The 72089-nt window shown below is 32.6% G+C and overlaps 3 protein-coding genes across 17 annotated transcripts in view; 1 reads left to right on the plus strand and 2 right to left on the minus strand.

Moving 5' to 3' along the window:
• LOC143249318 (uncharacterized) overlaps positions 1-16390 on the minus strand; it is a 42645-nt gene extending 26255 nt beyond the window's left edge. For 2 of the 3 annotated variants that reach the window (XM_076498938.1, XM_076498935.1), the window contains exons 1-2: positions 16053-16390; positions 7552-7768 (exon numbers count right to left, since the gene is read on the minus strand). In XM_076498938.1, the coding sequence (XP_076355053.1) occupies positions 7552-7753 (202 nt within the window). In that variant the 5' untranslated portion in view covers positions 7754-7768; positions 16053-16390. Of the gene's footprint in view, positions 1-7551; positions 7769-15774 lie in introns of all 3 variants that reach the window. The other variant, XM_076498936.1, reaches the window with a different exon arrangement.
• Positions 16391-20091: 3701 nt separating this feature from the next.
• Positions 20092-44646, minus strand: LOC143249320 (metalloendopeptidase OMA1, mitochondrial-like). Of its 4 annotated transcripts, none has more exons than XM_076498949.1 (10): positions 44193-44646; positions 41168-42112; positions 40596-40684; positions 38773-38912; positions 34418-34591; positions 32917-33024; positions 28599-28727; positions 26796-26870; positions 26226-26375; positions 20092-21297 (listed from the first exon to the last, which is right to left on the minus strand). In XM_076498949.1, exons 2-10 carry the CDS (start codon positions 41617-41619, stop codon positions 21142-21144), a joined length of 1473 nt encoding a protein of 490 aa, XP_076355064.1. In that variant the 5' UTR covers positions 41620-42112; positions 44193-44646; the 3' UTR covers positions 20092-21141. The 4 variants fall into 4 exon arrangements, with proteins under 4 accessions (XP_076355064.1, XP_076355063.1, XP_076355060.1 ...); XM_076498948.1 differs by having other exon boundaries at positions 43609-44195; XM_076498945.1 differs by lacking the exon at positions 44193-44646 and adding an exon at positions 43696-43950.
• Positions 44647-52280: 7634 nt separating this feature from the next.
• Positions 52281-72089, plus strand: part of Dph2 (Diphthamide biosynthesis 2) — a 22788-nt gene continuing 2979 nt past the window's right edge. The window contains exons 1-5 of one of the 10 annotated variants that reach the window (XM_076498956.1): positions 52324-52382; positions 56111-56189; positions 56422-56585; positions 64763-64875; positions 71003-71223. In XM_076498956.1, the coding sequence (XP_076355071.1) occupies positions 56430-56585; positions 64763-64875; positions 71003-71223 (490 nt within the window). In that variant the 5' untranslated portion in view covers positions 52324-52382; positions 56111-56189; positions 56422-56429. Of the gene's footprint in view, positions 52663-56110; positions 56190-56421; positions 56586-64762; positions 64876-71002; positions 71224-72089 lie in introns of all 10 variants that reach the window. The other 9 variants (XM_076498955.1, XM_076498958.1, XM_076498961.1 and 6 more) reach the window with 9 other exon arrangements.

The following is a 72089-nucleotide window of genomic DNA, read 5'->3' on the forward strand; positions in this document are numbered from 1 at the left end:
GTGAAAAATATAAAGCTCTCGCTCCATAATTTTCTTTCAATGTATAAAAACACAATAAATGTCAAACTTTATCTATTTTGGACCATATTTATAGGCTGCTCAATGAGGTTGAAGTTAAAACTGCAGTAGCCTGGCACCTTATGTACTTTCTGATATACAAAATACATGTTATGTATTACAACTGGTTTATTTGAAATATATTATCCTTTTATTGCAGACACAATAGTATAATAGCATAATTATATAATTCTGGTGTGGTTAGTTACTTTTGTGTTATTACTGTTTCCTTTTTGCTGTGAGGAAAGCTTCTTCTATGAATCTATTTAACTTGAAGGGAGAGAATTGTTCCTGTTCTTTCTTTCTTATGACAGCATTATACTCCTAAATAAAAGCCACACCCCCTTTAACCATTGCCACTTACACCCTGCAGATGTGAAACTGGATTCTGTCTCCTTTTCTTAAATAATCAACTGTCAAAAAATTACAAAACCTATATTTTACAACATAATCTGAAAAAAGCCCTCACACAAACACACACTTTGATTATTGTATTTTGCACAAGTTTCATAATTATTCATGAAGTGCTGAACTGTCTGTAGTACCTCTCCGAGCTCCCATAACTCAAAGCCATAACACAGAAATCCATACAGAATTTCCAAGCACCAGAAGAAGTTTGTTGCATTCTTTGTGATTAAATCTTCAACTGACATATCTTTTGACTTCATGACATTCTACTGGATGCATGTTAGAAGTTAATACATGCTTTCTTTTTCATTTAGTACATTCACCATTACTTTTTTAGTCTGTGTATACCACTGGATCAAACAATGCCAAACCAATGAGTTCCTCAATGAAATATCCAGCAAGTTTCTGACAGGCAGACTTTGAATTGAAAGAGTAGAATTAACCTTTTTACACTTAACAAGAAATTGTAGGAAGTTAAGATAATTATGAGTAGCAGAAATAAGTTCAGAAGCAATAAATCCCGTCCTACAACAGACTCAACCAACAAAGATATAGATATTGTAAAGTCCTATTTCTTCACAGTTGGTAAATTTAAAATATCCCATAAATATCCAGATTCTAAGGACATTTAATGTAAATAGCATACAATGACCTTGACCATCCATCATTCATGATGCAGCACTCCAGGTACTGGTAATCCAAACAATTAGATTTTTTTTTTTCACTGGATGTTAGGGTGCGTCAGCAGATAAAGGATAAAAATTAAAATGTCCCCATTTTTTTTGCTCAGTTGTGCCACTGCATGAGAAAAGAACATAGACAAAGTTTCTTTTCAATCGCAAAGTATTTAGGGGTCGCGCATCCCTCGCAAAGTTCACAATTTTCCTTAAATTTACCCTACATTACATTGTTAATGGTAATTAAATTATTTAAAGAAATTATTTAATATTTATTGATTATTCAATTAGCAAAAACATAAAAACTTGAAAGAAAAATTTATTTCATTGAAGTTTTATCTTGCCTGCCCCCTTCGCATTATGTTTGCCGATGTTCTTCTGCCACCTGAATCATATACTGAAATTGATCTTCGTTCTTGGTGCGGCCCTTTGCCGTAAACTGTTGAATTAAAGCTACTCTTCTTTCAGCTGCGTCATTTGTCACAAAAAGTTTCTTTACTCTGTCCCTTCCTTGTTTGTACTCTTCGGAGGCGCTCCACTCTTTCGGTGGTAATGATAAAAATGCGCTACTAATATCCAGATTGTAAAAAATTTTCTTCGTTGCCGAGGTAAAAAAATCTGGAAGTTTTCTGGAAACAGCATTGCTTGCAGCATCAACTGTTAAACGTGGAGTTGGTCTAGGAGATCCTTCCACATTATTCATATTTGAGACCATCTTGAGTTTGTCGCTATTCGTTACACCGTCATCAAAGAGCGCAAGCCCAACTGCAACCTCAGATAAATACCATAAATGCCAATTCATTGCCTTTGTACCAACTTCCTTAATCATATGATTTTCATGCAATGCAAGTTCCTTGAGTAGTGTAAGGTCCCTTCAAGCTGCCACGGAAGCATCCTTAGCTGTAAACCACGTGAGCAAGTAATGTTTAGTTATAAAGACACACAAATCGCCAAGTTCGCTGCAGAAATGTGGCGTCAAATGAAACACGAGATGAAGCAGGCCGTGGTTGCAGTCTACCAAACTCCTCTTGGAACATCCAAATTTTTAGAGGATATATTGCTCGAGCCATCCATCGTGCACGATGTACAGCACCAGAAGTACTGAAAGAAACTGAGGAACGTCCGTGTGGAAGAGATCCAAGAAAAATTACAGCTAATTCCAAGAGCTCTTTATAATCGTCCCGTGGTTGATGAGATTGAAGGAGATTCTGACAAAATTGAATAATATCATCCTTCCAAGGCTGTATTTGGAGTGTCATTGCTTCTACTGCTGTTATGTACTTAGTTTTATTAATTTTAGACCAACAATCTCTAAAGTTTAAAAACAAAGTAATATCTGGACTTTTTGATGTCTCTATCATGAGAGTAGAGAATACAGCGCTCAGAAGAATCTCCAAAATGTGATGTCTACAGGCAAGGTGCAAGAGCTCACGTTCAAGTAACATTTCAATCCTCAGACAGACGCCAGGTTTGGATCCTGTATTGGTCGCCGTGGTGTCAAAGCAAAGCGATTTAATTCTGTCTTTTACATTCCATTCTATTAAAACTGATCCAATCTCAGAAGCTACTGAATTTGCATCCCCACTATCAATGTTGGGCACTGAAAGAATCTTCTCCACACCTTCACCTGAAACTAAAATTGCCAAACGTTCGATCATCTCTCTGCCAAACAAGTCAGGCATCAGCTTAGCATCCCAATGCAATGTCAAAGGAACATTTGGAGAAATACTTTCCTTCAATTCAGCTGCTAGAAGAGTACGATTAGTAATTCGTTTCCTCCTTATGGAACTTGGGCTAATGGCAAGATCCTCGATATTATGTCCAATATGTGCTGCAAAAGGAAGGAAAATTTGTGCGACTTTTCGGTCACTGATCTGGGTTCTGTCTAAAGCTGAAGCTAGCCTTTCACTAATGCCAACTTTTCGTTTGGTTCCGGAAGCACGTTGTTATTTTGTGCGCATTGTGCAACCCCTAAATATTAATGTATTGGAATTGATTTTTACGCTAGCATATTTTTTTCATTGAATAGAATCAAATTATAAGCGAGCAACTGAGTGTCACAACTTTTGTTTTTTGATGTGTTCTACAGGACCCTTACTTCACATACAAAAATTTAAAGGTAGTCCATTAAGAAATCACGCAAAAATATTATTGATGGTTTACAAAGTTCCAAATTATCATCTTTAGGTTGGCTGATACGAATTTGTCTTTTAGCAAACTTTATGCCACTGTCTTTAACTTCATGCATGGCCTCTGCTACTTCAATATGGTCAGTTGAAGTGTCATAATTGAACAGGTCAACGTATTCCTAAGATTGCCGGAATCAAATGAAAATCGCAATATCTGAACCAGAGAAAAGCCCTTACACCACACACATACACTTTGAAAATACATGCAAGGACAGGTTCTAAGATATGATACAGAATATTCAGAAAGTCAAATATAACAGCTTGGATTATTTATATGTGATATGCTCTTGAATATTCTAAATAATGCTGCATACTCTGAAATATTCCAGAATGCGCTAGAACATTCCAGAATAATCTGGAAACTTCAAAACCTATTTCACATATTCAGAACACACAGATAAAAGCTATAACAAAATTATTTATTTTGAACAGCAGCTAAATGTTATGCAACATGGATAAAATTTGGCATGAATTACTTTATAGTGGAATTAAATGAGTTTATCAAGTAACTCCTTTACAACAGATGTATATAAAATACATCTTCATACTTATGAAAAATTCAAAATCCAAGAATATATGATGACTGTACAAAGGAATCTGTGTAACTGTACTGTATAATTGTATAAATTAGGTTAACTTCACAATACTGTTTAGTTTTAATACAGTAAAATATAAATAATTTTACAAGTATGCTTAGTTCATGCAGATAGTCTGAAACTGTACCAAGTACTATTACAATGTTGATTAGTACAATGTACAAATACATAGAAAATATACGCTTGAATAACAAATATTCTATAGCATTTATATTTCAAATTTTGACATCGTGTGATATATATATATATATATAATTAATTTTAGCAAGTTATTTGACTCCTCAAAGAATGTACAGGAGAAATTGGAATAAAACTTTAAATTCTCACTTACAAAAAACAGCAGAAACAGAATATATCTATTTTAATAGGATTTTTTAAATCAATTACAAAAGCACCAAATTCTCATGCACTAAAAACACCAAAAAACAGATATAAATAAAAAAATACATAAATGTGTAGGTATAATTCTCCTAATCACATTTACTCCTATAAACCAAAACACTTCTATAGTAGGTACCTCTTAAAAACAAGTTTTATTATCAAGACACATGGTATAATATATGGCCAAATCAACCTCCACAACACACTATGTTATTAACAAGAGTGACAGTTCAGTAATTTTCCACTTTCCGTAGCTTAAACTTTGGTAATTCAAACAATTAGATATTTTTTTTCACTGGATGTGTTCTACAGGACCCTTACTTCACATACAAAAAGTTCAAGGTAGTCCATTAAGAAATACACAAGATATCTCCAATTTTGAGTGAATTTCTTTTTTTCTTCACAACAAAAGCATTGAAACTATTTGAGATACATATTTGACTTTCATAGTTTTTTTTTTTTAATTTGGTACAAATATAAACCATGTGTGCAAGATTAATGAAGAAATTTTATGTTATCTATGCAAAAACTCATGTGCTATGGATCCAAAATTTTTACTACAGTTTCATGTATCAGTACAAGTGGGCCATTATTAATTTTTTGTCATTGAAGTTAAAAAAGGCTAATTTAGAGCAGCAAAACTATAGAGGGAAAGTATGTGCAGTCAAACAAGTATTGGCCAGAACAAGAAAACTAGATTAGCAGCTTCTAGCTCAAGTTTTCAAAGAATCATCTGAATGGATAGTTATTATTGATTGCCAACTTTTAAGCACAAAGTTGCTAAATTGTATGAAATTCTTCTACTTAAAGAGCATTCAGCATCATATAATATTAGCTTAAGCAATTTGCATTAATAACAATGCTTGATGTAGCTGTACTAAGTGCATGGAGGCAATGACAAAAACTGTTAATCTAGATTCCATGACATTACTATACAGGAAGTTAACACTGCTTTAGGCATAAAACTACCACCATATATTTTAGAGTCTGTTGTTTCTGTTAAGTACAAATTTATTCTAATTAGCATAGCTGTGATCTAAAAGCTAATGTTGGTTATTATTAAATATCATTTCCTTACTTGCTGTGGATTGTAGGTATGTATCAACAAAAAATCATGAAACCTGATCAGAAACACCTTAGTTGTGAAGAAAAAGTGTGTCTAAAAAAGTATTGGGCATGAGACTTAAAGAAACAAAATTAGAATTGGTGGCCAAACTGGAAGCTACTTATGGCATTGATAAGAATTTTCAACAAATATTCATTCTTTAGTCAGTCAAGTATTTTGTTCAACTTGGAGCATGATGGTGTGTTATTTCTAACCTCAACATTTATTTCTTAAGTATTCCAAGGAACAGTGTTAATTAATATTATTTGTGTGCATATAAGTAGTAATAATTACACGATATCCAATGGTTTAACTTCATATTCTCTCACAACTACAGTGGTATCATGAAGCTGTATTTGCTCTTACATTCATCTATGCTAGATTACTGTCAAGGATATTATTTTATTTTTATCCAAGATAAATGGCCACTGTATTAAATTAGTGCATACTTCATGCTTGAAATCCTAAAAAAAATAATTTAATTCCATGACTCAACTCTGTGTGCTACAGTTCTCTTAATGTTCAACAGGGTAACTGATGCAAAACAAAGAACACAACTAAATTCAAAACTTAGCCCAGAAGAAAGGAAAAATGATGAAATAATAAAATGAATAATGCATGTATATACTTAGTACCAACAAGGAACAATAAATGCAAACATTTCTATATATGATACTATGTGAAACAAACAAACTCATCTAGTGTTTCTCATTATTTTTAGTTTTCTTTACATGTTCAGATACAGAATCAAGCCAGTATATGCATTACATCTTCACATAAAAATTAAAATGTTTTATTCTTGACAGGCTAACATAATACACAGTTCATGATATCCTGCACATTACAAAAAGTACACATTGACAAACATTATTAAAATCTTATTCTGTTTTTAGACACAGTATAATGATTAGTCCCCAAAACATTTATCCTGCAATGCTTTAACTGATAAACGTAAAGTTGTTTCCCTCTCTATTCTACTAGCCACATTTTAAGATAAATTATTAAATAAAAAATAACTAAAGTATTGGATCCATCTTCAAGGTCAGCTAACCTTGACCCCTGAGAGTGTAACATTTTCAGACTCTGAAACAAGTGGTTGTTCACTTGTTACATAGCAACAGTCAAGTAAAGTTGTGTATAGCAACAAACTCTTATCCTTACAGTATTTACCAGACACTTGAGTGACTGTGACATCTACTACTGAATTAGAAAATTAGCAAAACATGTTCTTGTGCATATTTTGCCAAATTTTCTGAATTACTTTAAACTGTATATTTGTTAACTTTGGAAAATATAGATATAATATGCTCTAATTTTTCATTCTTCAAATCCTAATACTTCTCTTTTATGTTATAAAAATGTTTATTTTTGTTATATATATACACACAAGTATGCAACAAAAAATGATAGTGAAAAGGAACAAAATACTTTACATTTTACAATACAAACTTTTCTTAAATTAAAAAAATCTAACTGTAAACTGATAACTTAATTAATTCTTAAAGTATATAAAAGTCCTCTCCCCTCTTAAACATAGTATTAATCAAGTAAAAGTAAGTGTCTATGCTTTATTATAGCATTAATATATTTTGAATCATGGAAGCATTTTCATGAACAAAAAGACATCTTAAGAATGTAATTCAAACATAAAATTCCCATTGACATTGTATAATTATCTAAAGTATCCCTTATTACCTTGAAAATAACCAAAATATTTAATGTTCAGGTATTTGAACTTCATATTTAGTTAGCAGGCAAGTTAAAAAAAAAAATCATGAACACTTACTAATAGTGTTTTATGCAGTAACTGGCATTACAATGGCCAATTTTCTTATGATATCAATTAATATTTATGAACTTTAAACAACTAACACTGATAGACATGTAATAATGAATTCCCATGAACCAATTTGCAAGTAAAACATCCAAAACATACACACAACACAACTTAAGGTCATATTAAACATTTGGGTTTTTATCTTAACACTAAATTTGAAATATTTTAAGCATTTCCTTATATGTATTTGTATTCTGACTTAAATGGTATTGGTCAAAAAGAGAAATAGCATCTTAACATACATGCAAAATATTTTTCATATATAAAAAGAAAGAAGAGATATTCATCTCATTTAGACAACCTTTTTTAACTTGCTTCATTTTTTGTCCTGCTTTAGCTTCTTTCTGGATTTTACTTTCTTTTTTGATCTTCTTCTTTTCTGCTAAGTCTTTAATTTTCTTATCACTTGCCTGGTCTTTGGAATCACTGCTTGTGGTACTGACACCATCATCCTTAATACTGCTATCATCTAAGTCTTTTTCCATGATATCACTTTCTTTCATTTTTTGATGTTAATGCTGCAATTATAACAAACCATGTACAAACAAACAAACAAAGGACTGAGAACGTTAAAGTAGTACAGAATTATTTTTCAGGAAAATAATGATAATTTCCTGAAGATTCCACTATCAACCCTTTAGTTTTATTTTTTCTAGTTCTTTCATTTTTAGAAACAGTAGATAAAAAAAAAGATGATCACAGTGTTGTAAGGAAATATATAAATAGTTTCACAGACTATCAGCATCTGTGTCATTCACAATCAGGTTTATTAACATTTCTGGATACTGCATGTAGCTTAAAAAATAACTACCTAAATATTTAAAATGACATCTCTGCTAATATTGAAATTAGCATTTATGTTGAGGTGATCAAACCCAATACTGACCATAGAAAAAAGAAAAATTATATTTAAACAACGGTGGATAACTGGACAGTTAAGAATAAAAGACTTATGAAAAATCAAAATGAGAACCAATTCATGTAGTTATCTTCTCTATTTTTTTCTATCCAGTTATTTATTTTTTAATGAATTTTTGAGCTGAGTTCTGAATATTTCTTTGCAGATGCTTTTGGATATTTAAACATAATCTACTACATATACACACACACAAACTAACTTAGACTGCCACTGTTCTATCATTCACGTTACAGCTAAAAATTGAGTTTTGTTCCTTTACAAATACAATTTATTACACAAGGTTTGTGTAATAAGTAATTTCAATTGGTGCTCAATATAGACTTATCTATCTATATAATAAAGCAAATGTGGTGTAATCTTCTATAAAATGTATTACTGTTTTAATAATGTTATATGAGGTTATAGCTTCTCAATTACACTTCAGCATCACTTAAAGATATGAAGTGGTAATATGTACACATTAAAACTCTTTAAAAATATTTGAAATTATTTACAATGTGCATCATTCAAAATAATGTCTCCTACAAGTTACTAGTTAAAGTAATACCTTCTGAGAAAGAATGTCCAACAATAATAAAAAAAACATCATGGTTATTTTTCATACATGTTAATTATTTGTCAAGCATATTTTTGTCATGCACAAAATTATCTACCTTTCCCACATGCCATAAACAGTGCTAAAAGTGATACGTACACATTTCATAGTCAATTTTACTATGGCATTGCACAAAAAGCTCTTGAAATAAGAACCTTAAGAATTGTGATAATTTAGTTATCTGTTTAAGAAAGGGCTATAGTTATGTTTTGATCTTACAAAGCCTCTGACAAATGTTAAATCTCAACTATGAAAACATTTACATGTTATGCTATAAAATTAATTTATATTTTGTTTGTGATGAGAGTTAAGAATGAATTTAAGCAATCTGCAGATGTAAAAAAATGTGAATAAATGCAGGTAGTATATTTTGTGGCACACAACAGTGAATAGAGAAAAGTGAAGTAACATACAAAGTACATAACATAAAACAAAGTGCATTTACTAAAATAACACTAACAAGCAATTACTACAAGATTTTAAAAATTTATCAAGTTTACAACAAATAGATAATGTAATGACATATGAACATGTTACATTTAATATGGTGGTAATAACAATCAGTTAGACCAATAACTTCAGCACTTATCTACATAAAATTATTTTATGCAGTAAGTAAACAGTAAAATGAACATCATTTTTTCTTCTGAAAATTAATTTTACACTTAGCTACTGAAACCATGATAATGCCAAAATACTATCTGGGCAGTACTTCAGTTATCTCCATATATGATGTAAACCACCAAGCATTGAAAATGTTCAGATTTCAATCATAGAAATTAATTAAGATGGATGAAAAATTATTGTTCAAGTGCAAGGAATAGAGTGAATGTAATAATTACATCATGTACAAATTGTTTATTCACAATAAAATAAATCTGAATACAGTGATATTACATATTAAAGCTTAAAAACTTCTTTATAAACTTGTGTTTGATAGTGAAACATTAATCACTCAAACCATTGAGCCAAATCGCTCAAATAAATAACTCACAAATAAATTGTCTCATAGAAGCAGTCTCAAAATAATTTCTGAAAAAGTACTAATCATTTTAATGTGTATTTACCTGGCTTAAACAAAAATAAAAGTTTATACAAAATATCAAACACCTTAAAGATCTTTGTGTGTGTGTGTGTGTATATATATATAAAAGTTTGAGAACAAAGTTTCAATGCTTCACAGTATCCCATTTAAAAATTTAAAAAAAAATTATATATATTTCACATATTTAGTTACGTTACCTAACTAGACAAAACAATACCTAATACCTTTTAAGATCAGAAGCAACTAAATTAAATCAATACTGACAGAAATAAGCACAACTTTCAATTATATATATGTGTGTGTGTGTGTGTGTGTGTGTGTGTGTGTGTGTGTGTAGTGCTTTATCATTCATTTTAAGTTCAATAGCACATTGTTTACATATATAAACAATGTATTATTGAACTTAAAATGAACAATAAAGCACTGCACAAAAACAAACCTAGGACGTATTTTCCAGTTGATACACTAAAGGTCATCGTTCTCGAACTACATCTATAAAGTATTTCATGAGTCAGATTCTGCATATATACTTATTATGGACAAACAAACACTACTATGCTCACTACTGTAGCATAGTCAGTATCTTATGTGTTATTGAAAGACACATTTAATACCTTCCAAACAAGTTACTTCAAGAATCCTACACTAAACAATTTTCCTACTACAGTTGTGTATGAAATGAGAATGTTAAGTTCCCTAAAGCCACTATACATACAAGTCTAACTTAACCAAACTTGTAACAGCCCAATGCACATGAAACAAGAGTAGATGCAAGTCTGAAGTCTACTGTAAGTTAGCTAAGGAAATTCAACACCTACATGTGCACGTAGGTTGGTAGATATATCACTAAAAAACAGTTAACTGGTTTATACTTGATAATTGTATGGAAGTGAGATTCAAAGTTCAATTAACTTTAACACAATGGTTTCTTAAAAAGATACCATGAACCAGATAACTACAATTACTCTAATCATTCAAGACTCACTAATATCCAAGTGACAGTAAATATGTTATAAACCCAGAAGCAACAGGTGAAAGCTAAAAAAATAAATAAATAAAAGGTTTTCTACATGTAACATACTTTTCAATTCAATTTTCAAAAGTCAGCAATCTTGTTTCATCTAAAGTGAACTTTTTACTATTTTGGCGTAAGCTCCTGTGATCAAAATTGTGTAAACTATTTTTTTCCCCTCACATTCCTCTTTGCAAATTGCATTTCATGGGTATGTAAAAATAGCTTTAGGTATACCCTTAGCCTCCCACAAATCATTACCAAAAGACCTTTTATTCAACACAAGAACTCATCAATTTGGATGGTTGATGACAGATGAATGTTCTCTGAAATTCTATTTATATATACATATATATATATATATACACACACACACACAGAGCACAAGCCTAAGTTGTTTTAACTGCTGAAAATGGGGAAAGCATTGAAAACTAATATATTCAGCTTTTGTTTAATATTTAGACTACCACCAGTAAAACCACCAACGTTTTTTGTTAGATATATATAAAAATATAGTTAGATCCTGTGTTGCTGCACACCAATTTATGCCAATTCATAACAAAGCTGTCTCCTTGAGACAGTTTTTTTCACAAGAGAGAAAAAATTATGAAAATCATTAACTATCTAAACACTACATTTTCATAATAATGATAGTGGTGCAATAAGCAAACAGTGTTCCATAACTATTGATCTTTCTAACATTTCTAGTGATGCAATATGAATCATTAAAATGCCACCCATCCACACAATATTTCCAGAAAGAAATTTACAAACCTCTATACAAAAAAACAACAAAATACAATATGTTGTTTGACAGATAAAAACCTTGCCTGTCTGTTATTTACTACCAATATAGTCATAAACGTGACAAAAAAACTACACAAATTGACAAATCCTGAGAGAATGTGAGAGAAAGTGTCAGATTTTCCATCTGATAGTTCTGTAACCAAATAAGATTGAAGGCTACTAAAAATTAGTTTTTTTTCCAGTAATGATGATATTATGCTGAGTAATTTACATTAAATTTAACAGTATCAAAATAAAACACTTGTACATCATTCATTCATAGGTAAAAATTAATGCCTTCAGTTACAATCTCCATATATGCAAGATTAAAATGACCCTATCTTGAACCAATTCATTTATAGCTCTGTTCTAAAGAACCTTTTCTGAGCACTAAATAAAGTATTACTGCAGTACCTTAATCCACAGAAAGTTATTGGAAACACAATATTTAGAACTAACACCTATTTCAAGAAAATTTACTCAGATTATTGTCACATATATACACACACACACACACACATGAAAGAACAACTGGTGTTGCAGAAAACAAGGAGGATTTAAATAGGAAAAGTTGACAAAACTCTAAAGCTCTATGCTGTTGTGAAGAAAAAAACAGATACAGTAGTTATCTTTATTAGAATTGTGAATTAAACAAAGAGAAACTTACTGTTATCTGTAACCTTTAATAACACTCCAATCAGACCTCATTTGGAGTTCTGATAACAATTTTGGTTTCCTTGCTACCAAAAAAAAATACAATATTTTAAAAATAATGCAGAGACAGGCTACTTATACAGAATGATACTTGTGACGAGGAAAAACCCACTTGAAGTAAAAATGTATCTCAAAACAGCTGGAATGAATATTAACACATTTTCTGCTTTATTAGTAAAAGTGTTAATACCCACACTAGCCATTGTGAGATACAGAATGATACTTGGTTCAAAGAATTTACGCTATGTGGAAAAGCATAAAGGTTCGGACTTGTTTTCTCTGCAAGATGAAACTGGAGATGGTATGATTCATTCAAAATAGCTGGAGATTAGGATATATCTTCTTCTCATGACATAACTAAGTGACAGAATGATTACATTACAAATACAAACTTCAATATTACAGGTAATATTTTGAAGCTTTCAAAATCTAACTGGTTCTTCCAAAAAACTAGCTTTTTTGTATGTTAGAAACTTTTGGAATGGTTTTGCATTACAATATAGTACAATGTGTTTGAATCCTTTTGAAAATTTGGATAGATATATCCAGGGGTGTAGATCCTGGAGGGGATGGAGGGTATACATCCCTCTTCATTTTAGGTGGATGGTATGGTGCATACAATCATCCATCCCTACAGTTTGGTCTGTTGAATTGTTTTATTTTATTGCATCACAGACCTACAAATTGTGTGTTTGTTCTTGCGATTCTCATGTTCTTACCAATCAAATTGCATAATTAGGCTTAGATTTAGGCTTTTTCAGTGGCCAAAATGTACATCTTTAATATAGGATTGCTTCTAAGCTTTTCTATCTAAATTATAGTTCATAACTTCATAAGTATCAGTCAGTAGGCTTAAGTATATATCCAAGTATCGTTGCAACAAGATTACTCTGTGACTGCATGTTTACAGCTTTCAGGTTCACATAATCAGAGATTACCAATTTACAAATTGAACAGTCAACATACGTGGTTGCAAAAATCGTCCCCCCCATGGGTTTAAAAAATCAACACCCTGGATATATCAATATTATAGCTTTCATTTAATTTTGATATGACTATGGTTGTAAGGATAATCTGAATATAAAATGAATTTCTCTCACTTTCATTGTTCTTTAAAAAAATAAATTTGGCTAAGTACAAATATAAATTTACCCTTTTCAAATTCTGTATACTTTTATAACTTCAATCCTTGAAGGGTAGATTAGGTTTTACTGTATGTAAACCAATAACAAAGATTAATAAATAAAACACAAGATGGAAAAAAATTATAGTATTTTACTCCAAACAAAATTATTACATAAAGTTTCTTATACACAAGTTACAATAGTATGTCTTTTCCTAATACAAAAATGTGCAAATGAAAACTAATTCAAATTGTTAACTGTAGACTGTATTAAATAATATATATATAGACGTGTTTTCTTCATATGCAAGTTAAAATAACACAATTACACATTTTAATGAAAAACAAATGTTTAGCACTACAAATTTCTCATTTTCAACCAATTTCAAACCAAACAAGAAAGCTCTGTTTATAATGACCTTGTTTTTTAAGCCACTCCTATATGCACCATTCCTTGTAACATACTCAATGTCTGTTAAATGTCTTGATACAGCTTGGAATTTCAAGTGACAGCAAAGCTACTTCTCTTTACTTTAATCACGTGACACACACTAACTTTTTACATACCTTTATTAAAACAGGTCCTGTTCAAGTAGATGCAATTATGTAAAGGAGAAACCATGATGTTCCTTTAAGTAAATTAGATTTCCCACACAAATATAAAAGCAACCTTACTCTTTCACACTTAAAACCAAGAGAGGTAAGTATGTGCAGCAGTACTAAAAGCATTTTAAATACTAACAAAATCATTGGCACAATCTTAAGTTATGAACTTGATCAATTAAATAAAAATTAAGTACATTAAGATTTTATATACATTAAGGTTTTCTAATTATCAGAAATCTGCAATTTACAGATGTGTAGTCTTGAGATAGGTATTATATTTTTTATCAGTATGCGACTTATTTGTTTAAACAGCATACTTTTATGCTCTTCTGTTTTTGTGATACATTCTACACACATCAGGGTACTTATAGAACACAAAAATATTAAATATTGTCATATATAATTTTACACCAAAATCTAAAACAGGAAAGTAAAAAAAAAACTATGCAATTTAATATGCCTATTGATTTGATTGGCAAATTTATATACACATGCCAAAAGGCAATGTATTCCTTTTATATTAAGCTTTACTTTGATCATATATTATGAAAGAAACTGATTGAAATTACAACAGAACTCTACAATTATTAAGTTACTGTAATATTTTCCTCCTAATATAAAACAGTACTCGTATCAAGCTACATGGTTCAAAGGTCCCTTAATGATTCATAAAATACCCAGTTTACCAATTAAGTATCTCCATTATTCCCAATTACTTTTGTAGCTATTCCAAATAAAGTCCAAACCACAAAATTTCTTCTTAGAACACTTATCCATGACAAATGAGCATAAGTGCCATCTTTAGTCCTGCTACTTTATGAGTGGGGAATAAATCAGTTTCGAACATGATACCCCTAGCATCTTAAGCACATGTAATTTGTTTCAGTACTGTTGTTAAAAATAGGTTCACAGAGTACAAGTTAAAATATGACTATGCAATTAATGAAATTTAGTTGATCAGCATATCAATACTTTTATTTTTATCACAAAATTCAAAATTGCTTTTCTTGTCATATACAACTTGTACAGGTGATGATTAGTCTTTTTTTCACATTTTATATGTATGGTGACCTTAAAACATTCATTGATCTTGAACTGAATTCATTTTATTTATATACAGGAGACCACTTATTCCACAAAAGTCACTGATAAACATGCAAAAAAAAGTAAAGCCCACACATCCTTTTTGTATAGAACATTATGTAAATTAATTATTCATAAGAAACAATTTTGTCTTAAAGATAAAAGCAAGAATACCCATCACAGACTTCTGATCTAGATGTATAAATTATTATATACTCATATAACTACACCAACACAGTGTGTATATATATTGTGCACATATGACAAACTTGCTCTGTGAGCAAGTGCCATTCATACCTGTATACCACTGAAAAGAATAAAAATCAAGCATAAATAGAACTTGCAATGACTAAATTTACAGCATTTTTTAGTTGGATATCCTATGATAGGTTTTAAGTTTTATTAATAAAATATTGCAAGTAAAATAAAATAATCAAATTAATACATTCAGAACTTTTTGTGCACTAAGGAATATTTTGTTAACATATGTATTTCACTAAAATTAAAATACAGCATTTTTTTTTCATACACAAAGCCTTATGTAATCATTTACATTGTCATAATAATACTTCTTTTAGGAGAAATACTATGCTAGAATCGCACCTACTTATTACTAAAACCACAAGGAATGTTATATTTACCCAATCGTGATATAAAAGTTAAGACATGTCACTGAATTCCCAGTGAAGTTAACACTGAGTAATACTTCAAGTAATATGAGTAAGTTATCACTATATCATATACCATTAAGCATAAATTCTGAAACAAAACTTTCCATGAAAACATATCCTAAACGAAGCAATAACTTGTTGCTATTATCTACATTGAAAAGTTTGTGTGAAATCTCCTCACAATATTAACCTATTCTTAAAACTCGGGTATTTTGTCAATTTATGTTTGACATGATACGCCTACTGACCTCACGTGACCTCTGTCGGTTCCAACCCGGATGTGAAAAGTCTTCCTTAAACTGCTAAAATTCCATCGAGTTACATCCAAAGATTCAGAACAGCTGAATCATGACTTGCTAATTAACACTTAAAATTTTTACCATGGGATTAAATTTTATTGTCGAATAGTTTACACCACCACTTAAAATTTAAATAAAAATCCAGGCAGTAATACAGGTTTAAGTTTTAATAACATTAGACCTATATAATTCCTTTTCAGTAACTTCTACTCATCGTACTAATTCGTCTCTAATGACGGAACACAAGTTCTCGCTGTCCTAACTCGCTGTCACAAGACACAATTCTGTGATTATACGTCACCCCAAACGCCGCCTATTGAAGTGTAATTGAAAATTGGTAAAGAAATATTTTAGACGATTAATTGTTTATTTATCATATTTATTTAGGTAAATAAAAATAGTGATAAAATTCTATGAATTTTTGCACATAAAGAAATATCTAAATGTAGAACTTAAGATGAAAATAAATTAAGACAAGTTGTGTTTTGAATTTCACGAGTACTACCATTTTTACAAAGGCTTTTCGTGAATAAATGCAGTGAACATCATTTTTTATCAGGTCAAACAGGCTCAGATTAAACATCTTAGCACATTCAGCATTATAAAAAATACAATTATTCCCAATTTAGAACTAAAACCCTAAATTGCTGGTAAATATAGCATATACAATATATAAACTGTTTCTATTTCGCTGAATTTAACTTGAAGGAGAATCATGGCTATATACACCCAGTGATACAAGTTACGGTTATTTTTTATTCATTTCTTTAATATTAAAGAAAATGATGTTTAGTTATACAAAATATGTCTTTAATATATCAACAGATTTCATACCTTTCTTTTTATAAAATGAAACTAAAGTTTGTGATACGATTTTGCTTTTAGATAAGCATAAAATTACACGATGGACGAAGTGCACGAGCACACCAAGAGTATTAAAACTTGGTTCATTCATGATGTTAGAAAAACTGGTACATTCAAGAAGTCTCGACAGAAATCAATAAAACCATATAACTCTAGCGTTTGAAAGGTGAACCTTTCTTCTTTTATTCATTTCTATCAAAACTTGGTTCTTCATGTTATAAATCTTCAGATTTGCCGCTTTGCCACTAGGGTACGTTTTTGATAAGCAAAAGGTAATTAATAATGGCACAATTTGTCGTTCATTTTCAAGCTTAGTTTAATTATTAATATCAAACCAGATCTTTTTAACTCATCTATTCTTACAAAATTCCCACGTAAAATATTTCACTTCATGTAAATGAAGTAATTGTTTTTTGTTTAGTTTTAACTGCTGCATAATAAAACATTTTCTCTATTATATAAGAAAAAAACACTGACTATTTTATTCTATCATAAACTCCTTTAAGCAAACGAATCTTTAATAAATATAAATGCTCTACTGAAAAGAGTCTGCTACATAACTTTGATAAATTGTCTTAAAATAATATTAACCAAAATAAAATCACTACACGGTGCATATCATTCAGTAGCTCTTTTGGAAAGAGGTTACAGCACGACACGAAAATTAGTATTTATTACAGATACATCTGTATGTGAAAGCCAACTGATAGGTTTGTGATTTGCGAGCATACCATACGTTTTCTACCCTTTTATCCAGAACTTATAATTTTTAATATATACAGTGAAAACCTGATAGTGTTCAAGAAATGTTTTAAGTTGCTTTTATTCTCTTAAGATAATACTTTGTATATTCATGTCATGTATGTTTGTAAAGCTGCACCTTGTGTATGAATGTAGACAGCAACCCCAACGGTAGACAGGCAATACCCTGAGATCATGACCTCCCTTAAATTTGAAATTACAATGACTAGCCACATGTGTAACCCTTGATAAGTGATATTATTAAGTTATATATGTTAAATTAATTTGGTCAATCTGGTAAAAACTTTATTCTTTAAGAAAGAAGTTTCAGTCCATTAAAAACAACTGTCCAGCACTCAAAGAAAGTACATACACAGTGTTTTTAAATAAGCTATTCATTACATCCAATCTTTTTATTTGATTTTCACAAACTCAACAAGTGCCGAAAAAATTCATAATACTCTATAATAAATATCTTGTTCAAATCCCTCGTTATTTTGTAGACTTATTGTTTAAGTAAAATCAATTTTATATGATATTAACATAGAGCTGATAGGAAGGGAAAAATTCTAATGGTAGTGAAGAACTGTTTGCTGTTAATTAGTGTTTAATAATATTTTTAAAGACTATGAGAGGCTGTCATACTAGGTTTAAATAATAATAATAAAGGAATTTCTTGCTTTTTGCATTTTCAGTAGATAAAAATTATAGCAAACAAGATCTTAGCAAGTGAGAAAACAAGCTTTGTTTTTATTAAACAACACTTGAATTAACTTCAACAAAATGTAAAAATGAAAGATTTTGATTGAATCTAGTTTGACAGATACTGGTATTACTGAGCATTAGGTAAATGAAAAATGTAACAATGAGACTTTATCGTAATTTAAAACTTTCTACAGGAACCATGGAAAAAAATAAATGTTTTGTTCCTTTGAAATAAGTTTTTTTAATAACCAAGTATGCAATATCAGAGATGAAGGAAATTCTGTGGAGTGTTTTAGTTTACATGCCTGATAAAGGATACGTGACATTGTTTAAGCATCTCCATACTAACAGAAATACACTTATGTTGTGGTTTGAAAAAAAAATTAACAGAAAAAATCTCATAAATATGAGATCCTGATATGGTGATACTAATACAAAATTAGGTAATCAGAACAATTCTCGGTTTAGAACAAAGTATAAAAGAACTTACAAAAGATTGATTCAGGTATTTAAAAAGAATTGTTAAGACTTACAATTTTAAGAGATTTTATTTAATGTCAAAAATAGGGTAACATTTTGAATGGTGAACTAACTGTTAGTGGTAAAAAAAAAAAGAAACCTAAACCTAGACTTTATATTACATAAAATTCCTACTTGATTATAAACACTAGGAACAGTTCATCAGATTTATATATGCAAAAACGCCTTGTTTGGGTTGAGAAAATATTTTACATAGAAGAGCGAACAACGTATCTTGTGAACCTGACGATGACCAAAGAAGATCGAAACGTTGTTCGCTCTTCTATGTAAAATATTTTATCAACCCAAACGAGCCATTTTTGCATATATATTTCTCTACAAGTGGGTTTTCTCGACAACACTGAGTTCATCAGAATACAAGATTTTTTCAAATATCTGTTGGATAAAGGTACAGGTCTGAAAAGAAACATTTAATTTGAAATTGCAGTTGTTTAGAAAATTAAAGGGTGACCTTGATTGGCCTTCTTATTATCTTGCTTGTTTTTAAGAATGACATTATGATCTATGTTTCAAGTGGAACTTATATTATGTTGGGAATGAACTTGTGTACACCAAAGAAAATCTCTTGCACAATAGCAAAAGGTAGTAAGAACAAACATTTCCTCAAGTTATCAGGTTATCATTTCTTTCAGTCTTGTCTTCAGCCACTAGTAATACTTAATTCAAATGAAGGAATAAAATGTAGTTTCTTCAAAATAATATACTTGTATTAGTAATTATCTACAATTTTAGCCTAAAAGTCATTTATTCAAACATACTAACATATAAGTATTTGAAAAGTATTTTTATCAGATTCAAAGGTTATTTTGTTACATAACACCAACTGGAGATAAATAACTGGTAGAAATATTTGATGATGACAAAACCTAAACAAAAGTTTGAGGAGTTCTGTTATGAACTGAGGAGTTCTGTTATGAACTGTGGAGTTCTGTTATGAACTGAGGAGTTCTGTTATGAACTGAGGAGTTCTGTTATGAACTGTGGAGTTCTGTTATGAACTGAGGAGTTCTGTTATGAACTGAGGAGTTCTGTTATGAACTGAGGAGTTCTGTTATGAACTGAGGAGTTCTGTTATGAACTGTGGAGTTCTGTTATGAACTGAGGAGTTCTGTTATGAACTGTGCACAGAGACAAAACAAGAAACCTGGTGGCATTTATTTTCAATACCTTTATCCTGAAATACAGTATTTATTATTTCAAAATATTCTCATTTCTGTTCTAGACATCTTATCTTATTCACTAGTAAATTTTCACATTAAAAAACACACTGGACATTGGAAGTAGGTCAGGTGATCTTATGTCTGCCATGTGGAAGATTCCTAACTTATAATACTTTTACTAAAATATAAAGTACTCCCACATGATAGGTGTACAAGTCACCGACAACATACCTACGCTTTCATAGAAACAACAAGGAAGAACCAAGGTTACATTTTATGAGGACCAGAACTACATATTTACAGAAAGAGTAATTTTCAATAATTTATTTTAAAACAACTAAATAACAATACTTAATGCCACAATTAATAAATATGTTAATTTCATTGGAAAGACATTAAATTTCTATATTGTTGCCAAAAACAAGATTTACAAAACATAAAAGAACCTTTTCTTTTATATAAAATACTGAATAGCTATATATTTTCAAAAAAAATTTACATTCCCATATTGCTGCCAAAATATGATTTAGAAAGTATAACAATTTTTTTATGGAAAAATGTTTGATATCATATTCAATACCAATTAAATACATTATTTTTTGTTACAAAATTCAAGCACTCTACCAACTTTGTCAGTCACTTTCATTTTTAAAATATTTAAAAATATATTACACTTTAGTTTTTTACAAAATTCTCAATCTTAAATAACCACATTTTTAAGTTACCATTTAAAGGCTTAATTAGACAAGTAGCTTCAATCATTTAGTTGAGATGTGATAAGTACTTTTTTTGAGACTGTGTTTTCTGTAGTAAAAAATTTACTTTGTAATAGTTAAAAAGAAAATGTTATTAACTAACTTCCAAACAATTTTTAAGCTTTTAAATTTTCTAATAGTAGTAATAACAAGAAGTCAAAAGGAATTTACTTGTAAAAAAAACAAGTTAGTAAAAATATATCCATTTTTTTTCTCAAAGACAATGGACACATCTTCTAGTTAGAATACAAATTATCATAAAAGTGTTGCTCCTTATGATGTCTTAGGTACAAAAACAACCACTTTTTGCTTATGTGCTAATGCTTTTGCTGCATCTTCCTCAAGTTTCTGTTTAAAATGTGCAATCTGTGCTCGTGGATCCATTCTAATCAGCGATGGACATCCACAGTCGTAACGCTGCTTTAAGGCCTAAAAACAGATAAAATTTTCAAGTGGGATAATCTTACAAATAAGATGTAATTTCATGCATCAAGCAGTTGAATAAAAACTTTAATAAGTAATATACTTGTATGTCAATTAAACCTCTCTTTATAGGCTTGGCCAAACTGACTAACTCCATATCTGTGAAGCTATACACAACAATCTTTGTTATAATTTTTAAAATTAGCATTCTTCCTCATGATATTGCATATTCTACAAAAGAGTCTTGCAAGCTACCAGCCTTGTAAAAACTCTCACCTCATCTCATGTGAAACCAATGACTCCCTCTAGATTCACATTCTTAAATCCTCATTGTTTGATAAGACAAAGAAACATGTACCAGAAAGTGGGGAGAATAGATGAGAATGTGTGCATAGGTCAGTAATAATCAGAAATATATTTTCAGGTATGAATAATGTTAACTTTTGTAGTGAATACTCAACTCCACACACAGAACAGCTGAAGACTCACATGAAATGGTGAAAGGAATAGTTTAAAGACTACCTAAATGATCTCACTTTAGAAAATTGCTAAAAGAAAACCATGGAATGTGACACCTGATGGCAGGGACTCCAAAGGGGCACATCAAAGGTATACCTTTTTCTTGTATATGAGTATGGAAATGGCAAAAAAAGCCATAACTGTGTTGCAAGGATGAACAGAATAAGAACCTGGTTGTCCAAGTATACACACAAGTTGTTGAATAGCTAGCATGCATAGTGAGGTTGGAGCTCATTTAGACCATTCCTCCTTAAACATCAGACTTGATGGATCAAAGCCAAATATGGGTGGGAAAAGGGCACTTTACAGATTAATGTGTTGTAAAAAATCAGTGGTATAGCAAGTATGTTCAACCCAAGTTCTACTATCAGTCTCTCTGGGCCACCAGCCAGCTACAGGAGGAGGGCACTTGTTATGTTGAAACATTATGGATACATAAATACACCCTCACTCAACCATTAGTTTCTATGGGCATTGTGCTGGCTTCTGGAATGGAGTATGTCCTTTTTTTTTTCTTCTGTACAATGTAGAATACATTGATAATAGTATGTTCACTTCAACTCCATTTAACAGACTCTGGCTGCAGAAGGCAGACTTGTAGCATAACTATATAGAAATGATAAATATAATGAATTGTAGCACTGGTCCATTTGAAGATTGTGATTTATCATAGTTATATATCTTGACAGGGTTGTATGAGACTGGTTTCTTTACAGTAGGTGTCTGTAACTTGTTACACTATGGAATATGACAGTTGTATCTCAAATTCTAAATAATTCTCTTTTCTTTTCTAAAGTCCACAGAGGTTTGTTCAGTTACCTTAGAACCCTACTGATTATTTTCCCAATCTCTGTTGCTACAATGTAAAAATATAGCTGTGAAACACACAACAAAAATTACTCGTTAAGCAAGAAAAGTGTGTGTGTGTGTATGCACGTGTACATGGAAGAGACCTAGAAACTGTAGGGGAAGGAAATGAGAGTGTGCCTGATAAACAGTGGAATGTTCGAGAGTGTTGATATTTACAAAACAGGGTTCAAGAGCATGAAGTCAGGCTGCCATTCAGTAATGTTCCCCAACCTGAGAGAGAAGTGTCCATGAAAATGTGAAGGGCAGGTTTGCAAAGAGATAAGGAAATGCTGAAGATGGTGTTGGAGTGATCTGGCTACTAAGCAAGATCCTCCAGAAGAAATGGGGGAGGTTGATCCGAGAGAATGGTTCCCTGAAAAGGTTCTATCAGTTGTACAATGCTTGCTATAGAAAATACATGTATGACAAAGTGTAATGAGAGGTTGCAGAGAAACCATGGCCACCAAAATACAAAACTTCTTGTACATAATGTGAATATAAAGGTACAAATCTTTACAACCAGATGCTCAAGGTCAAGTAGACAAACGAAAAAAGCTGAGCACAGCTATGGTGAAAGTTGAAAAGAATACCTGGTGGAAGTGAAAAAAACAGTTGGTAATTTTGGCAAGACACCCTTAAAAAGCAGCTTTGTTTTGAAGAAAGAAAGTGTATTCAGAGGATTTTGTCTTGAAAATGGCAAAGAGGAGCCAGTTTTCCATACAGACATGGAATATCAAGTAGAAACTTAAAAATGTTGAGAAGAAACCCACATAATATCTTGCAAAATGTAGAGGCAAAACTATAATGAATAGGAGAGCATGAAACTGGAAACTGAAACCCCTGTGAACAAATTGGTGAAATATTTTAAGGGCAGGGTAAATGAGATGTTGAGAAAAACATCAGACACACTGACAATGGTTATCCACAAGTTGGGTTGGAATGACCAATAAAAAGTGAAAAAATTCTCTATTCAAAAATGTGGGATGAACAAAAAATGACTAAGGAAGAAAAGGTTGATGATTATATGCCAATCTCCAGTCTTTCTGGGGGACAAAAAAAAAGAGCAGAAGTAATAAGCTGTAGAGAAGTCAAATGGCCTGTTTCTCCAAAAATCCAATATTGTCCCTTCAAGATGAAGGTAAGTAGGACTGTATGTGTGGTGAAAGGAGACAGATTGAGAGAAAATAGAGGCAGGGTAGAAAAGAGAAAGAAGATGAGACAGGACCGGAATAACTTATAAATAGCTGAGAAATAGGTTTCATAGGAAAGGAAATTGAGACAGATGGGCTTCCACAGGTCCTGAGAATCAAATCAGATGGCCACTAGCAGTTGAGACATTGGACAGACATGAGACAGAAAAGAGGTGGATGGTGTGGACACAGGAATAGAATGTGGAGCTAAAGAAGGTCCAAGGTAAGATACAGAGGTGAAATGGCAGAGAAGATGATATGGTCAATTGTGGAAAAGAAAAAAAGTAAAGAGTGATCTAAAGTCCCCAGTCCCCAAAATAGTCATTAGGAGTCCCATGAACAGCTTCCACTATGAGATTAAAGGGAAAAGAAGTATGTGGAAGAAACAGGATATGAGGGTTCTGGATAAATAATGGACCCCACCATATAATGGCTAAAGGCCATCACATCTTTTACAGAAAAAATACTTCCAGCATAAATACTGGTAATTTGTTTTATGTAAACGAAATTTTTCCCTCTGATCAGCAGAAGTAGTATTCACAATAAATGTGTTGTATGTATGTTTTCTCATAGTAAAGCCACATCAGGCTATCTGCTATGTCCACTGAGAGGGTAATGAGCCCCTGATTTTAGCATAGTAAATCTGTAGACTTAATGCTGTACCAGCAGGGGACAAAATACATGGTCACTAAATAGAATGTCTGAAAACTACAATAATTTACCTGGCCATCTAAGTAAGCTAAACATAGGCTAAAAACTTTTGCTTGGTGTTTGTAATATCCATACATAAAGAAACAACCAAAAGTTATTCTGCAAGAGTCAAAATGAAACACCTGTAATAAGACTTACACTGAGTAAAATCTACTCTTCATATGATTTATAACCACACCCATCAGCCATTGTGAACTGATTAATAAAACAAAGAAAGGGGAAGGTTGGAGGTTTACATTTAAGATTCCTGCTTTTAATCACATATATAATTAAGTTACACAATAAATCATAAATACATGATGAGTTTAATTAAATTCAAATTAAAAAGAAATGGTGCAACTCTTATCAAACTCAAAACAAGTAAAAGCATGAAAGTGCTGAGGAAAGAAATAAGGATGCACAAACATGAAATGTATCAAGTTGTTATGTGTAGAGGTGTCACACTTATTGGTGAAGAGTTCTGTATGATGACAATCATGCAGCAGCACAATCTCATGTGATTTTATGTAAGATTAGATATGAGTTTTCATAAGGCTGGTGGTTTACAAATCTCTTTGGCAGAACATCAGAATTTATGATGAAAAAAGCTATTTTGTGTGAAGAAATGGATATTTCTTTCAGAATCAGTAGTAAAATAAGAAATAAAATTAATACCACAATTGTTTTTTATTGTGCACTAACTACAGTATTGATTTAAAAACAAATTAATTATTTTCACAACTTCAATTTCTAACTTATACACATCTATTTTATTTTATTTTATCGCTTTTATTACTGTATTTTGGACTCATTACTATAGATACTTAAAAACAATAAATCATAACGGAGAGTACTATTTTGTGAGTTGTCCTGTTGCACATGCTCAAACTAGTGTAGTTTCAAATGGTTTATTTTACAAGAGTTTTGATGGACTAAGAAAAAATGTTTATAATTATTACATTTTAATTTATTTTGTTAAAAATATATAAAACAACGAATAAAAAGAAATATTATAAAAGAATGATTTGTAATATTCACTACACACTCAATGTAATTTGCACTCAGATAGACATTTTAATGAGCATTGTTGTCTCAAGATTGGCATCCAGAAAAAAAATACATATCTTTCATTTTACAATACAAAAACATATGTGGTATGTATGTTTTCTTATAGCAAAGCCACATCAGACTATCTGCTATGTCCACCAAGGGGAAACAAACCCCTGATTGTAGCATTGTAAATCCAGACTTAATGCTGTACCATATCATTTATAACCACACCCATCAGCCATTGAAAACTTATTAATAAAACAAAGAAAAGGGAAAGTTGGAGGTTTATATTTACGATTCCTACTTTTAATCATATATATGATTAAATTACGATTATATGTGTGTGTTTCTAACTGGCTGGAAACTACAGCAACTTATTTTAGAAGCTAGAAAGTTCTGAAGTGAAGAATTATGAACTAAGATGCATCATATGACATAGAAAAAAGAAATTTGAGAAGTTAAATATTTCTTTTTAAAATGAAGATAAAATTTAGATAACATGAAAATATAAATTATAAAATACAGCTGATAATGAAGTTGTTTAACTGTATTTTGAATGCAACATTGTAAAAAGTTATGATGAGCTAAGAGCTAGGCCTAAATATAAGTTAATACACTGTTTTGAATAATTCTAACCTTGTCCATTAAGCTGTCCAAATACACTGATCGAGTTGTATGACTTGGATGTGTCGAAAGCCAGTCCACACTTTCAGTCTCTCCCTGTAAAGCTTTCAGTAGTCCTATTTTTGACCAGAATGCACTGCTTTCCCGAACATCAAAACATGCCTACAACAAACGTTACAGTGTAAAAACGATTAGTAAAAAACACTACTACTTAATTATTACCATTCTAAAACCCAGTGCTATCAAACTTGTCACAGTTTGCTAGTTCTTTCATTGAATATATGTATTCTTAAGACATATAATACACAATCTATCTATCTATATATATATATATTACTATTTTTGTTTTTTGATATTTTACAAGAGATAAAAATTTATCTCCTTCAAAAAATTCAACTGATAAAGTTTTCTTCAGATAACATTCATTGACTAAATAAGTGTTTAATGTCAAGTCATTCACTAAGATGAAAATCACAAAACTGTTGGGCCACTATCACAAAAATTCTCTTAAAAAACAAAGAAGTTTTATAATATCATGTAAACTATCAATATGAAGTCCAAAATCGAAGTTCAATTTGGTACCTTTGCTGCTAATTGAAGTCCCACTTCATCAGCTTCTGTTTCTAGTTTTCTGTTATAAGGCAAGTGAAGAAGTAACTGAAAAAGATTTTTTTACACCCATGAAAAGCAAAAGTTTTGGTAAAATAACTTGTAAGGATATATTTACTAAACCTTATTGAAATGTGAGATTTCCATAAAAATTATCAATACACATAGTAGTATATCATACAACTAAAATAACCTGAAGAACACACTGTGTCTTACTAATAGGAGTAATTGTTAAATAATTTTCCATCTTCTACAGATCAGTCTAAAACACGTTTTCTGTGAATGTGCTCTATTGCACCCTTATTTCACATATCACATTTCAAAGCAATTCATTAAGAAATACACAAGATATAAAATTTTGATTGAATTTGAACCAGTGCTGCATTTGACATACAAAGTGATACAAAAATTTACTTTTAACTGTTTTTTAATATTTACTTTTAAATTAAGAAATTAAATAATGTATAATACTAAATCTTGAATTATAATCTAGCATAATACCAAACTTATTAACATAAATTCATGAAACAGTAGTTTAATAACATTTTGAATGCAAGTCAAACATGATGAAATGAACTTTAATCCATACGAAAAGAGTTAAGAGAAGAAAAAATACCACCATATATTTCAAAGAATTTGGTTGGTTCTGCAAATTATAGATCTATCTTGAATAATAGGGTAGTGATCCTAAAGCTAATGTTGATTAGTACTGAGTGTCAATTTTTTACTTGCTGTGATTTCTTGGCGTGTATTGATAAAAAGTTGCAATATCTAATCAAAAGCATCTTAGGTGTGATAAAAAAACAGTCTGATCAAGAAAAGTGTGTAACTTAAAGGAAGGAAATTAGAATTAGTAGCCAAACTGGTAATTTCACTGTAGCATTGATAAAACTTTCACAGCAAATATTCATACATTAGCAAGTCAGACCAAGTTTTATGTTAAAAAACACGGGTAAAACAAAGAATGTGGCCTAGCTAATGAATGAATATTTGCTGTAAAGTGCTTATCAATGCTATAAGTGTAGCTACCAGTTTGGCTGCCAATTTTGATTTCATTCCTTTAAGTCACATGCTCAATTGTTTTTTTGGCTGCACCTTTTTTTTCACACCAAAGATTTATTTGTAATTAGATTCTATAAACCAAGAATAATTGAATATGAAGTACTACTGCACACTCAAGTTCTATCTTTCTACAAATATTTAGACAATCAAAAACGAATCTTCCTCAGTAACTAATGCTTAACTTATCATTATAGTGTGTTACTATAAGTATTGATAAAAGTAACCATTAAAACCAAAAGGGTGAATTAACACCAGACGATGTAGTTTATCTAAACATTATTCAATTTAACAAAATTCTAAGTAAAAAAGTGAGTAACATACATTTATACAGTTGTAGCTCCATCTTTACAAAACACTTCAATTGCTAATCAAATTCTGGTTTACTAATCTAATCCCTCATTAGTAAACACAATATCTAACAGTTCTTTTGGTTTGGTCAAATTAGAAAACAAAACCATCCTTCTTTGAAAAAATTGTCATAAATGTTTAAGGTATTCTGCATGAAACAAAACCAGAAAGTGTAAAACATTCTGAATAATTATTTTTTTAGGAGTTTCCTGACATTCACTAGACGCAAAAAAACAGCTTTTGAAGACATCGGACAATTTAAGTTTTTGTTTTTTCTATCCTTTCAATAACTTTGTTGGAAACTTTACATTCTGAATGTGTTAGAAGAAAGAAATTAAATAAATATATAAATTATTCTGTACTTACATCCACTACTTTATTGAAAAACCAGTGAGTAACTGCAGCAATTCCATCACTAGGAAGAAAGGCCCATATAGCTGCCAAGATCACTATTACAGTCAGGTCCAAAAGGTGTGCAAAACTGACTTGTTCTGCCTAAGAAGATAATGAATAACTATTTAAAATTCAACTAAGTAATGGAAAAATTTGATAGAACTTTGGAAAATCATATTGAACTCTTATTGTACTAATAACATCATATGTATGATTAACTGTGAATTTTACCTTAAAAATTATTTGTTGTTAAGCACAAAGTACAATGGACTATTTGTGCTGTACCCACCACAAGTATCAAAACAAGTTTATAGCATCAGAAGTCTTCAGACTTATTGTTGAGCTACTGGGGAGTATGTATGTGCATGTTTTCTTATAGCAAAGTTACATTGGGCTATCTGTTGAGCCCACTGAGGGGAATTGAACCCCTGATTTTAGCACTATAAATCCATAGACTTTCTGCTGTATTAGCAGGGAGCCAAGGAGTACGTAATGTAAAAAAATTGGGTTAATGTACATAGACTTTAGAAACAAATGCATTTAGTTTGTATACTGAATTTGTGAACATTAATAGAAGAAATATTAATGAATAATGTGTTTTATATATTATGCTAAGAAATGTTTGTTTTTTTAATTGCAAAGCTATACAATGGGCTGTTTCTGCTCTACCCAGCAGGAGTATTAAAACCAAGTTTTAATTATTGTAAACCTACAGACTTACAGCTGATCCACTTGGGGTTGGGTTATGCTAACAAATACAGAAAATATTTTATTTTTTAATTTTCTCTCTGAAAAAATGTTCACAACAGGTGAATAAGATCACAAAAATGGAACTAGAAACTGATATATGTTTAACCCTATTCAAACTGAAGGGAGTTATTGTTATTCTCAATTTTTCACCTCTGAATGGAAGTGCTTAACCAAACTGCACAAAACTTACTAAATAAAGTATCTAGTTTCAGCTTGTAAAAAACATATCATTTGACTTATTCTTATAATTTTATGTGTTATAAGATTTCTAAAAATTCTATTGTGAGACACTTTTGGTAAGACACCAAAAATGGTTCCTTCCATCAAGAAAATTAGAGCCTTTTACTGGAGATCAAAAAAGTTCCATTTTACATTTGAAGACAATTTTGATTTGATTAATTTTCATAAATACATTTCTTTTAAAACATTATTTTGCCAATTGCAGAAGTCACCACTTGAAGCCAAAATCCTACAAATTGCCACATAAACTGACAAAGATCTATTTGTGGCTTAACCCTTTTATAACAGACTTAGTCAAGTTGACCGACCATGTGACCTATTTGTACTCGTTTAAAGACTTGACTGATTTAATACTAACTTTCAATATAGCGTGATATCTTCACAAAATTTGGTAGCCTGTCAGTTAACTTTACAAGATTTTCACACATAAAAAATAATATTTTTAGTGAAGTTTTTTTTAATAATATAAAATAAAGATTTGACCAATAACATATTGAGTATTTGTTGTGAATAGTCCGTGTGCAAAGTAACTTTCATGTTAAGATTAAAGATACTATCTCTTCTCAAAAAAATCTCTTAATTTCCTTTGTTTAATCCCTAATGCTTCCTAAGTACATTTAAAGTGTTTTTTCAGTAAAACCTTATATTTTATCTGTTATTTTCTCCACCCTAACTCAAAATGGGATTAATTTGACCAAAAAAATCAAAAAGAATTTAACTTGCTTTTTTTTTTAGAATAACTTCAAATTCTAAGTTGAGATTACATTTATTTATCCTATGTAGCTTTAAAGTTATACCAATATACATCTATTTATAATTAAATTTTATTGTTTTATTGCCAGTTGAACCATGTCTAACTACTATCTGCACCATTATAAGTTGTAAATTACTTGAGGAACATGCAGCTCATGTTACATTATCAAATTAAATTTCCCACATGCTGCTCATGTGCTTGCTTTGTGCCTCATGAAACGTTTTATGATATTATTGTAATTTATTTTACCTAATCTTAACTAACCTAAAAAGATTCCTGTTTTAACATTTTAGTAACTTTTATAAATAACAATAATAAATAATAAATAAAGATGAAAAACAAGAAATAAAGTACTTACCTAATCTTATTTTCTTCTTGTAATTGACTGTCAAGAACATTTAAGCTTACTTTTTTATATTAATGGTAGAAATGCACCAAATAATTTTTATTTAATTAAATAATGCACCAAAGAACACAGATTACACATGCAAAAAGTAGAGAATTTCCCCTACCTCTCACAATGTTTGTGGCTTTCTAACTATGAAATGAAAGCTATTACAAATTCATCCAAGCTGGTCATCAAGTGTCTCACTGGGACACTGCTTGTACTCTGAGTGAAATTGACTATTATCTGTTCATGACACAGTGTTCAATGCATCATTTGATAAATGAAAACCTCGACTTTCTACTGGCTATTTATAATATGTAATTAAATGTAAAAGAGAACTGTTTACACATCTTGAAAGAGATGATGCGATAGGTGGGTGTGGCAGAAAGGTCTGATTTTCTATTGATAACTCTATAACCACACAAAATTGACAGCTATAAAACTCATGGTTTGTTTGAAAAATAACACTTTCATCATGAGTAATTTAGGTTTAATTTCTTACTCTTTCAAGGACTGGCAGAAAAAAGAGAGGACAAGATGCATAGAGAAAATGTAACACGTGTCATACTAGGGGAAATTCAGGATTTTTAGAATTATTTCCTTGTAGAATTGGGAACTTTAATACTATTAAAATATGGATTGTTAGCAAATATTTTATGCTATATTAATTGGTATAACGTAAACAAATAGTTGTTAAGAAAATGTTGAATGTAAGAAACTTTCTGCCATGCATAGTGTAAAGGATAACTGGAGAAGAGGAAGGAGGAAGAGTTGAGACCTGACCTTTCAAAATGGAGTCATCAGGTAATGCTACATAATATTATTGATCAAAATCAATTCATTTCTAATACATATCCTTTCTTTTCAATAAAAGATAAGTTAGTTTATTCATGTGCATTGCCTAAGTACAATAACATAACATTCAGTGCATAATGGTTTCAGTCACAACAGTATTTTGCCATTGTTATCAAGCTTTCTAAACTAATGAGGTTTACCTGATGTCTTGCCAGAAGAAAAAACTGTCTTAACCTTCATACAAATGTAACACCAAAAAATATCTCAGGAAGGAAAATGTCTTGTAAAGTGTACAAAAACTCCCGGGTCTGTAGTTTGTACCAAATCTTCTAGACACCACATTAAAATCCAATATTCTTCTCTGCAAAAGCTACATCTAATCACTTTCTCATAAAACAATAACTAATTCTCTCATTACTTTAGTCACTTTATATCAATGTGTACATTCTGTAATTGTCTCTATCAAATGGTACTTAAAGTTGCCTTTAGCTGTTTCCAAAAGTAGTTCTTCCCACCTATTTATAACTTCAAAGAATGTGGTGAGAACAGAGACCTGCATTAATAAATCTTCAGCCAGAAAAGAAAAAGCAGGAGAGAAACAACACTTGGTTAAATGTATTCTTATGGGGTAAATACTTTTTCAGCAAATAAAAAACTATGCAAATAAATTAATGTGTGCATTTACAAATGACATCCCTCAAAGCTGTGCAGAAATATAAGTTTGAACATCTAAAATTTTTTCTTAGTGACTTATAATGAGTAAATGTTATAAAATGATTACAAATCTATTATTTTTTGAGTAAAATAGCTGTTGAAATTCAGCTAGAATTATAATTTCTACTTAAGTTTCCAAATGTGATCTGCAGGCATTTACTCAACATCTAATAGGTGCTCAATCATAATAGGGTTTAAGATTCCATCAAATGGAATGCTCCTCACCTTCTGTGATAAGTTTGAAATATCTCAAAAACTGTATAGAAAGCAGGAGCAATCCAGAAAAAAACAACAACAAAAAACACCATTCTTGACTTTTTTTTAAACAAACATTACTGATACACTAACCTTCTCAAAAGCATAAGAAGCTTTTTTACAGTATATTTCCCAGATTAAAGTTGTTGTTTTTCTAGTACTAATAGTAGTTATTATATGAAGAGGTTATTTTGTGCTTGTTTCTTAATACTCAACTTTGGAACTGTTAATATAAGAATTCATTAATGTTGATCCATGGATTATTCTAGATGTTTTAACTCATGTGATTACAAAGTTTAAGATATAACTAATACACAAACATAAGTGAAATGCATGGTTTTTAATGTAAGACAATTTTCAATTAAAATTCCACATTAAGAATATTAAAAACTCACCCCATGGCCAAGGACACAATGAGCCATCTCATGGGCTAGAACCACTCCCAGCTCATCATCATTAGTACACAGACGAAGCATGCCAGTGAAGACAAAAATCTGGCCACTCTGCAAAAACAGTTGTAACATAAGAAAAATACAAAGTTTTTCTTAATGAAAGATATAATCAAATATTATTCCCAAACAAAACCTGTCAAAATGTTTGGTATAATAATTACTTCTGTTATTCTAATATTAAAAAATTTTAAATTTACCTTTGAGAGAACATTCAAAATAACCTTCTCTGAGATAGAGAGGTTTCAATTCAGTAAGCAAAATAAAATATATCTTTAAAAAATTCTGTGAAAGATAAAAGCTACTTTTGCATGAATATAAATTTAAAGCACTCCAAGTTCATTTCAAACTCTGTTACAAATATAGCTTATAAAAAAGTAGAGCTGTATTCAAAAGTTCATTTGCTAGATAGTTCTAAGCACCCAAAAAGTTTACTCATTCAAGCAGAGTGAGATTTATTGTTTTTTTGTTGTTTTTTTTGCTATCAAAACCATTTGACAGTGTTTGAACAGCAATTCCATATTAAATGTCACTCACATGGAAAATTCAATCATTTGATTTATATAATGCCCATTACTTTATCAAAAGGTATTGTAGCAACAGCATCAACACAATAAACATAGCAGCTTTTTTTCTGTGTATTTCATCAGTCTATTGTGGTGAAGCACAGGGTATACATTTAGCACTTGCAATGCTTCAATAAAATGTACTGCATGCCTCATGTACTATACATAAATGTTATTGTAGTGTAAATATAACACAAGATTTATGTTAACATTAATTTTTGTTGAAAAAGCTGCAGCACTGTGTGTCTTCTCCCCTCCTCAAGACATTTTATTATAAAGAAGACTGATTTTGTACAACTTATCACTTATCTCCTAGAGTTCTCTAGTTTGATTAGTGTAATTTTTAGTAAGGTAATTGAAAACTGTCCTAAGGTATACATGACTATTTTGTTTTATGATGCTTGTTTGGAAAAGAAGATAAAAAGGTTTCTTTAAATAGTGCACATTTCCACTATTTTATAAACTTTTGGCTTTGAATTTAAAGACATAAATACCTCAATTACATGAGCCAATTACTACCTTCCACAAAACTGAGTATGCCATTATTACCTTATGAGACCATAATGGATATAATAGCAAAAGAAAGAAAGGATAATGATAACAATTCAAGCAAAAACTGTATATTTTGTATAACGTATATTTACAGTTGAATGTTTTATTTCATTTATTGTATTACCTGTAACCCAAGTTTTTTTTCAGTGAATATAAACAAATAGGTATGGTGAAATCATCAATAAGCTATGCAAGTTTGTACTATTGAAGGTTCAAATCTTCATTTGTAAATATTTCAAACCTTTAAGTTTTACCCCTTGTTATAGCAAGTAAGTAGATGTTATTTGATAATTTAATTACAGGAAACAGATAGAAATACATGCACTTACAGATAAAACAAAAGCATTTTCTGTTGGGTTATTTACAACAGTAACTGACCACTTCTTATCATAGATTTGTTCCAAGTCCTTGTTTGAACGAAGAAGACGATTAGCAACACCTGCAACACGTTGACAAGCTACATGAGTTTGTGGTAAAACCTGAGACTGAAAAGCTTCCAGTTGCTGAAAAAAAAAAAAAAGTGTTTTCAATTTATGTTTATGTTCTAGCAGGAAGGTAAACAAGTAATAGCATACATGTTTGCAATACAATTTGACCATCCCAGTACAAAAGCAACTCCAGAACTACAAGTACCATATCTAAACAATGTGCTCATAATTTTGTACATCCAATGTTACAAAAATGTCAGGTTAAAACATGCACCAGCAAAGCAAAAACACAACCAGGAATGCAAATGACTAATGGTTAAAAAATCAAACACTTTCTTTCAACACCACTGATGGAGAAGATTTGTAAGTTGTATGGTGTATCCAAGCTAACTATGATTATATTTTTCTCTTATAGTATCTAACATATCCTCTAATCTGTCTAGATGCTTGTGAATTCACCAATACATATAAATGCATTTAATGCTCATTAATAGTTTTTCCCATTATCTACTAAGCACAAAATCTGGAAAAATTGCAAACCCTATCATACTACTATAGCTTAAGTAATTTCAAATTATGAAGTATATTTCTTACATTGACCAGTTTTTGTTTTTTTTAATAAGACATACTATAAACTTTTACAGTGCATTAATACAGATAATACAGTAGACACATGGGATGCAATTTATCTAAGCAGGTTTAAATAAAAACATTTTCAAGTAGTTTAACCTGTTACTGATTTTATACGAAACATTTAAGAAATAATTGGGAATAGTATTTCTTACTTTTACATTCAAAATACTGTCATGTAATGATGCAACTGCTTTAGTTGTCTTTAGGTGAATATTAATATACCTACCCTTCTGCTCAAACACAAAGACTTTAATTTCTACATATTAGGGTGATTAATTATTCAGCATGTTTTAAACCCTTACCATGGCTCATTAAGTCCTTGCAGTTACACTTGTCATAATTAATTAATCCATGTAGGAAAACTCCCACCACCTGCAAAGCCCCCTGAAAACAAGGACAACTCCATTGGATATATCCAGTTGAGGCAAGAAAGACAATGAGCAACAAGACTGATACAAGAGATCCAACATATAAAAACATAGATCTCTCAACCAGGTGCCTCTTTGGTGACTGATATGTGTCAGCACTGTAGAATTGTAGAAATGAACCATCACCAGACAAGAAGTGATTAAACACCCAATGTACAACTAAAAGTTCGAGAATGTTGACATGCAACGGCCAGTAGCTTCATTGTGGTTGACCCATGCACCCTAGCCCTGCAGAGATGCATCAATAAAAAGGTGTAGATCTGAACACAGGAGAAAGAAGTGGCACATCCAATGATGTACATGTCTTTTCCAAACACCAAAGCAGGTCGTCTTGCAGGGTAAGAGAGATGGTAATGGGAGGAGAAAAAAGGATTGTGAAGAGCCTACTGAATGTACATCATATGAGCACAATCAAGAGGGACCAGTAATGATACTGAAGACCACATTCTCAAAAGTAATAAAACTTCACAAGCAGTAAATAATAGAACTGATAAGAGATGACAAAATAACAATTCCAAAAAATGAAGTCTTAAATGAATAGGTTGGACCTGCCTGTTATAAGTGCTGAAAAGAACCAACAAATGGATGAGAGATTGAGTGCATCTAAGTTTGATCAACCACTCTACTCAAGCATCCACTGAAACGTGCTGTCAAGTATACCTGGCTGATTCCAGTTCTAAATGAGCCAGAAGAAGCCAGCTGTCCATGTAATAGTGAAAACTCAATCCAAGAATGCAAAGATGCCAAGCAAAGGCTCAGGCTACCAGATAGGAAACATAAAGAGCTAAAACAATACCAAATATTAGGGTTCAAAATTGATAAAACATTCCAACATTGGCAAACCAAAGATAAAACAAAACTGAGTTGATACAGGTATATGGAAATAAGCATTGGCAAAATCAATGAACCCAGAGAAAATATCCATCTCAGGACCACAAAAAACTCCACAGTAAACCAGAGTAGGTAAACAAAGAAGTTAGGGCAATATAAATCTATTATTGGCTGCCAGCTCACAGTTGTCTTTGTAGCAACAAAAAGATGATAATAAAAACCTGTTGCAGGAAGGAGAACAGGTTTGATGGCCTTCTCAGAGAGCAATTCCCGAAACACTTCCAACAGAACTGAATAGTCATGGGATAACTAGGAGGAGGGACAGAAACAGGGAAAGAAAGGGGATCTCAAATCCCTCTGATAAAACCTGAAGAACCCATTAATTTTTAATGAAGGAATGCCAGTGATAAAGAAAGTGGGCAAGCCAAGCTCCCATCAGGCTAGAACCAATTGGGTAGTCATTAGCATTGTTGGCAACATGAGATGCATTATAAAAAATAAAAATTAAAGGAAAAAAATGATAACAGGTAGTCTAAAAAAAGGGACAGGTAAGGATTTAGAAGGTAAAGAATAGGAAATGGCAATAGGTATCAAATGGGGCTCCGACCAAGACAGACATGCAACAACATTGGTGAGGATAGATTGTTGTTGGACTGATACCATCTGTGACTTCAGTGTTTCCAGGATCATGTCAAAAATATATAGCCACAGAAATTGGGACAAGTGTAAATCCCAAAGATAAGTTGATAATAAGCAGATATGAGTCAAAATAACAACACAGCCTAGAAAGCTACAATAATAGAAAAATCATGTATGAAAATCAGAGCCAAAGATGACAAAGGAGCTAGTGTGGAGGAAAGAAGAGAAATGGTATCCTCTGAAAAACCCTCAGGATTCTGAGAAGAGCCTCAGAGAGGAAGTGTGGAGAAGAAAGATACTGTAAAACAGTTGTCAGGAAAAGGTTCAGGGAAGAATACTGGGAATGGGTAAGACTGATGGGAGATTTGGAAGTCACCCTCCAAACAGGAAATACAGAACTTAATAACCACTGGCAAAAAAAAGGACAGCACAAAGTTATAAAAGCTCAAACTGATCTGAAAGCCCTGGGGAATGGTAATTGCATTGCTTAATTGTGAGGCAAACTGTTTACCATGAACCCAGATATCAGAGGAGGGAAGAAAACCAAAAAGGGATGAGAAACTTGACCAGGGAGTGAGGAATGATATGGATTGTAAGGAATATGAGAAATACTTAAGAAATAAAATCCACAAAGACCATGCTTGGTGTAACTGGTTTCTCAGGTAGGGGATTGGAAATTACAGCAAAATTAAGAGGCAAAAAATTGAGGATTGAAGACCTCAGTCAAAACAGGCTCCACCTGTTAGGGAGGAGCTGGGGCAAGGTTCAGGAACAAAGATTTGCCATGTAATGTTTGATCTCTCAGTGAATAATTGGGTTTCCTGCACTTGAGAAAAAATACTAGTTACTGGTTTGACCCCCAAAGTGGTAACATGAACTTTGGAATTCGTAGCGAAGAAGAGCCCACCAAATCTGAGCAGTGAAAAATAATAATGAGGCTGAAACTACCTGATAAAATGTTAAAGTAAAGAAACCGTTTGAATAAAAACTAAATAAATTACACAAAACCACTTTGTGACAAAGCTTAAGCCGAACATGAATTGTTAAACAAGAAGTAATGGTTCAATAGAGGAGTATGAAAAGAGTCACATGCATCATGTAAGCATGTCACCACTATTACATTCACCAATGGTTGGAGCATCTCATACCTGCCAGGAGAATTATGCTTTATTCAGAAATTCTTGAATATAATATTTTTCAAAATATAAAATATGAATTACAATAGTAATTAACAACAACAATCAAGTTAAATCTACATTTATAGTAAATATATACATATACACACACACACAGAGAAGATAATTTCATAATGTGTTTGCTAATTAAATATTTCATAACAGATAACACAAACAAAGTGAACATTAATCTGAAATACTGAAGTATAAATTCATCAGATTCATCACAAAATCAACTAAATTCACTGACTCATAACAAAATTTTTTTTGTTTATGAACATTTTTTAAATGCACCTAACTACAGGGTGGCCCGTAAGTCCCTACCCATCCATATGTTATTATAGACAACATTATAATACTAATGATGAGTTGAAGGCAGCTGTTACCATGGCATTTTGAACAATAACCCCTGCTATGTTGAGGACAATGTCTCACAGAACATGGAGTCGCATAACATTATGCAGCAAGAATGAGGGACAGCACACAGATACACTGGATACATAAGATATATATGTATATACTTTTTTTAAGTAATAGACTAACTACCTACCATTTCAAATTCAAATTCTGCAATTTTCTCAAATTGATCTGGTGTGAAAGCAACAAATCGTCTCCTTTTTGTGATGGGTGTTTCTTGAATATGACTTTCATAGTAGGCTAGGCTTAATGTCAGCAACACCACTGTAGCCACTAAATTAAAATATTCATAAAAATTGCTACTAATTTTGTACCAAAATATTTAACAAAATTAAAAATTCCATCCTCTTATAATTCAGAAATATTCAATCTCAGATGTGATAAATGTAACTATAAATCTATGTTTATATAATAACTACAAGTACTTAAAAATAAGCAGCATTTAAGTTTTCTCCACCTTTTTTTTTTTTTTTTCAAATTATGAAATAACTACTTCAAAACTTTAAAGGTATTTAACTCCCAAACAAAAAGCTTTGCTAGAATATATTTAGTAAAATATAAACTTTACAGGAATTAGAATAAACCCAGAGGTTATTCAGGTATTCTTGGAATAATTTTTAGAGAAGAGTAATAGCACAAATTTTACAACATACATTAAACCATTTGTAATAATTAATACTTTGTATTTCATAAAATGAGGTTATTGAATCTAAGAGCAAATAAACTGTGAAAATTTTAACTGAGAAATTCAAAGGTTCAATCTGTCTTCAGGCTTAACTGACTCTTTTAACATCAACAAAAACATCAAAATATACAGTCATATAGTAGCGGGTTAAAAGTATGATAAAAATGTATGTATGTTACAGGGTGGTAAAAGACCACAAAGCAGTAATAGAGACATTTATATAAAATAAACACAGTAATAGAAAAAAAAACTGTAATCACAATTATACCAATTGTAGAAATGAGAAAAAGAAATAACTATGGTGAGCACCCAAAATGTGTTGAAGATTTCCATTTAGAATCCACTAAGCCTTATTTCATTCATGGTCTATGTCCATTTGTAGGTATGGCAGCAACTCTTTCTTTTGTATTAAATAATTATGTAGATAATAAAGTATAAACAAAATTACCTACTTGTAGAGTCACATTATATAACATGTAGTAAAAACATCCAAATAAGCCCTATACATGTGTGAGTGTCTCTCAATATATATATACACACACACACTTTTTTAATCTATTTTATCAAATGTTGATTTCAATTCACTATTCCTGCTTCCATTAAATTTTAAATTTAATATTGAAGCACAAACTCACCATTCAAATTTAAATGTTTATATTACAAAACTGACAAGCTTTCCCTAGCAGTTACATACAATTATTAATGCTGTGAAAAGTTATATGTAATAGCCACTCATGAGATATAACCTAATTGTCTGACCCCTAACAAAAAACTCTCCTTGATCTTAAACAAGTTAATTCAAGAAATACAGTTAGAATGAATTAGTGCTGGCTCTGTTACGAGGTGTAATTATTGATCTTAAAGTGGTTTAATTTTGGAATTTTGTTTCTTCTAATTCTTTCATTATCATTTGTACCTAGTCCTGGCCATGCACAGATTTACTAACTTTGTGTTTCTGAGTGACACAATTTGTATTCTAAAGTTTGAAAGTTTTATTCTGGATTTCTGTTGTTGTTACAGTTTAAAGTTTTTTTTTTTTTGTTTCAATAAGGCCCACTCCTAGAAATTTTGAGTTTTGAAAGTTCACATCTTCAGTATTCATATGTGTTCAGTTTTGCAAATTATTATTTTCAAATTACTTTTAGGGTATGTTATGCACCTGATAAATGAAGAAAAACCATGAAGTGCCAGCTTTCTTTAAAATATAAAAAAAATAAAATAAAAAAGAACCAAAAATGTGCAAAGATATCATTTTTACCTTGTATACATACCTCCTATTTTTACACGATTTGTCTTTAGCAATGAAAGAAAATATAGCCTTTTGTGTTTTGGTAAATCTTTCCACCATTTTCTAAATCCCCTAAGATTAAAATGACATGTATTAAAATATATCTGTTTTCATACTACTGACTAGAAAAACTTTCATTTCTCAGTAAATCTACCATAACTTGCAACATATGCATTTTTATAAATAACTACATAGTTTAAAAGATACATTTCTAGTCAACTTGTAGTTTGTCTCGCTGACACCCCTATTCATACATAGCTATACCAATACTTCACATTTTTTAATCTTGCAGCTAATACTAATTTGAAGCTTTATAAAAAAAATAGTGTGATAGATAATATACACAAAGTATCAGTTACAATTAATATTGTGTAACATATTTTAATTTTCTCTGATCAGTAAAATTACTAAAATCATATACATACATTAAAAATGATCTAGAAAAAAATCTAACATAACCACTCCTTTAAATTACAGAAAATATCTTATTTTCCAATTGGCATAAACTTCATGAACACTCTATAAAGTGAAGAAAAAGTTTTATGTTTACTGTACCTGCCAGTCAATATGGCCATTCCTTTAGCAAACGGCTTAATAAACATCCACAGTGCTGGATGAACATCATGTTTAGGAGAAGTGTGAAAATATTGCACAAAATTCAAAGCTGACTTAGTGCTGTTTGGTACTTTCCGTTTTAAGATGAAATAACAAGGAAATTGCAAAAAAGATTGGACTGCTTTAGAATTGAGAAATTGTCTTTTGTTATTTCCAAAATTAAATATATGTTTGTTGTATATCCACTTGATATGCTGAACCTGTTGTTGGGTCTGCACCACTGGAAGTTTAAACTTACTTGAGTCTTTTGTCCAATGTCTCACAGTGATGTTGGTTAGAGAATAGCTATAGAAGCTATTTGTATATTTGCTAGGAAGCATAAATAATGATGAGCATGGAAAGAACCTTAGTAATGTCTTCATGCCACTGTAACACTGTTTGTATGAAAGCATGCCACAGCTGTATAAATCAAATATAACTGTCTTATAACAAATCTCTTTAAGAAAATGAAAACTATTAATTGATGTACCCAAAAAAATCACACACCATTTAACATATACCTGCAGAGCAAATCAAAAGTGAGGGTTTTCTGTATTTATTATCCCAATGCCACTGACCACATTATCCAAAAAAAACCCAATCTCCTGAACTTTGTCATCACACATAGTGCAAATGTTAAGTGAAAAGCTTTATAAAGAACTCTTGGGTTGAAAAATAAAGCAATAAGTGACAACCAAACAGGCCTTTCTCGAGTATTAATATTAGAAGGTTGAACAATGGAATTATACAGTGCCATCCACAAGGATTTTGAAATATCTTCTGACTTACTGCCACTGGCCATTTACTATGAGTTGGTGTTTCATGTATAAAAGATTGTATCAAATGGTCACCCACAGAAACTGTTAAATTTTCAGTCTTTACTCACAGTTCACTTATGTTGAGATTCTGAAAAAAAAAGCACACTGATTAAGATAAAGTGTCATTAACACTACTTTTCAAACAATCACAAATACTTCCTAGTAAAACTAAATATAATTTACTTCACCAAACTTACATTGAAGATCATCAGGTACACTATTTTGGAAGCTTGCAAATTTCACACAGGTCCATTTTTTTTGTATAAAATGAACAAAAAAATTATATCTGGATTTACAAAACTTGGTTATTATCTCTTACATATCACAACTCTGTTTTCTTTTAAATAAAGTTTCTGTTTTTTTTAAATAAGAGCATTTCAGTTTACTTTTCATGACTTTTAATTTTTTTTATAATATTAGTAGAAAAATATGTGAAAAAAAAGTTTTGTGGTAGAAATCAGAAAATAATGATACATAATTTGGTACAAAGATTGGATTTCCTTAAAGGTCATATTTAGATCTATTTTTCATTATTTATATCAATACTTGAATATATACATTAACTGAACTACTAGCACATAAACTCTTCTCATGAAATTAAGATGTTGGTTAAGTTGATGCTAACAGTAATCTTGTTTGTTAAAATAGTTTTTTTTTTGGTATATACTGTACATTTAAATATAGAAATAATTTCAAGGGAGGTTCAATTTAATCTATGATTTAATCAATGTGTGTTACTGAGTTATACTAGTTTTGGAGAATTCCACTCCTCATCAGTAACATGGACACAAGTTAAAGAAATATAAGCTGGACACATATCATAATGAAAAGTATCAAACATTGTTAGTGTGAACATGCTCTGTATTCACTATGATGAAAACTTGTACACTGGATAGGTGAAGTGAAGAACATTTAATTTCAAAGTCTAAGTTTCAGAGAATTCCATTCTTGTCAGTAACCTGGAACTACCATAACCCAATAACATATGTTGATCAAAGCATAGACTGAACTGGACCTCCCTAAAACTTTGACTGAAATCAAACAATTTTTAGAACACTATATTTATTTATTTATTACAATGATTGAAATGGGAAGAATGAAGAATTAATATATTAAACAGATAAAAAACTACTATGAAGCCCTATAAATAATACATTCAAGAATACTTCCACAAGTAAAGTTGAGGACCAGAAAGTTTAAGAAGGGTCTAAGTAATGAATAAGAAATTATTGGATATTAAAGTGGATTAACATAATATCTATCATTTTAGGGAGAATAAGGGCTGTCTCATCCACTAAACTGAAACTGTTTAAAAAAAACCTCAAAACCATCAACACCAAAGACCTTAATATCATCAGCACTTTAAGTAATACATTGACCATTCCTTTGTCAACGTCACGCACTGTTTTAAGCAAGCTGACAAATATTTACAAAAGAATTAACTGGTCCTATTAAGGCAGTTCAAACACATTAACATTTTTTTTTACTAATTCAATTCCCTCATTAATCCATTTAGATTAAATTTAAAAGCTTTTGGCTAGAACCCAAGACATTTTTAACAAGTATAATAATTAAGTTTTTTACCATAAACCATCTCGAGCTTTATTAGGAGTTTCCCAATTCAAGTTGTATCACCCAATTCTTCTCAAAAATAAAATATCTTGCACTTACTAAAAATAAAAGTTGGGACATAACTCTTATTAATTCAACGACTGCTATCTACGCAGTACGTGGTTATTTTAAAACTTAGAAAGAAAATACGTAAAATGTAATCCAATTACTCTCCATTCCATAGGTCAAATGAGAGTATCAATATCGTTGTAATTTAAACTTTAATTCTAACTCTAAATTACAGTCTAAATGCTATATCAGAATTCTAACCAGTGCAAAACTGACACGAACAGTACCACTACAACTCAAAGGAATTACTAGTAGTTCTACTAGTTCCAATTGTAGTAGTGCTGAAACTACCAGTAGTATTAGTATGAACTTAGACGTTATTTAAAGCATTTATTCCTCGCTAACCGTTGTGCTTTAAAAATAGGATGTTTTTTTTTCGATTTATTCAATCAGAAGAAGAATTTTCAAATGCAATACTAACAATATAACAGAAATATAAAAGACCTATTGCTATTACAATTCACGTTTTGATCAAACAGTTACGTTACCCGATTTTTTTTTCTTAATGCACAATAATTTGGCAAAAGTTTCCGATTGCCAAAGACGAGACTCGGTGAAACCAGAAACGAAAAATATACTGTGTTATCCGCTACTAGACAGACATAGTAGAGCTACTTTCCAACAATTACCATTTATATTGGCTCTTGATAAACACATTTTTCTCATCAGTGTTTGAAAAGATATAATATATAAATTACCAGAAAAGTTGATTTGTTGTGTTATCATTGTCTCCAACTTTTCTCTCTCTCTCAGTATTTGAGTATGATATGTTCGTACCCTGGAGGGTCAGGTTCTCTTGAACCTCTTCCTTCTTCCTGTACTTATGTGGTCTTGCAGTATTTGATATTGATAGTTACTTCATTTTTGGGTCAGAATGAACTGAATTTTTCTCCAACCCTTTCCAGGGCAATGTCCATGTATTGTGATACACATATGTGTATTATTTTGCCCTATTAGCAAGATGTCAATTTTGTTGGTGGCACTTTTTTATAAATTTCTTTTAAATTCATTATATATATATATATATACATACATTTTTATTATATATTTATTTTTTAATTAATTAATTTTTATTCTATTTTGTTTATTTTTTTTATGTTTAAAATATATATTGACCGGGGAGAGATGTTTAGGGTGAGCTTAATCATGTATGAGGTACCTATCTAGTTCACATAGTATTTCGTTTTTCATCCAATTTTTATCGAAGTACATTATGGTGCTATGTAGGAATCTATCTGGTATGGTCGGTATGTTCGGTATGAATTGAAATGATATAGTTTTTGGAACTCTGTATGCTGTTGTGAGGAGTGTATTTTGGATTGTTTGTAGTTTGGTTTTAATTATTTTGTCGTTTATAGTTATCCATGCCGGAGCTGCATACTCTATCACTAGTCTAATATATGTTTTGTAAATTTTTAGTATGTTGTATGTAGATGCTCCACTGTTCTTGCCAGTTAGACTTCTAGCATAGTTGGTTCTTCGCCAGACTTTGTTTTTAATTTCATTTACATTGTTAATCCAAGTTAATTTTGAATCATAGGTTAGGCCTAAAAATTGTGCCGATGTGGCAGCCTGAAGTAGCGTGCCATTCATATATATTTCTGGGTGTAGTTTTTTGTTTTGTCAATTTCGTAAAGACTACGAGTTGTGTTTTGCTGTGTTTATTTTATTTTATATTTTTGACAGTATTCACTTATTCTATTTAATTGCAGTTGAGTATTTGTGGCTGCTATTGTTGATGTTGCGGCACTTTTCCAGACTGCCACATCATCAGCGAACTGTGAAGAGAATCCATGATTAGGATCCTTCAATGGCATATTATTTACATACATGATGAAGAGTATAGGGCTAACCACCCCTCTCTGAGGGACACCAGCTTTTGGAGTAAAGTACTCGGAAAAGGTACTCTTTACATTCACTCTACACTTTCTATTTTCCAAAAAGTTAGATAACCAGCGAATAATTCCACACGGTAATCCCATTTCATTCATTCGGAACCTTAGACCATCGTGCCATACAGTGTCGAATGCTTTCTCGATATCAAGGAAGCAAGCGACAGTACATTCTTTTTTATTGAAGTTATCTATTATGGTTTCTGTTAGTCTGATTAGGTGGTCTGTCGTTTGTCTAAATTTCCTGAATCCATTTTGTTCTTATGGTAAGCAATCGACAGTGCATTCTTTTTTATTGAAGCTGTTTATTATAGTTTCGGTTAATCTAATGAAATGATCTGTTGTTTGTCTGAATTTCCTGAATCCAGTTTTTTTTCCTTCTGGTAATTTTGATGTTATCTCCAAGAATGTGGAGAGTCTATTACTGATTATTCATTCGAGAATTTTACCTATACAGCTGGTTAGGCTGATTGGTTAGTAGCTATCAGGTTTATATGCTGGCTTTCCTTCTTTATGGAATATTAATATATTAGTGAGCTACCAAGAAACTGGGGTGTGTCCTGAGGATAGAGATAGGTTAAAAAGTGTTTTTAGGTGGTCAAACAATTTCGGAGTGCCCTTTTTTAGAGGGATAGCTTGTATTTCATCTTCACCTGGAGATTTGTTTTTGTGTTTTTTTATTACTTCAATAAGTTCTTGTAAGGATATTTCTTTCGTTAGTATCATGTCTTCGTAGTTTTGATGGTTTATGATGTGTCTTGTGTTTGTCTCAGATATGCTCATTGGGAAAATTGGTTCAAATGTTTTTTATTGCTTAGTATATGGTTGGTGACTTCATTGTAGAAATATGTATTCATATCTGGATCAGAATGAGTTTTAAATATATTTTGAAGTTGAGCTTTGAAAGCTTCAGCTTTTTCTTTATTTGTGTGCTGTTGTATTATTGTGTTCAAGTGCAGGATATTTCTTTACGGTTGTATTATCATCGGCGAGTCTTTTAAGGTGTGTCCAGAATTTTTCGGGTCTGTTTTGTCATTCAGTTTTGAGCAGAATCTAATCCATTTTTCTTGTTTTTGTTGTTTTATTTGTGTTCTGATGTGATTTCTTATATTGTTTATTTGCGTTTTTGTTTCTCTGTCTCTTGTTATCATGAACTGTCTTCGTTTTTTGATTAAGGTAATTATTTCGGTGTTGGGTTTCCAAATGTTATTTGCTCCAACTCTTCTGTTTCTTCCGCAGTGGCGGCGCCAGCTAATTTTCGTTGGGGGAGGGGAGAGGTAAACTGTGGAGGGGCTTCCCAAAATGCCATCAATATGAAGTATAGACAGTAAATTATAATAATGTAAATACCAAGGTACATTTCAGAAAGGTGTGCTATTTTGAACTACAACTCTTGGGCTACTCTTTCACCAACGAATAGTTTTAATGCAGTTTTTATTGGAAACTCATACTCTGATTGATAATTCATTATTACAAATTTGATATAATTTGTTTATGAAAATATGCGTATATGTAAAAGCGGAAGCTCACCTAAATTCCACCCAAGGTAATACATAATGATAAAGAAAATCAAGATTAGCTTAGATTGAACATTTAATATACCATAAAGAGTAAAGCTACAAATCAAAAGAAATATAACATAAATACATAGTTTATATAGCAGAAACGAATTATTTCATGTGAAGTTAATACACTCTGAGGAAAAGTAAGGTCACTATCAGGCTAACTATCATTCATCGTGTTGTGTTTATATTCAATATTGCTTCAAAACAATGCGCCTGTTTTGGTGATTGACAGCAAATGTGTCTATATCAGAATCAATATCGAGTTGTTTTGCTCTCCTGGAGTTTACTGATATGACGGCAAGGTTGCTGGTGCGGTTGTTACCACTGCTGTTGCGCAAGTATATCTTGAGAAGCTTCAGACATGAGAAACTTCTCTCACAGGTAGCTGAAGTGACAGACCGGGTCACAGCGATGCATACAAGTTTGTGGAGATCCAAGAAGGCATACTTGTATGGCTCCAGCATGGTTGCAAGCCCCAATGGTGTGGATAACTCCTGCCCCTTGTCTTTCTTCCTGGCAATTAGCCTGTTCAACTGGTGGACCTCCACTGCAAAGTCATCCTCTGCCATACCATAGTTTGCTGCCATTTCTAAGAGTGCTTGCTTGTCCAGAAATGTGGAGTGTTTGAGTTTCAATGCAGTTGCACCCATCAGAACACTGCGGGCATCAGAGGAGAATCTTCTATTCAGCTCGTTGAGCATCCTGTCTATGATGGCATAGAAGGTGTGTCTCATGGCATCTGGTGTTGGTTCATCTCTTTGGCCAGTACTAGATGTGATTATGAATTCGTCCAGGTGTTTGGAGGCAGATCACTGTTCACCTTTACGCACCGTCTCAGTGCATATTCCCACTTTCTTGCATATATCCTCAGCAGACTCTTCTAAATCTTTCCATGCTGCTTCATTTCTCATTTCTGAGAGACCAGAGATGACAGATTGTATTAGGTCCTCTGCAGAGGCCAGCTGCATGTCAGGTGACTGGAGGTGGTCTGATAGCTGTTTTGTCATCAGCAGTAGTTTTCCTGTGGTCACTAGAATGGTTATGAACTGCTGATCTAGGTGGATGCATAGGCCCTATGTGGACATTGCCCTCCTCCACAAGACGCTTTAAGGTTGTCACAATGGCAGGGAGGGTTCGTTTCACAGCCAGACAAACAGCATGTCAGCAGGCCCATCTTGTGTCTTACAATCGCTTCAACTCTATGTGCTGGTTCACGGGTTCAAGCTCCTTCTGTACCTTCAGAAATTCTTCATGCACAACCGAATTTGTACAGCTACTGAATTGTCACAAAGAACTCTGCTGCAGCCTGGACGTTGTGCACACAATCAACTTGCACAAGGTTGAGACTGTGTGCATAGCAGTGGACATACACAGCCTGAGACACCTCTCTCCTGAACCTCTCCTGTACACCACTGATATGCCCTAACATGACTGCAGCCCCGTCATAGCACTGGCCAATGCAGGCATTATGGTCAATAGAACATTTAGCCAGTCTCCATGATTTTCTTGAGCAATGAACCTGCATTCAGACCCTCAGCAGCTGTCCTTGGGTCCTGGTGGTAGTTTTTTACCCTGGGTGTGTGTGGTGCCCTCTTGCGGCTGGGGTCCCGCACTAGTCGTGTCCGCATTTTCACCATTACGATCACCACTGTCCTCCTCACTTGCACCACATGTGTTTGTAGGACCATCTACTCACTGCCTTTTTTTGGGTAGCAGGTAGTGTTGCATAAACAACTCTTTGTGTAGTGTGACTGGTTTATGTTTTGGTGGGTGATGTCTGACTCTTGTCTTGTGTGTTGGTGTCCTTGTTTGAAAACGAGTCGCTGATTTTGATTTCCTTTTATTAATTCAAACTGAGAGTGTATTCCAGTGTGAGGCCGAGTACCAGAGAGAGCGAGAGCCGCGTAAACAAACGTAACTTCCTTTTTGTACAGAGTGCACAAATATCAAAGTGACTCCAGAGCTGGTTGACTGCTAGTACCACTTCTTACTTCCAAGTTGTGTTAGTTTATATGAAACGAATTGGAATTTCTCTCCTTATATTGGCATTAGGGCTTACAAAGGAGATTCATTTTAAACGTCGAAATCTATGGAAAAAGATATAACATACATACTATTGGATCATTTCATGAATAAGGAACAAATAACAACTAAACATAGTTCAACATTACGAACAACTGCTCTGCGGCATTGAAATCACCAAATTATATTAATAGCACATGAAAATTCAGAACATATCCGTGAAATACTGTTAGAGAAAGTGTTTATCTTTAACCATATAGCACAAGTACTGAATCAGAGGGCAGTGAGAATGTAAAATTACAGGGCTAATTAGGGAACACAAACGCAGCTTTGATAGGGCATGTTGTAAAACTGTGGGCAGCTAATGGGAGTGAGCGGGTGGGGGCGTGCGGCTGGCATCTGGATCTCGATTTGGCTGAGCCGATTGTTAGCCGGACTTAGAGCGTACGCCATGGTCAGCGGCTCGGTGATCATACGCTTTAGGCGTCCGAGGCGGGAATCGCGCGCTCGAACAAAGCAAACCCGCGACCTGGATATTGAGTGGTCATAGTAGCACCAAAACAAATTGTCTAAATTGCAGTTGACATTCACAGAAATATAGTTTCTTCATAAGTTCACATTATTCATACAGGCGAAATTGTTTTTATTATCATAAGTGTGACAAGCACCTGTTACAATAATGTAACTACTATACTACATTAAAGTGCCTAATTTGGCACTTCTAAATAGCCCAATGACAATTTCAAAATTCATTCTAGAATTGTTTGGAAATATTGTTTGGTCAGTTAACATGTAAGGTTATTATCTAATCATAAGTATAACATTAATTGGATTGTGAGTCACAATTTTAAGTGTATGCCAGAATCATCAGTACAATTTTGGATGGCTGATACACAATGCAAAATGATCTCACAGAGGACACAACACCGGCTAAAAGCTTCATAGTTTTGACTTATACACAATACACTTATACATGCGTGCTATGTTTTACTTTTCAATAAAAGATAAATGAAATTAATGGGTAAATACCTGTGAAACCTTTGGTTTATCAAGTAAAATCCTTAATGATCTGTTGTAACTTGAAATCAACGTTGTTGTCTAATTTTTGTCAAAGCTAAAGATAGAATGGCATTACACAGGCAATACAGCTCATTAGTTTCAGTGCATTCAGTACAGTTACTATGGGACGCATGACACATACTTCCGTCTTAATGAAGACGTTGAGTTCTACAGATCTATGTCTTTTTGATGTTAATTGTTAAGTAATAATGACGATTGTGTTTTCCATATTTTATGAATACATGTAGGTAACAATATTGGGGGCTCAGGGGGGGCTTGGCTCATTTTATGAGGCTCAAGTCCCCCTTGGCGCTGCCACTGTTCTTCCGACATTATTTTTGGGTTCTCCCGCCAAAAGTCCACCTTAGTACAACTTGTTATTGGTGATAAATTATGTACTCTTAAACTTTAAAATATATATCAATCTTTCTAATGTATTTCAATTGTTTTCTCAGCATGTAATTAGTAAACGATGCGTTATTATTTGTGAAATGTCAGATAGTATTTTGGCCCTCATGGCTAGGTGGGTTCAGGCGTTCGACTCGTACTCTGAGGGTCGTTGATTTGAATCCCGGTCGCACCATTTCAGCGGTGGGGGTGTTATAATGTGACGGTCAACCCCACTATTTGTTGGTAAAAGAGTAGCCCAAGAGTTGGCGGTGGGTGGTGATGACTAGCTGCCTTCCCTCTAAATTAGGGGCTAAAAACTGCTAAATTAGGGACGGCTCGGTGCAGTGGGCTCACAACCTACTCACTTAAATACTTGTTGAAGAATCCGCAAGCGATTGCAGTCTTATGTTCCTAGATGGTATCTAATGGTGATACCTAACCTACCTACATAATATTGACATTATTACAAGTTTTTTTTAAATAACATTTAGGAAACAAACCATATTCGGAAAATAAGTCTTTTAAGTCACCTAACAAAAATATTGTTGAGAATAATTTTGATGAGAGCAGGTGACAGAATAAATCCTGAAGTAACAGAAGAACAATGTGGACTTGTTGAAAGTAAAGATTTGTTTGTTTCGAATTTCGAGCAAAGCTGCACGAGGGCTATCTGTGCTAGCCGTCCTTAATTTAGTATTTAGGCTATTCTTTTACCAATGAATAGTTGAATTGGCTGAAACATTATAACGTCCCCACGGGTGAAAGGGCGAGCGTATTTGGTGTGACGGGAATTCGAACTCGCGACCGTCGATTCATGAGTCAGGTGCCTTGACCACCTGGCCAAGCCGAGACGTTATCTAAGGACATGGAAAAAAAAAACGTCCATAAAAACTGTAAGATACAAAATGTGAAACCGTAGGCTTCTTTGTATCGCCATGTTGATCCAACAAACTTCAGTGTCAAATTTGGTGAAGATCCATTATAAGGGGGCGAAGTAGTGGTAAAAACACGAAATCACCCATGAAAACCGCAAAACTGAAAATATATATGTATCTCGCTATAGAACCTGGCCTGGCATGGCCGAGCGCGTAAGGCGTGCGACTCGTAATCCGAGAGTCGCGGGTTCGCGCCCGCGTCGCGCTAAACATGCTCGCCCTCCCAGCCGTGGGGGTGTATAATGTTACGGTCAATCCCACTATTCGTTGGTAAAAGAGTAGCCCAAGAGTTGGCGGTGGGTGGTGATGACTAGCTGCCTTCCCTCTAGTCTTACACTGCTAAATTAGGGACGGCTAGCACAGATAGCCCTCAAGTAACTTTGTGCGAAATTCCAAAACAAACGCTATAGAACCATTGAATCTCCATACAAAATTTGATGGAAATTCAACACACAGGATATGAGGTAGTTGTAAAAAACGCCCATATAAACCGCAACACTAAACATTTTTATGAACTCCCAGCATGGACCTTATGAATCTCTATACCAGTACTGATGAAGATCCATCCACAACCTGCGAGGATACTACAGGGACTAATAACAGACAGTGCTATTATATTTATGAAAATAAAATTATAAGAATGAAAATAACAAAATGTTATATGATGACTTTATCAGGATAGGACTGGCGTGAAAATAACATTCTAAATTTTTTTTTTACACCTTGTGAAAATCTTTCAACAAAAAATGACTGTAAATATTAACGTGATGCATAATATCGCTGAATTATTTTGTTACATTGTGAGCACTAGAGTGGTATAACGTATACTTAATTATGCTTGAAAGAATAATTCGTTTTCTTATGTTTGGTTAACTCCATTAGTATGATTAGTGCATTTTCGTGATAACAAGTTTTTTGTTGTATTGAAAATAATGTTGTTATTGTTTAAATGTAAGTTGTAAGGATAAGCCTAAATGTAAATATGTATGGAATGTATTGTTAATGTTTCTGTTAAGTTAAAAAAAACACACACAAAACTACTAAATAGTATATTAGAAATAACAATGTATTAAGTCTTAAAACAAACCCAAGTAAGTAATGAGGATCCTAAAAGTTAAAATGTAGAAATCTATCTGACAAGTAACGTTATCTTAAGAAATTATTATCCGATTAAGTGAGTGAATCTGAATTCTAATTCTATACCCAAAGGCCTATATTATATTTTAATTGTTTTTGTAAGTCTCAGCATTGCAAATATGTAGGGTGAACTTGGGAGACTTTAACTACAATGTTTTAAAAACTCGTTTCACTTGTCTAGCTTTTGTCATTAAAGTATTGGCTATTATTATTATTATAGTAAGTCTCATTAAAAATTATTAGACCTGTATCATCAGTTTATGCATGTAACTGAATGGAATGAAAATTAGAACTTTTAATAATTATACCTGAAGAAACATATAATTCATTTCTGAGTGCTAGTGGGTTTTTTAATTGTTTCAAGTTTTTATTATTTAAAGTTACTTCAAAATATTTTTCCAGAACATAATGATCTTCTAATGTAAAGATAAAGTTCTGAACTTTATACTTCTGAATATTAAAATTGGGTTTTTAGCATTTTGGCATAAATCACTGAGGCTGTCAAGTTGATACTTAGTATGAGAAACATTGTCAATAGCAGCTCTTGCTTCCATCACCATAGTTTTATCAGCACATGTGAAATAACCTTGCGAACAATACATATCTTGGATGTGATCTCTGAGACAGTGATATTTATGTTCTTACAGTTGGTAAGATAAAAATTACAAGAAAGAAACAAATGACAGAAGGCTCTCATGAAGTCAATAATTTGAAAACATTTAACTAAAATGACTTCACATCAGTGTATTTGAAAAAATAATGAAAATGATTGAACTTCATAAAAAACATCATTAACGAAGTCTTTCCACAAATTGTAATTTTAAAATTTAAAAAATATGTTAAAGAACAAGTCTTGTTTGACTTTCAGAATTTTCACATCTTAACTTTCTGTTCTTTAAGTATCTAACTCAGTAAGTGATTTCTTGTGATGCACATTATCAAGAAAAGTAGAAACCACAAAAAGTTAAGACAGCTAATAAAACAAGAAACCTTATTCTTTTGTAAAGTTGTGTTGAGAAATGCTAGTTTTCCAAATGTTTTTCAATGTTACTCTTGGTAATTACAACTTTTTATTAAGAAAACAGGAGGGCAAGGAAGGCAAATGAGTTTTCAAAAATAGTTGTTAGAGTCCCATAATTATGCTAGTCTTCTGTATTTTGGGGTAAATCTCATTAGGACTAAAAATGGTCTGATAATTAGACTGATATGTGTATACTTCAGAAGTTATTATAATAAAATATTGAACATTTGACAGTTGTGTTAAAAAAAATGTGGTATACCTTCCTATGATGTCAAGTTACGTATAATCTATATTAGTACATTAATTACATATATAATATTTGAATGGAATGCAAAGTGAAACTTCTAAACAATATGTAATTAAATAGATGAATGATTTGATTGCAATTTAGTTTTCTTTTTGCACTGGTTAAATCTGCATTTTAACATGATGTTTATTGCACATTATTTCAGCCAACTGAAAAGCAAACAAAACTTTCATAGGCTTTTTATATTTTTAATTGTGAGAATGGTAGATGAAAGAAACGTACATTTTGGAAGGGTGGCAGTCAAGTTTAGTAAAGACAATTTTACTTTTTCTAAAGGTTTTTACCACTTGAACCGTTTAGGTGTGGTAGATGTAAAATTAAGGGAGTTTAAGTAAAGGCTTGATAATTACTTAAATGATAAGAGATTTAAAAAAAAAATCATTTGAGACGTATTGTTTTCAGGTGTTAAGAATATTAACTTTGGATTAGAGTAAGCTACTTATAACTAAAAAAATTGATGTGGTACAGCATACAAGTAAATATCCATTTCTTAAATTTTATCAGTTTGGTACCATTGCTGTTAATGATAATGTCTCGTGAAGTTTGACTAGCTTAGGAGATAGGTTAGTCCTAAATACATACATTAAGTTAACAATGCCAAACAGTATAATAGTAATAAAAACCAATAAAATTAGATACATTAAGTATTCCAGTTATTATTGTTAGTAAAGTAACAATAAAAAAATAACAGAGCATACCATATGGAACATACAAACACTACCTGTTGGTTTCAAGTGCTGTCATAGATTTGATGTTTGCTGAATGATTAAAATCATGATAATTGTATATAAGCAAAATTTAACATAGTCGTTTTTTAAAACTTTTTTGACTGATGAAAACATTAAACAACACAAATCATATAACTATAAAGGAGCAGGAAATTTGAGATAAATTACTACTTGTGCTAAGCTGTGAAATTGGTATGATATTAGCCTAATATGTAAAACAGGCCAAAAGCTTTCTTTTCAAGGCAAGTCAAGAAAGTTTCCTGTTTTAATCTTTGTTACAAATATTTCAATGTCTGTTTATTTATTTGTATAAACTTCTGCTTCTTCCATACAATTAATTAACTTTTATATTCTTATAAGCTGGGCAGTTTTTATGTATTAATTACTTGTTTTCTCTATCACTGTTTTAGGAAAAGGCTTTTGTTTGATATACAAAATTTTCTCTTCAACTTTGTTGATTGAATTGACAAAAGTTATCTTAATTTTCAACATTATCTGTATTAGTTTAGCTGTTAGCCACCCAATATTTCTCTTGAAGTATACTAAGTCAGCTTTTGTGAAATTTTGGTCATTAATCAGAATATTAGTATTAATAAAAGTTGCACAAGTTAATGAGAGTTTTAAAAATAGCAGTAAGCCCTCCACCCACCCAACACTTTACTGAGCATTTTTTTAGAAATTAGAATTAGAATTTTTTGAATTTATTATTTTCCTATTAAGAATTATAAAACTTGTGAAATAGTTGCATCATATGTTGTGTGCACTTTTTAAATTATTTTATGTACATGTTTGATATATAATTATGAAGAGATGCATTTAGCTTTTATATATGTGAAAAGGGGTACCTGATTAAAGTTTGGTGATCAGTGTAACTTGATACTGGCTAATGCTAAGACTCATTAATTTATTATGTTTAATTATTCACATGAGAGTGAAATGGTTAGAAATGGTAATTTTCATTAGTTGATTTATTTCATGAGTCATAACACTAATTAATTAAGCTGAACAACCTTGAATTAATAAAAAAAAAAATCTTAATGGCAATAATTTGATTACTTGGATGGTTGGAATGATCAAAAATAGTAATATTGGAAAAATTAGTTTATAATTTTTATGACATTAATAATAATTTTCATTAATAATTATTTTTGTTACAATAATTGTGCAATCAATGAGTTAATCTCCCAACTCTATCCTTGATATTATGAATGAACTTTTGTTACCTAACCTCTATATAAGTTTAAATTTAAAATACTTTTTTTTCTCACTAAACAGTTTTGCTACCAGTGAATTATGAACATTTATTGGTATTTTTTATCTAACATTGATTTTTTGTTTTTCCTTTTCTAGAATGAACTATTATAATATTAACCAAAAGAACTAATGTATTAGTTACATTGCTGCAGATCTGGATGAGCATTTTTATTAGGTAGAATGTTTATAGTAATTCTTATTGAAAAAAAAAAAAAAAGAATAAGAGAAAGATGACAAACTAATGTTCAATTTTATTTGAATTCATGAAAATATATATCATTCATATGAAACAATCTTTTAACATCAGGCAGTCTATTTATAGTACAATTTTCAAATTTATTTGTAACAGAAAATATTATTTTGATGTCAAATAAGATGGTATACAAAACTGATAGCTTTTCATCTAGGAAGAAGAATGTCATTAGTATTTAGTAGCAGCGATTCTGAGGTGATTGGAAGGGCAATAAACCTGTCCAAAAATGACTACTTGAAATTGTCATCTGAGAATCTAGAAGAAGTGTATGAGTTAAGGAAGTGTGTTTATTGGATTAAAGAAAATGGATATACCAGAGTGAGTGTATATGATATTAGTTTTTAACTTGAAAAATGTTTTTCTGTTAGTAACACTTGAAACTATTTACCATACAATATGTGTATAAAATAAGAAGCATATATAATAATTTATATATATATATATAATATATATATAACAAAACTATAGTTATGATACTTACAACTTCTCAGAAGGTTTTTTATTATAAAGCTTCATATGTTCTAAGCTATAATTCCAAGAAGGTTCTTACATCTGCTCACAAGATTAGCTGTTCTTGTTCAGTTCTGCTCTCTATTTGCAAATTTTTCTTTTGCATGCCATAAGTCTTGTGCACACCCCTTAGTATCTTCGAGTATGTCTCTCATGCAATTCATCATGCATCATCTATTAACCCTTTTGCAATGGGTCAAAGGTCAAAGACTGTGTACCACATAAGATACTTTGGATGCAGTTGACTTGTTGAGTATGCCACTCTACAACTCGTGATTTCTTCCTTTGTGTTTTATAAATATCTACGCATGGGTTCAGAAGGGTTCCCTCCTCTGATATCTTTCTCTCACTCTCAGGTATTTTCTGGATTCTTCTGGAGAGGGTGTTGCTTCTATTGTTCTCTTGCACCTGTACCTCCTCAGTGTGGGATCATAGCTGATCTTGTGAGAAAAGGTTAAGTTCCATATTGGAAATTATAATTTTATTATACTGAAAATGTATTTTTGATAAGTATTTACTTCTGCTAACACTTCACCTCCTTTCTTCCCTCCTCCTCGGTGTGAAATTCTGTGCGTGGTGAGGGGACTGCCCAGGAAAGGTTCTGTTCTTTCTGGTTACCTCCTCTGGGATCTAAACATCCACTCACGTGTTTGCCGTGCATGGCAACCCGTGAAGGGAAGGAGAGGATACTGGTGGTTGAGGGGTCCAACCCTAACACACCACTTTGGTCTTCAATTCCTGTAGACAGGCGACCTTTGGGTGGCCTCCTTGGGTCAGTCGGCTAGTCCACTTGGGCTAGAGTCAACCAAGTACCAGTGTTGGAAGTTCTCAATGGTGTTGTGGATATTGTGTCTGATGCTGGTGTTTGGTTATAAAACTCATGAAACCCTGGCATTACTGCAGTGACCTTGTATGACATTGTAGTGCGTCCCCTCGTAGGGGTCAGTGGGTACTGAAATTTTCTTTTTTTCCTATGGATCCTCCTATGAAAAATTTAAATAAAATAGTGAAAAAACAGTCAATAGGTAAACAATCATGTCTTGAAGACTCTGAGCAGCAATTTTCAATATCTGTAACACACGTACCTCATTTTCTTATAATACATTCTCTTTCAGAAAAACCTTTAGAGCAAATGACCCACTTTTTTATTTAGAAGGGGCTAGAGGGACTTGCTGGCTCTCCAAAGTCTGTAAAGAAGCTTCGATTCAGAGACAAATTGGTTGAAATATTTACATCCGAACACAGTGAACTCCTTTTGAATTCAAAGGCAATTGGGGATGTACCTATTGAGGTTACCCTTCATTCTACCTTGAATTCATCATGAGGAGTTATTGTTGAGAGGGATTTGAAGAACGTCCCCAAGTCAGAGATTCTCACTGGTTTCTCCACTCGAGTTACAGCAGTGAGGTGCATCTCCACTCGCAAAGATGGAGTTACATTGCTGACAAATATCCTTGTTTTGACATTTACATCACCACATGCACCTGTCACCATCGAGGCAGGTTATCTAAATTGCAGGGTACGGCTGTACATTCCAAACCCTCCCTGATGTTTCCAATGTCAGAGGTTCAGCCACTCAAAGACGTCATGTCATGGTTCCCTGACATGCTCGTTGTGGTGGCAAGGACCACAATGCTTATGAGTGTGACACGGACCTACGTTGTGTCAACTGCAATGGTTCTCACCCTTCCCACTTTCATTCTTGCCCTAAATGGTTGGAGGAAAAAGGGGTGCAGTGTTTGAAAATGACTCATAACATTAGTTATCCTGAGGCTCAGAAATTGCTGTCTGCCACTTCATCTCAGACGTATGCTGCTGCATTTTATTCCACAACTACAGTGGGAGTGCAGACAGATCTCTCTGTGCCTCTAAGAGAATCATTTTTAAAACAAATGAAAAGCCTTTTGACCTCCATGGTTAAAAAGGTTGATGAATCAACTTCTACACCCATTTCTGTTCTTTCTATACATTCCAGCAAACCCCAAGATCCACATCCTTTGGTTTCAAATACAGGCATTTCTTTAGATACATCTTTTTCTCCCACCCCAAGATGCAAAACAATCATTCATTTGCCTCCTCAGTCACTGGAATCCCCTTCCAACAACAAAGACCTGCCCAATCGACCCAGAGCAGGATCCATGGAGGTCGATAGACCTCCTCCAAATAAGGACAGTAAGGAAAAAAGACATGGTCATAAACAGAAGGGTTCTCCAGCCACTTTGCCTACCCATCATTAAAAATGGCCACCTTGATACAATGGAACTGTCGAGGTTTACGTTCTAATCTGGATGACATCAAAACACTGATTGCTTCCTTCCATCCTGTATGTCTTTCCTTACAAGAAACATTTCTGAAACCTGCTGATACAGTCACCTTTTTGCAGTTTTCGCTGTACAGGAATGACAGGCTGTATGATGGATGAGTACATGGAGGGGTGGCACTGTTGGTTGATCAGCATGTGCCCACCCTGTTTTTGTCACTCAATATGCCCTTGGAGGCCATAGCCATCTGTATTTCCTTGGGTCATACCATCACTGTTTGTTTTCTCTACCTGTCACCTGGAGAGACATATGATCAATCAGACCTTGATGCTCTCGTTGAACAGTTGCTGTCTGCCTTACTAATCCTGGAGGACTTTAATGGACATCATCCCCTCTGGGGAAGTGCTGTTATTGATAGGAGGGGTTGCTCTGTAGAGCATATACTCTCTGATCACAACCTTTCTCTTTTCAATACTGGTTCTTCCACTTATTTTCATGCACCTAGTCAGTCCTTTATTGCTATTGATATCTTGGTTTGCTCCCCTCCATTATTCTCCCATTTTTCATGGAGGATTGACAATACTTCATTAGGCAGCAATCATTTTCCTATATTTTTGAGAGAGACTGGCCATGGTCAATGCCACCCTACCCGTGTACCCTGGTTGAAGCTGGATCAGGCAGACTGGTCCACTTTCACTGCTCTCGCAGAACTTGATCCTGCTATTGTCAGTCAGCCATCAATTGACAATTGTGTGGCAGCAGTAGCTGACTGTATTATACAAGCAGCTGCTCAGTGTATTCCTAAAACATCGACACATTTTCCATAATATTCTCGTCCGTGGTGGAATCCTGCCTGCCACATGGCACAGAAGGCTCAAAAACGGGCCTGGGATACTTTCGTAGATACCCCACATTTTCAAACCGCATCACTTTCCGACAGGCCTGTGCACATGCTAGGTGGGTAAGACGTCAAAGCGAGAAGGAATCTTGGATTAAGTTCACAACTAGCATATCTTCTACCACCAGTTCCAAGGTCATATGGGACAGGTTTCGAAAGGTCAGTGGGCACTACAATTTTGTCCCCCTCTCGATCTTACTCTCTGATGACCAAGAGGTAGCTGATGTCCGGAGCATCACTGATACTCTAGGTGAAAGCTTTTGCCAGGTATCTAGCACTTCTGCTTGTTCCTCCACCTTCTTGGCCATCAAGACTCGTGCAGAGCGTTCACCTCTTTCCTTTTGAACTGATTGTCTCTTTGACTATAATTGTTTCTTTACACTGGTGGAACTGAAAATGGCTCTTCATCGGTCTGACAGTACATCTGTTGGACCTGATGATGTACACTATGACATGCTGTGCTATTTCTCTCCTGCTTCTCTTGATATATTTCTAATTTTTTTTTAACCAGATCTGGCAGGAGAATGTTTTTCCTAATGCCTAGTGCCAGGCTATAATCTTACCTTTCTCTAAGCCTGAGAAAGATCCCAAGATTCCTTCAAACTACCATCCAATTGCTTTGATGAGCTGTCTCTGTAAGACCTTAGAGAGGATTGTTATTGCTCGTCTTGTTTGGTTCTTCGAATCAAACAACCTCTTCTCGCCCACCCAGTGTGGGTTCTGACGACAGTACTCCACCACGGACCACCTAATTCGACTTGAAACATCAATCAGAGAAGCCTTTCTCAAATGACAAGATCTTGTATCAATATTCTTTGACATTGAGAAGGCTTATGACACAACATGGAGGTATGGCATTTTGCAAAACCACCATATATATGGGTTATGTGGCCATTTGCCCATTTTTATTATTTTATTAAAAATTCCAAGTTCATGTGGTTTTGACACTTTCCTGTTCTTTTCTACAGGAACATGGGGTCTCTCAGGGCTGTGTTTTGAGTGTCATACTTTTCAGTATAAAGATTAATGCCATCACTGAACAACTCCTCTCACTGTTGCAAACAGGCTCTATGTCGACTACTTTCACATCTCGTGTCAGTTGTCGAACATGAGATATATTTAGTGGCAATTACAAACTGCCCTCAATCGTGTACTGAAGTGGACTACAGTGAACGGCTTTAATTTCTCTCTCTCTAAAACCGTTTGCATGCACTTTTGCCGCCAACGGGGTATTCACTTTGATCCTGAACTCCGTATTGGTGAAGTTTCGCTGCCAGTGGTCCCTGAGACCAAGTTCTTGGGGCTTATCTTTGACCATAAGCTGACCTTTATACCACACTTAAAGCAGCTGCAGGTCAAATACACAAGAGCACTGAACATCGTCCGTGCCCTCTCTACCACCAGTTGGGGAGAGGATTGATGTTCTATGTTAAAGATATATTGTGCTCTTATTCAATCAAAACTCGATTATGGATCAATGGTTTATGGCTCTGCCAGATCCTCGGCCTTAATGATGCTGGACCCCATTCATCAGCAAGGACTTCGACTCTGCACTGGGGCTTTACGCACCTCCCCAGTTCAGAGCTTATGGGTAGAATCTCATGAACCTTCTCTGCACCTTCGCCATTTGCAACTGTCTTTACTATATTCTTCGAAACTTCATTCCTTACCAAAGCATCCCACCTGGAGATGTGTTTTCCTTCCTCAGTGGGCCATACTTTTTAAAACAGAGGACCTGCTATTGCTCCTTTTGGCCTTTGCATCCAGGCACAATTGGATGAATTGGGTCTGTCCTTGGATAACATTGCAGAATCCACTGGTCACCCCATCCCACCATGGCTTATTACAGTCCCCAAATGTGACCTTTCTTTAAGTCATCTGAGAAAGGCAGATACTCCAGATTGGAAGTACCGTCTTTTATTTATTGAACATCTTTCGAACAATTTTTCTATTCCAATTGATACGGATGGTTCCAAATCAGGTAACTCTGTGGGCTCTCCCATGGTTTGTTGCGATTCGGTGGTTGCATGCAGAATCCCCTCTACAGCTTCTGTGTTCACTGCTGAACTGTATGCCATTTCTCATGCCCTGGATCATATTGAAGCTAGGCAGTACTCCAACTGCACTATTTATGCTGACTCGCTTAGTTCTCTACTGGCCCTGGAATCGCTTCACGTTGGCTCACACCCTGTTCTCACTGATATTCAAAACCGACTGGCCCATTTCTCATTAACATCTACTTCTATCCAGTTTTTCTGGATACCAGGTCATGTTGGTATTCACAGGAATGAGCTTTTCCAAATAAAACCCTATATTGGACTTTGGTCATCTAGCTTCCGTAAGGTTCAGAAGGAGGACGTTGTTCTAACTAGACTACGCATTGGTCACAGTTTTTTAACTCATTGTTTTCTTTTATCTGGAACTGATGCACCAGTGTGTAGTTTGTGTAACATTCAAATCACTGCAAGCCACATTTTACTTTCTTGCCATCATTACGACTCTCAACGACTGCACTATTTTAAACATGTTCTGTCCCAAGGTTTGTCCATAACATTAGACAGTGTTATTAGTGACTGTGACACTGTCCACCTTGATAATGTTTTTTAATGGTCATTAATCTTTTTAATGTCATTTAAGTATTTGATATTTATTCATTACACCTTTTTAATTGTGGTTCCCTTTTAAGGGTCTCAATCTCTCTAGTTTGATTTGAAATTGGAAAATGGCCTTGACATTAAGTAACTGGACACCAGGACTGGAAAGGCCAACTTCAGGTAACTAATGCTGCTGTTTGAACTACCTGTTAGTCCTGATGAGTTATTACTATTTTGCTGTATGTCTTTTAACACTTTTATTACTTTACTTTTTGATACTGGCCATAATGACACATAACCCAGAACTAGGACTGGAAAGGCCAACTTCAGGTGACTGAAGGTGGTTCTTGTACTTACCTGTTAGTCTTCCTGGTGGATTATGATCATTACCATTATGCTACAGAAAGTCCTTTACAACTTCTATTACTGTAATTTCTCTCTTAACATTGTAGACTGGATGCTAACATTGGTTTTTATGCAATTTATGTTTTTTACTTGCTGTTTTGTTTTACCTTCATTTCCTTTAATGCATTTTATTACATTTACTTTACTTTTACCTTTTTACCAGACATTTGGCAAATTATTATTACAATTTTGCTACATGTCTTTTGAAACTTTTATTACTTTACCTTTTGATAATGGCTATAATGACACATAACCTGGAACCAGGACTGGAAAGGCCAACTTCAGGTGACTGATGGTGGTTCTTGTACTTACCTGTTAGTCTTTCTGGTGTGTTATGATCATTACCATTATGCTACAGAAAGTTCTTTACCTCTTCTCTTACTCTTTCTCTCTTAACATTGTAGACTAGATGTCAACATTGGTTTTATTTTTTTTCTGTTTTTCAATGCTGTTTTGTTTTGCCTTCATTTCCTTTTATGAATTTTACTACATTTACTTTATTTTTACATTTTTACCAGACGTTTGGTGCAGATAGCCTAGCTGCTTTGTGCCATAAAACACTAAATCAACCAACTAAACTTTTCTTTCCATTTTTGTGGTGCTTACATCTTTTGCAAAGTTTTGAAGTGAAAGTTCAGTATAGGAGTGAAGAGAATCACATGCATCACGTGAACATGCTATGCTACTGTTGGTTAATAGATAATATGTGATGATTTGGTTGAGAGAGACATTGGAATGTGCTATTTCAAACAAGAGGAGTGTATAAGGCTTGTTGCATATGTAAAGAAAAAGTTCACGTATAGAGGTGGCACTAGATGAGAATAGCTAATTGTGTTAGAGTTAAGTACCTTTCGGATGTACATTTTATGAATAAGAAAATTATAACAAATATTAAATTTATTAGTGAAGATACAAAAGCAATGTCAGCTGTTTAAGTTCCCAATGTCCTCCTATCTATATAATTTAATGAAATACCACTCAAATAGTGGCATTTTATACGTATTAAAGCTGGGAGATTAGTGCTATTTGCTAATCAGTTAATCAACATCTCCATTAATTAGTTAGAACAATGTTCCTCAAACTACATGTGATGGATGCTGACAGCCAGTTGTTTTCTCTCTGGTCAGCAGTTCAAAAATATTGATGGTGGCAGGTATATTTAGTGGCTTTAACATAACAAGGAAGTGTTGCAGTGAATAAGTTTGGTTGCACTGTGTTGATTATTTGGGTAGTTGGATTGATCAGAAATAACATCCATATCAGGTGAAGCATGATGAAGTCAGTTGTGTGAATACTATCAGTTATGCATTTTTGCTACTCATTACTTCAGTTAATATGCAAGATAAGCTTAACTAAGAATGTTCAAACACCATTGACTATACAAACGGGCAGGAGCACAATATTATAGCTAAGTTACTACTGTTTTACAGTAACACAAAACTGTTTTCTCTGTCAGTGTTACATGTATAATAAAGTAAAAATTTAAAAAAATGAATGTACTTTCATCAGAAAGAAATATATTATAGTGTACATTATTCATTAGTAGACATACCTGTATATTCTGGAGATGGGTTTGAAGGCCTGTATTGCACTCTGTTACTGAATAATTTAGATAGCACTTTTTTGTAAATTCTTTTAATTTACATAGTTTGAATTTAAAAAATCACAAAATAGGAAATTCTTAAAGGCTTTGTGAAAACATTTGAATTGTTAGTATTTAATTCTAAATTTTCATAATCAGCTTCATCACACTATAAATGAAATTCAAGATGCATAAAAGAGAAATCAGTTGAATGTTATACTTATTTCTGTCTTGTTAAACTTTAGGTTGCTCTTCAGTTTCCTGATGAGATGCTAAACAACTGTACTGCTGTGTGTGTGGCCATCCAAAGGGAAGTTAACTGTCAAGTGTTTGTTTTGGCTGATACTTCATATGGGAGGTAACTAGAACTATATTACTTGTTTAATTCTCATGAATTGCAGTTCATAAACAGCTTTATTTTATTCATGTGCACTACAGTTCATAAACAATTTTATTTTCAATATATTTTGCTTTAAAATGAATCACATTTGTTTCAGAGTTAAGTGTTTTGGGATAATTTGCACATGTACGTTTCTCATAAACTTGTTGTCCCCTGGTGGGACAGTGGAAAGTCTATGGACTAGTACTGGTGAAATCTAATGCTCAGTTCCTCGCAATGGACACAGTATATAGTCCAATGAGACTTTGCTGTAAAAACAAAACAAACACAAAATTTGTTTCTTTTCCTCAAATCAATTTTTTTATACCAATGCTAAAAATAATAATTTTGAATTGATTGTTTAATCAGTAGATCATAAGGTGAGTTAATATTTTTATAGTTTTTATTTGCCCAGAATGACACTAGTTCGAACAGTTAAACCATAATTGGAGTTTAATTCATTTGAGCTATGACAAGGTATATCTGAAGTTATTAAATAATGTTAGTGCACCTCTTTAGTTAATTTTAATATAAAAATAAATATCATGAACTGACAGACACAAACACATTTCACTGGTATAGGAAAGTCAAGGAAACATAACTTCACACACAGAAAAACATTAGCATGTGTAAATGAGTGACAGTGAAATATGTCAGGACCTCATTTAACAATCTGAAGAGTATTAGGTTGTTTAAATCTAAGTTTTTGAGGAGTGGCAACATTCTCTTAAGTATGGTTAGCAGGATGTGGACTTGTTTTTATATCACTCAGAGAAGGTAGACCACAATCAGCAACCTCAGGAAGTGACTGCTATTTGACATTAGGGCTGCACGTAACCAGCCAATCTCAACTTCCCGACAGAATCATCAGTTCGGAACAGAAACTTGTCAGCTATGTCATAAACAGGCTTTTAAGGTTTCTTTATGTCAGATTACCAATGGCTTACATTTTTCTCATCCATTACCACAAAACAATCCATATTCACTGGTATGTAGAATAAGTGGTTTGTAAAAGAAAACAATATTGGAGAGTGACTGGAATCAGATACAACACCAATTTTACTAAAGAAAGACATTAACCCTGCCTATATGGGTCAAGTACTATGTCTTTGCATTTGTTGACTTGCATTCAAAATTGTATTGAACTACTGTTTCATTAATGTATGTCAGTAAGCATGGTATAAAACTGTATATTATAATTCAAATACCAGTATTATACAATAGCTAGTTTTATAATTTAAATAAAAGCAATCCTAAATACCAATTTGCTGCATTGGATAAATTAGATATTTGTGATGTCCAAATACAAAATCTGTAGTTCCTTATGAATTAGAGACTCAAGCTGCCGATATTGACAAACTAGAATCTACAAGAAGCTCTTATCTTTTCTATTTTGTAAGACATCAATCTGATCAAAATTTCATATTTTTTAGACTGAAATACAGTTTAGTTATTAAGCTTAGTAGATTATTGTGGAATTGTGTTGTAATGATATAGTAATTTATGATTTTTGGTTATTTCAATATTTATAAATAAAACCTAAAAAATATATTTTGTTTTACATCCTCCATGTGTAAAAGTTGATAAGGCTTAGCAACATACAGCAAGCAGCATACAAGTACCAAGTTTGTAACTAGAAGAGATAATTGTTTGGTGTGCCTTTTTATTTACTGTCTCCATTTTAAGTAGTAATAATGTGATATAATGTAATATAAGTGAAGTGTGACTATGCTTTACAAAATACTATTCCAATAAAATGCAGCTAAGACAGTTTACTTTGTAATGGCAAGTTTTATATTCTTGGATACAGTAGTAAGAGTGCAGCATGTGCCATGTTATTACAACTTTTGTAATGTTAGCCAAGCTTGCATGCAAGGTCATTGTAATAAAAATGAATATATATAGGTGTATAATGTTATAAGAGTTAAACTATTTCTATCAAACATTTTCATTTTATAATCTGTAGTCATTCTAGAACAACAAGAAAAAAGAAGCATAATTTATATTTATTTCATACTTTTTATGGTGGTAACTAGGTTGGTCAAGTTGGCCAAATCCATACTGAGATACAATAGTAAAAATAAGATAAAATGTAAAGTTTTTTCTTAAAATAAAACATTTGATAATTATCTGGATATGATAAAGATTTTGCATGTGAAAGTTAAATTTTCTGATGCATAAAAGTATTTTTAATCTTAAAATCAAGATTACTTTACATGTTGGATATTCAAGATTCAAAAAGGAAAAAAGGCCTAAGAAAAATGCTGCTTAAAAAGATCTTGAAACTTAGTAAAGAAAAATCTGATATTCTGCATATGAAAGCCTTGTAATGTTTACTGATAATATGCAAAACTTTATGAGGATATGCTGACTAATTAAAAAGTTATAACATTAAAACTATAACAAGTACAAAATGGTTATGAGGTTGGTCCATGGGACTGAACTTATAAGAGTTAACAATAGTGGTTGTTTAGGCAAGGATAGGTACTAGTGGACATAGTGGCCTTTATATGCTATAACATGACACTAAGAATGTGATTTGATATAAGTATGAAAGTTTCCAACCATCAGTATTTCCTTACACAAATGTGTTTGGTTAAAGCTTTCTTCAAATGGATAATAAAAATACTCCTATTTTGTTCAACTAATGAGTAGCTTTCTGAAATAATGTACTGAGGAAATGGATTGGTTAGCATGCTCACCAATTTTCATCCCAATTTAACACATTAAATACTCTAGGAAGATGTTTGGTTACAAGTGATTCACCTCCAAGCAGCTCTTATGGAGGTGTAGACCACATTATCTCAGCATTCATAGATTCACCCATTTTAAACATACAACACTGATGTATAACCAATCTGAGTGTTCAAGCCTTGTTAACAAACACTTTCTAAAATGAAACTAACTCTTCTCAATCAAAGCTATCTGGATCTTGATTTGCCTTCTAAGCAATGCTAAAAATATTTTGGTAATAGTGCAACCGTCCATTATAGCCCTTTATTTCTGTACTATTTCAGAACCTTTGCATATCATGTGACTGTCCTCCATCAATCCCTTTACTATTCTAGCACAATCCTCACTTTGATTGGCATTACAGTGTGTATATATATATATATATATATGTTTGTGTACTTTGCTCCACATGTTTGCTTTTTCATTGTAATCACATTTCAGTTTTCACTGGTTTAAACTTGAAGTTTACTTTCCAATTTTAGTTTTGATTTTCAAATAATTCTTCCATAATTTGAATTCTGATTTAAAATATGAATTTTAATTTCATGGTGCAAGTGATTAAGTTCCTGCCAATGATGAGGAGAGTGATGTCACTAGTTCTGAGCAAGGTAAATGGATGATATCTACTAAGAACCTTAATCCACTGGGATTTGGATAATTTTGCTTAGCAGTTGGGTTATTCTTTTTTTTCTCCTAAGGAAGAATTTATTCAGAGTGAAAATAATTTAGACTCTGTGTTTCTGACCTTAACCTTTTTTGGTCAGTCAGACAATGCTGACAGTCAGGAGAATTTGTCAATCTTACCTATTCTACATCTTATTGATCACATTTGTCAAATTTTAAATGTTTTACCCTCACTCTTCCTGTTTCTGTTCCTTCAGAAGTCAGTGGTTAAGGTGACTGGATATATTTTACATGGCAGGTGGGAGTCAGGTTGTAACATTTTTCAACCATTTGGTGAATCTTAATGATGGATCCATGGGTTTTACAGGTTTTTTCCTAGGAGTCATACCATATCTAGTTGTTTTACTGAGTCAATTCAAGAATTTCTTCACAAAAGAGCTATTGCACAAGTTGTCTCCACTTGTCTAGGATTTTTGTCCCATCTATTTGTTGTTCTCAAAGGTAGGAGATTAGAAACACATCATAGATTGGGGTAAGTTGGCCTGTTATTATTTTGTAAATTTTTGAGTTGATATACCATATTTCAGAATCCCATCTAGTGTTGCCTGGTCAAGTACGCTGAATATAAGATTTTCGTACTAAATCACCATAATTCTAAATGCTTATTGTAGAGATGGGTGTTTCTGTAAGACCATTGGATGCTTTTATGGTGGGGTGTGTGTGTGTGTGTGTGTGTGTGTAATATGTATGTATACATATATCAAACTTTTATTATCAGTGGATTTTATATAAAGGACCATCATGCATGGACCTCATGAGTAAAACAGATGGGGATTTTGCCCATCCTCACTGACACGTAATTCTTACAATCTGGCTCTATTTGCTTTTCAAATAGGGAGTTGTAGACAACCATTGCACAGTGTCCAGTGTGTGTGAATCCTAACCACTCCAGTTCCCAGTCACTGAATTGGTGGACCATGATGGTTTTCTCTTGAGTGGGGTTGTACAATCGAAGAAATCAAACTCAAATCTTATAAATACCAAATCAGTGAGAGGAGGTCTTTCTTCATTTTGATTATTGAATAGACACTATCATACTCTTCTGGATACAGGGTGCTTCCCCCAGATATTTTGCTTGGGCTGACTACACTTGTTGATCATGGTATATAAGCTTATGCAAGGTGCTTCCTCTAGATGTTTCTGGCCTACACTTGACTTACTCAATATAATACCAAAGCATTTACCCTGGGTGTTTTTTTGCCTGAATAAACCACACTTGACCTATTTATTATACACTTTATGGTCCTTTGTCTCTGGTCACTTATACCTATATCACATACTTGGCACTTTACCATGACTAATTATTCCTGTATCACATGCTTTGACCTACAACATGTGCAGATGAATAATACTCTATCTGTTGACAGTGAGCTGGTTGTTTCTGAATTATCAGACCAAATTTCATATTGCTACTTATGGGAAAGATCATTGTTGTTGCTCACAATATCCCTGACAAGACGTCAATGAACTTGCTCAAGTGTACCCCAGGACTTTTAACACATAATATTTTGGGGCCCATTGCATTCTAGACATTTTATATGTTCACTCCATGCTAATTTCTGTCATATTAATACCACATTATTCCAAATCTAAGTGCTGTATGTTTCATTTTTAGTATATGGTACCTGTCTTATATATTCTACCATATATATTACTGTTACATTACTGGATGAAGAGCAAACCTGGTCCAGAAGTAGCACTATACCCCTCAGATGTGCTTTACTTTCTTCTTCTGGCACACCTGTTTCTTTAAGTTAGTTATGTGCTTATTTGAATACTGTTGTACTTTCATGGGCCCCTTCACTTTTGCAGTGTGGGAGAAGGTAGTACTCTTTCAGAAGTTAACATTTTCCTAAAAATGTATTTCTGGTAAGTACTTACCTCTCTCTCCCACTTCCCACTCTTAATCACTGATATGCCAGTGTTTTAGTTTGTAACTACCAGTTTCTTTACCTGTGCTAGTACAGGTAGGTGGTACAGTGATTGACGAAGGATAATCACATAAAGGGATATAACAGACTAGTATATTATTTGCAAAACTGTTTTACCATAGCTTAGGAGACAAATTAAGGTTGATAGCTTTGGGAGAAAGGAGGTAAGGAAATACACTTGTAGTGTATGAAAAAGGTTAAATTCTAATAATGTCTTAGGCTACAAAGTTTACAGTATCAAATGAATGAATAGTAAATAATTGCTTATAAAATCATTGTATATCTGATGTATTTTGGATGAAAATCAAGTCAGGAATGTCAATGGCATTAGTTAATAGCAGAATTTAACGGTATATTTTAGAGAAAGACATCTTACAGTATATTTTAAATTTGAATATATATGTTTGTGTGTTATATATAACATCCACAGTTAGGTTTAAAAACAGTAGTTACCAGAAATTGAGAAAAATACACATTGTATTCAGCAAGTACTTAAATACACCATGTTTCTGTTGAAATTACAATAAGATTATGTTTAAAGATACGTGAAAATAATCTTTTTCAAATTGACACCAAGTTGATTAGTTTTCTGGCATTTAGCTATTCGTGGATTAGACACGTTAGAACCTAAAAGCATAACTTGACATTTCTAATAATCTTTTGATAATGAATAAATCACATAAAACATATACCACAGTTTTGTACTTATAATACTTTACAGTTGTTATTGATAAAGACATTTCTTATTCCATCCGAAGTTGTTGTGTCGATGAAGTTGCAGCAGAACACGTTTCAGCAGATGCTATCATCCACTTTGGTCATTCCTGTCTGAGCTCCACATCTCGTCTTCCAGTCTTGTACATTTTTGGAAAACAGCCATTAGACTCTGTTCATGCTGTTGAAGAGTTCAGAAAGATGTTTCCTGATAGGGAATCTCATGTGATATTGATTTATGATGTTGTGTACTCACATTCTGCCTGTAAGTTATGCTTGTCATGTCTTCCAGAATATAATTTATTAATTTTGTAACTTTTTAAGTATAAACTTCTGGAAAGGAAATATCAGATTATGTGGGTGACATGCAATGGTAATTAAAATCGAAATTGGTTTGGATTCAATGTTTAGTTTGAACTTCTAAAAAAAATGCTATAATTGTAAGCATAAGGACAGTAGAAGTAAAAAGAAAAATTACAGTCTGTTAATTTTAATATGGTTTATAAATTTATAGTTGTAACGTATACACAGGAATTTTACATTTGTTATATATATCATGCTATATGTATGAAACACTTTTTTTTGGTTGCGATATTTTATATATGAATGCACAAGGTTTATCAGATGTAAAGGCAGTGCTGTGTATTTATAGTAATTAAAACAGTTAAGTAACCTGTATAGAGTACTCTTATAAAGATAGGTATGTAGAGTTCTGAATGTATGCTGTAGCTGTGCAGGTCATCTTAGTGACTTAGGTGGGTTAAACCTGTTCTGTAACACAATACTCACTAAACTCTTCTAGTACAAAAGATGCAGTGAACTGAATGAACTGACCAAAAATGATAAACCAATTGACTAATCTAGTTAGACATACCAAATCTAGCAATGCTTTAGAAATCTGGCTGTTGGGGGCAAGTATTAAAACTCAACAAATAAAGACACACAGAATATTGACACAAATACTGCTGTCTGAAATAACATTCTGAAGGATGAGAGATCCATTTCCTCAATACTTTTTCATTTACAATGCATGGTACTATCTACAGCCATCCTTCCTTTATGAATATGTTGACAGTGTTTTTACCTGCTGTTTTTCTAATTTTACTTTTATGTTGGTTAATAAAGTTTAAA

The sequence above is a fragment of the Tachypleus tridentatus genome, chromosome 4 (assembly GCF_004210375.1).
Source record: "Tachypleus tridentatus isolate NWPU-2018 chromosome 4, ASM421037v1, whole genome shotgun sequence".
Classification (NCBI taxonomy): Eukaryota; Metazoa; Arthropoda; class Merostomata; order Xiphosura; family Limulidae; genus Tachypleus; species Tachypleus tridentatus.

What these genes read in the sequence shown, in the direction of transcription:
- LOC143249320 (XM_076498949.1), bottom strand. Translation starts at nt 41,619, where the DNA reads ATGCTTTCATACAAACAGTGTTACAGTGGCATGAAGACATTACTAAGG. An exon ending in ATGGCCATATTGACTGGCAG is followed by an intron (nt 40,685 to 41,167) that starts GTACAGTAAACA and finishes TTTTAATCTTAG; the next exon opens with GGGATTTAGAAAATGGTGGA. An exon ending in CAGAATTTGAATTTGAAATG is followed by an intron (nt 34,592 to 38,772) that starts GTAGGTAGTTAG and finishes TTTTTTTTTCAG; the next exon opens with CAACTGGAAGCTTTTCAGTC.